The 72,089-nt window shown below is 38.4% G+C and overlaps 3 protein-coding genes and 1 pseudogene across 3 annotated transcripts; 3 read left to right on the forward strand and 1 right to left on the reverse strand.

The window, feature by feature from the left end:
* Positions 1–16,965: 16,965 nt before the first annotated feature.
* Positions 16,966–17,910, forward strand: LOC126079138 (olfactory receptor 52M1-like). The gene has a single exon (XM_049890066.1). The coding sequence runs from the start codon at positions 16,966–16,968 to the stop codon at positions 17,908–17,910; it is 945 nt and encodes a 314-aa protein (XP_049746023.1).
* A 5,681-nt stretch (positions 17,911–23,591) lies between these two features.
* LOC126079945 (olfactory receptor 52K2-like) lies at positions 23,592–24,554 on the forward strand. Its single transcript, XM_049891295.1, has one exon. It carries the CDS (start codon positions 23,592–23,594, stop codon positions 24,552–24,554), a length of 963 nt encoding a protein of 320 aa, XP_049747252.1.
* Positions 24,555–30,497: 5,943 nt separating this feature from the next.
* On the forward strand, positions 30,498–31,427 carry LOC126079155 (olfactory receptor 52E8-like; annotated as a pseudogene).
* Positions 31,428–38,336: 6,909 nt separating this feature from the next.
* On the reverse strand, positions 38,337–39,302 carry LOC126079107 (olfactory receptor 51G1). Its single transcript, XM_049890040.1, has one exon. It carries the CDS (start codon positions 39,300–39,302, stop codon positions 38,337–38,339), a length of 966 nt encoding a protein of 321 aa, XP_049745997.1.
* Between the last annotated feature and the right edge of the window lie 32,787 nt (positions 39,303–72,089).

Genomic DNA, 72,089 nt, shown 5'->3' on the forward strand with positions numbered 1-72,089 from the left:
AATCCATAATTTAAAATGTACTATTTATTCCTAAAGAAGGGCGTTTTAAAAATCAATAGCATAAACTTCCTTACCATGAAGTAAAAATACTGCCAATTAACACAAAAGAATATAAAGAAAGGGAATGATACAGTTAAGATGAAAAAAAGCAAAAGAATTTAGTTCAGAAGACCCTAGAATTTGAATAGAAAGATAATGACTATCTTAATCTGAATAAATTTTAAGTCATCCTAGTTGTAGTTTTTTTGAGGTGTACTGTAGTTTAGGAAACCCTGGTGGCAAACTGGTTAAGTGCTATTGCTGCTAACCAAAATGTTGGCAGTTCAAATTCACCAGGTGCTCCTTGGAAACTCTATGGGACAGTTCTACTCCATCCTACAGGGTTGCTATGAGTCGGAATCAACTGGAAGGCAACTTTTTTTTTGCCGTAGTTTATGAAATAAATGCCTTTCAGATTAAGCATGATGATGTGAAGCCTTCAAAAATGAGTGGATGAAAGTATAAACCATTTCCATCTCTAGAAGGCAAATGGGAACATTTCCCAACTAATTCGATGAAGTTAGTTTTACTTTGTTTGTTCTTTTTTTTTTAAATATTTTTTATTGTGCTTTAAGTGAAAGTTTACAAATCAAGTCAGTCTGTCCCATATAAGCTTATATACACCTTACTCCATACTCGTATTTACTCTGCCCCTAATGAGTCAGCCCGCTCACTTCTTCCAGTCTCTCCTTTCATGACCGTTTTGCCAGTTTCTAACCCTCTCTACCCTCCCATCTCCCCTCCAGACAGGAGATGCCAACACAGTCTCAAGTGTCCACCTGATACAAGTAGCTCACTCTTCAACAGCATCTCTCTCCAACCCATTGTCCAGTCCCTTCCATGTCTGAGGAGTAGTCTTCGGGAATGGTTCCTGTCCTGGGCCAACAGAAGGTTCGGGGACAACGACCGCCGGGATTCTTCTAGTCTCAGTCAGACCATTAAGTCTGGTCTTTTTATGAGAATTTGGGGTCTGCATCCCACTGTTCTCCTGCTCCCTCAGGAGTTCTCTGATGTGCTCCCTGTCAGGGCAGTCATTGGTTGTGGCCAAGCACCATCTAGTTCTTCTGGTCTCAGGATGATATAAGTCTCTGGATCATGTGGCCCTTTCTGTCTCGGGCTCATAGTTATCGTGTGACCTTGGTGTTCTTCATTCTCCTTTGATCCAGGTGGGTTGAGACCAACTGATGCATCTTAAATGGCCGCTTCTTAGCATTTAAGACCCCAGACGCCACAGTTCAAAGTGAGATGCAGAATGTTTTCATAACAGTTTATTATGCCAATTGACTTAGAAGTCCCCTTAAGCCATAGTCCCCAAACCCCCACCCCTGCTCTGCTGATCTTAGAAGCATTCAGTTTATCCCGGAAACTTCTTTGCTTTTGGTCCAGTCCAGTTGAGCTGACCTTCCCTGTATTGAGTATTGTTCTTCCCTTCACCTAAAGTAGTTCTTATCTACTAACTAATCAGTAAATAACCTTCTCCCACCCTCCCTCCCTCCCCCCTCTCGTAACCACAAAAGAATAAGTTCTTCTAAGTTTATACTATTTCTCAAGAACTTATAATAGGGGTCTTATACAGTATTTGTCCTTTTGCATCTGATTAATTTCACTCAGCATAATGCCTTCCAGGTTCCTCCATGTTATGAAATGTTTCACAGATTCGTCACTGTTCTTTATCGATGCGTAGTATTCCATTGTGTGAATGTACCATAATTTAACCATTCATCTATTAATGGACACCATGGTTGCTTCCAGCTTTTTGCTATTGTAAACAGTGCTGCAATAAACATGGGTGTGCATATATCTGTTTGTGTAAAGGCTCTTATTTCTCTAGGGTATATTCTGAGGAGTGGGATTTCTGGGTTGTATGGTAGTTCTATTTCTAACTTTTTAAGAAAATGCCAGAAAGATTTCCAAAGTAGTTGTAACATTTTACATTCCCACCAGCAATGTATAAGAGTTCCAATCTCTCCGCAGCCCCTTCAACATTTATTATTTTGTGTTTTTTGGATTAATGCCAGCCTTGTTGGAGTGAGATGGAATCTCATCGTAGTTTTAATTTGCATTTCTCTAATGGCTAATGATCGAGAGCATTTTCTCATGCGTCTGTTAGCTGCCTGAATATTTTCTTTAGTGAAGTGCGTGTTCATATCCTTCGCCCACTTTTTGATTGGGTTGTTTGTTTTTTTGTGGTTGAGTTTTAACAGAATCATATAGATTTTAGAGATCAGGCACTGGTCAGAGATGTCATAGCTGAAATTTTTTCCCAATCTGTAGGTGGTCTTTTTACTCTTTTGGTGAAGTCTTTAGATGTGTTTGATTTTTAGGAGCTCCCAGTAATCTGGTTTCTCTTCGTCATTTTTAGTAACGTTTTGTATTCTGTTTATGCCTTGTATTAGGGCTCCTAACGTTGTCTCTATTTTTTTTTATTGTTTATTTATTTATTTATTTATTTATTTATTTTAATTAACTTTTACTGAGCTTCAAGTGAACATTTACAAATCAAGTCAGACTGTCACATATAAGTTTATACACATCTTATTCCGTACACCCACTTGCTCTCCCCCTAATGAGTCAGCCCTTCCAGTCTCTCCTTTCGTGACATTTTTGCCAGCTTCCAACTCTCTCTATCCTCCCATCCCCCCTCCAGACAGGAGATGCCAACACAGTCTCAAGTGTCCGCCTGATGTAATTAGCTCACTCTTCATCAGCATCTCTCTCCTACCCACTGTCCAGTCCCTTTCATGTCTGATGAGTTGTCTTCGGGGATGGTTACTGTCCTGTGCCAACAGAAGGTTTGGGGACCATGACCGCCAGGATTCCTCTAGTCTCAGTCAGACCATTAAGTATGGTCTTTTTATGAGAATTTGGGGTCTGCATCCCACTGATTTCCTGCTCCCTCAGGAGTTCTCTGTTGTGCTCCCTGTCAGGGCAGTCATCGATTGTGGCCGGGCACCAACTAGTTTTTCTGGTCTCAGGATGATGTAGGTCTCTGGTTCATGTGGCCCTTTCTGTCTCTTGGGCTCTTAGTTGTCATGTGACCTTGGTGTTCTTCATTCTCCTTTGCTCCAGGTGGGTTGAGACCAATTGATGCATCTTAGATGGCCGCTTGTTAGCATTTAAGACCTCAGACGCCACATTTCAAAGTGGGATGCAGAATGTTTTCATAATAGAATTATTTTGCCAATTGACTTAGAGGTCCCCTTAAACCATGGTCCCCAAACCCCTGCCCTCGCTCCGCTTACCTTTGAAGCATTCCGTTTATCCCGGAAACTTCTTTGCTTTTGGTCCAGGCCAATTAGCTGACCTTCCATGTATTGAGTGTTGTCCTTCCCTTCACCTAAAGCAGTTCTTATCTACTAATTAATCAGTAAAAAACCCTCTCCCTCCCTCCCCCCCTCCCCCCTCGTAACCACAAAAGTATGTGTTCTTCTCAGTTTATATTAAATCTCAAGATCTTATAATAGTGGTCTTATACAGTATTTGTCCTTTTGCCTCTGACTGATTTCGCTCAGCATAATGCCTTCCCGGTTCCTCCATGTTATGAATGTTTCACAGATTCGTCGCTGTTCTTTATGGATGCGTAGTATTCCATTGTGTGAATATACCACAATTTATTTACCCATTCATCCGTTGATGGACACCTTGGTTTCTTCCAGCTTTTTGCTATTGTAAACAGAGCTGCAATAAACATGGGTGTGCATATATCTGTTTGTGTGAAGGCTCTTGTTTCTCTAGGGTATATTCCGAGGAGTGGGATTTCTGGGTTGTATGGTAGTTCTATTTCTAACTGTTTAAGATAACGCCAGATAGATTCCCAAAGTGGTTGTACCGTTTTACATTCCCACCAACAGTGTATAAGAGTTCCAATCTCTCCGCAGCCTCTCCAACATTTATTATTTTGTGTTTTTTGGATTAATGCAAGCCTTGTTGGAGTGAGATGGAATCTCATCATGGTTTTAATTTGCATTTCTCTAATGGCTAATGATCGAGAGCATTTTCTCATGTATCTGTTAGCTGCCTGAATATCTTCTTTAGTGAAGTGTGTGTTCATATGCTTTGCCCACTTCTTGATTGGGTTATTCGTCTTTTTGTGGTTGAGTTTTGACAGAATCATATAGATTTTAGAGATTAGGCGCTGGTCGGAGATGTCATAGCTGAAAATTCTTTCCCAGTCTGTCAGTGTTCTTTTTACTCTTTTGGTGAAGTCTTTAGATGAGCATAGGTGTTTGATTTTTAGGAGCTCCCAGTTATCTGGTTTCTCTTCGTCATTTTTGGTAATGTTTTGTATTCTGTTTATGCCTTCTATTAGGGCTCCTAACGTTGTCCCTATTTTTTCTTCCATGATCTTTATTGTTTTAGTCTTTATGTTTAGGTCTTTGATCCACTTGGAGTTAGTTTTTGTGCATGGTGTGAGGTATGAGTCCTGTTTCATTTTTTTGCAAATGGATATCCAGTTATGCCAGCACCATTTGTTAAAAAGACTATCTTTTCCCCAATTAACTGACACTGGGCCTTTGTCAAATATCAGCTGCTCATATATGGATGGATTTATATCTGGGTTCTCAATTCTGTTCCATTGGTCTATGTACCTGTTGTTGTACCAGTAGCAGGCTGTTTTGACTACTGTGGCTGTATAATATGTTCTAAAATCAGGTACAGTGAGGCCTCCTCCTTTCTTTTTCTTTTTCAGTAATGCTTTACTTATCCAGGGCTTCTTTCCCTTCCATATGAAGTTGGTGATTTGTTTCTCTATCACATTAAAAAATGTCATTAGAATTTGAATCGGAAGTTCATTGTGTGTATAGATGGTCTTTGGTAGAGTAGACATTTTTACTATGTTAAGTCTTCCTATCCATGGGCAAGGTATGTTTTTTCCACTTAAGTATGTCCTTTTGAATTTCTTGTGGTAGAGCTTTGTAGTTTTCTTTGTATAGGTCTTTTACATCTTTGGTAAGATTTATTCCAAAGTAGTTTATCTTCTTGGGGGCTACTGTGAATGGTATTGATTTGGTGATTTCTTCTTCGATGTTCTTTTTGTTGATGTAGAGGAATCCAAGTGATTTTTGTATGTTTATCTTGTAGCCTGAGACTCTGCTGAACTCTTCTATTAGTTTCAGTATTTTTCTGGACGATTCCCAGGGTTTTCTGTGTATAAGATCATGTCATCTGCAAATACAGATAATTTTACTTCTTCCTTGCCAATCCGTATATCCTTTATTTGTTTGTCTAGCCTAATTGCTCTGGCTAGGACCTCTAGCACAATGTTGAATAAGAGTGGTGATAAAGGGCATCCTTGTTGGGGTCCGTTCTCAAAGGAAATGCTTTCAGGCTCTCTCCATTTAGAATGATGTTGGCTGTTGACTTCGTATAGATGCCCTTTATTATGTTGAGGAATTTTCCTTCAGTTCCTATTTTGCTGAGAGTTTTTATGATGAATGGGTGTTGGACTTTGTCAAATGCCTTTTCTGCATCAATTGATAAGATCATGTGGTTTTTGTCTTTTGTTTTATTTATATGGTGGATTACATTAATGGTTTTTCTAATATTAAACCAACCTTGCATATCTGCTATAAGTCCCACTTGGTCTTGGTGGATTATTTTTTTTGATATGTTGTTAAATTCTATTGGCTAGAATTTTGTTGAGGATTTTTGCATCTATGTTCATGAGGGATATAGGTCTGTAATTTTCTTTTTTTGTGTGTGATGTCTTTACCTGGTTTTGGTATCAGGGATATGGTGGCTTCATAGAATGAGTTAGGTAGTATTCCGTCATTTTCTATGCTTTGAAATACCTTTAGCAGTAGTGGTGTTAACTCTTCTCGGAAAGTTTGGTAGAACTCTGCAGTAAAGCCATCTGGGCCAGGGATATTTTTGCTGGGAGTTTTTTGATTACCGTTTCAATCTCTTTTTTTGTTATGGGTCTATTTAGTTGTTCTACTTCTGATTGTGTTAGTTTAGGTAGGTAGTGTTTTTCCAGGAATTCATCCATTTCTTCTGGGTTTGCAAATTTGTTAGAGTACAATTTTTCGTGATAATCTGATATGATTCTTTTAATTTCAGTTGGGTCTGTTGTGATATGGCACATCTCGTCTTTTAGTCGGGTTATTTGTTTCCTTTCCTGTATTTCTTTAGTCAGTCTGGCCAATGGTTTATCAATTTTGTTAATTTTTTCAGAGAACCAGCTTTTGGCTTTGTTAATTCTTTCAATTGTTTTTCTGTTCTCTAATTCATTTAGTTCAGCTCTAATTTTTATTATTTGTTTTCTTCTGGTGCCTGATGGATTCTTTTGTTGCTCGCTTTCTATTTGTTCAAGTTGTAGGGGCAGTTCTCTGATTTTGGCTCTTTCTTCTTTTTGTATGTGTGCATTTATCGATATAAATTGACCTCTGAGCACTGTTTTTGCTGTGTCCCAAAGGTTTTGATAGGAAGGGTTTTCATTCTCGTTGCGTTCTATGAATTTCTTTATTCCCTCCTTAATGTCTTCTCTAACCCTGTCTTTTTTCAGGAGGGTATTGTTCAGTTTCCAAGTATTTGATTTCTTTTCCCTAATTTTTCTGTTATTGATTTCCATTTTTATGGCCTTGTGGTCTGAGAAGATGCTTTGTAATATTTCGATGTTTTGGATTCTGCAAAGGTTTGTTTTATGACCTAATATGTGATCTATTCTAGAGAATGTTCCATGTGCACTAGAAAAAAAAAGTATATTTTGCCGCTGTTGGGTGGAGTGTTCTGTGTAGGTCTATGAGGTCAAGTTGGTTGATTGTAGCAATTACGTCTTCGGTGTCTCTATTGAGCTTCTTACTGGAAGTCCTATCCTTCTCTGAAAGTGGTGTGTTGAAGTCTCCTACTATAATTGTGGAGGTGTCTATCTTACTTTTCAGTTCTGTTAAAGTTTGTTTTATGTACCTTGCAGCCCTGTCATTGGGTGCATAAATATTTAATATGGTTATGTCTTCCTGGTCAATTGTCCCTTTAAACATTATGTAGTGTCCTTCTTTATTCTTTGTGGTGGATTTAACTTTGAAGCTTATTTTGTCAGAAATTAATATTGCTACTCCTGCTCTTTTTTGATTGTTGTTTGCTTGATATATATTTTTCCATCCTTTGAGTTTTAGTTTGTTTGTGTCTCTAAGTCTAAGGTGTGTCTCTTGTAGGCAGCATATAGACGGATCGTGTTTCTTTTTCCAGTCTGAGACTCTCTGTCTCTTTATTGGTGCATTTAGTCCATTTACATTCAGTGTAATTATAGATAATTTTTTTTTATGTGCTTAGTGCTGTCATTTTGATGTCTTTTTGTGTGTGTTGTTGACACTTTCGTTTTCCACTTACTTTTTTGTGCTGAGATGTTTTTCTTTGTAAATTGTGTGTTCCTCATTTTCATAGTAGTTGAATTTATGTTTGCTGAGTCGTTATGTTTTTCTTGGTTTTTATTTTGAGTTATGGAATTGTTAGACCTCTTTGTGGTTACCTTAATATTTACCCCTGTTTTTCTAAGTAAAAACCTGGCTTGTATCATCTATATATAGTCTTGTTTTCCTCTCCATATGGCAGTTCTATGCCTCCTGTATTTAGTCCCTCTTTTTGATTATTGTGATCTTTTACATAATGACTTCAAGGATTCCCTGTTTTGAGCATTTTTTTCTTTTTAAAATTAATCTTAATTTGTTTTTGTGATTTCCTTATTTGAGTTGATATCAGGATGTTCTGTTATGTGACGTTGTGTTTTGTTATTATCTGATGTTATATATTTTCTGACCAATTTTCTTTAGTATTTCTTGTAGCTTTGGTTTGGCTTTTGCAAATTCTCTAAGCTTGTGTTTATCTGTAAATGTTTTAATTTCACCTTCATATTTGAGAGAGAGTTTTGCTGGATAAATGATCCTTGGCTGGCAGTTTTTCTCCTTCAGTGCTCTATATATGTCATCCCTTTGCCTTCTTGACTGCATGGTTTCTGCTGAGTAGTCTGAACTTATTCTTATTGATTCTCCCTTGTAGGAGACCTTTCTTTTATCCCTGGCTGCTTTTAAAATTTTCTCTTTATCTTTGGTTTTGGCAAGTTTGATGATAATATGTCTTGGTGTTTTTCTTTTTGGATCAATCTTATATGGGGTTCGATGAGTATCTTGGATAGATAAAAAAGATATCCTTTCATATTTCATGATGTTAGGGAAGTTTTCTGCCAACAGATCTTCAACTGTTCTCTCTGTATTTTCTGTTATCCCTCCTTGTTCTGGAACTCCAATCACACACAAGTTATTCTCCTTGATAGAGTCCCACATGATTCTTAGGGTTTCTTCATTTTTTTTAATTATTTTATCTGATTTTTCTTCAACTATGTTGGTGTCAATTGCTTTATCCTCCGCCTCCCCACTCTGCATTCCAATTGCTCGCTTCTGCTCCTCTGACTTCCTACTGAGTTGTCTAATTCTGTAATTTTACTGTTAATCTTTTGGATTTCTGAATGCTGTCTCTCTATGGATTCTTGTAACTTATTAATTTTTCCACTAAGTTCTTGACTAATCTTTTTGATTTCTTCAACTGCTTTATCAGTGTGTTCCTTGGCTTTTTCTGTAGATTGCCTTATTTCATATTTGAGGTCATCCCTGATGTCTTGATGTATTCTGTATATTAGTTTTTTATATTCTGCATCTGGCAATTCCAGGATTGTATCTTCATTTCGGAAAGATTTTGATTCTTTAATTTGGAAAGTTGTAGTAGCAATCATGCTCTGCTTCTTTATGTGGGTTGATATTGACTGCTGTCTCCGAGCCATCTATAAGATATTGTAATGATTTATTTTATATTTGCTCACTGAGTCTTACCTGGTTTTGTTTTCTTTGAATATACATAGCTGGACTACTAGATTGCACTTTCTTGATTGTTGTAGCCTTTGAACCACTTATGTCCTCTTACCAGCTGGTTTGGGTCATTACCAGAAATATAAGCCTAAGAGTCCATTCATTATTCTTGAGTAGAATTTGATTTTGGGTCACCAAGTGTGGGGGGTAGACTGTCACCTATTCACTTAGAGGAGTAGTGGTGATAATTGTGTGCACCAGATTCTAGTAGCAGCAGGGGGTCACATTCCGGGGGGACAGGATGCTGACAGGCTTCCCCCAAGTGTCAGTGAGGTAGGTGTGTCTCTATTCCTAAAGCATTTTGGTGTGTGGGCTCTGCAGCTGTACCTTAGGCACCCAATACATGTGCCTCTACAGATTGGTAGATGTCACTATCCTCAGACCCCATGGCAGGAGGTTAGGTGGTTTGGGTGGAGCTTCAGCGCTCAGTTCCCTGTTGTGGGTCAGTGAGGGCTCTGTTTAATAGGTAGAGATATCAGACCTGGGAAACTTGTCTTTCCAGTGTTCTGGTAAAACAATTACAGTCAGATCAGTATCAGAATTGCCTTTGCATTATAACAGCCACCTTGTTCCCTGTAGGGATGAAAGCCCAAGACTGTGGATCTCATATGCTTGGCTGGAGCTGGTTCTGTATTTTTAGTCCAATTTCAGGAAGTCAGGGAAGGACTCTTGGTCTCTGGGTTTTTTGTAGCTGCTTCTCTCAGGCCAGGAACATGGGTTAGGAAAAGACAAAAAAAAAAAAAAAACCACAGAGCACTTCACTCTGTGGCCCAGGAAATTCCAATGTTAATGAAGCCACCTGGGAAGCGGAGGGGAGGGATCAGATAGATGGAGAGAGTAGCACCCAGGAATATAGACAAAATTACTTATCTTGCTTGGTGAGGACTGTTTTATCTGAGATTCCCGAGGGGCGGATAGCCTGTGTGCGTTGGCTGGGTTGAGATTGCCCCGGCCTTCAGGCCTGCGTCCTGTGCATGTGCTGTCTCAGAAGCCGTGGTCAGTTCCTCTGCTCCCAGTCCAAAGCCCAGTGCCACAGTTCCCCAGCTGGGATGCTGCATTCCCGGCTCCAAAACCAGTCGCTGCCTCCCGGTGGCTTCCCCTCCTGTCAGCCGCACCACTGTGCTGCCTGTGTGCACTGGCTGGGCTTCCCCCAAGGTCACTTCAGGGGACTAGGGCTGTGTCCTGTGTTTGCACTGTCTCAGGATGCCGTGCTCAGCTCCCCTGTGCCCAGTCCAAAACCCAGCGCCTTGTCTCTTGTTATCCCCGTTAGTGGGCAGCCTGCTTGCACTGGCTGAGTCTCTACAGAGGTTACCCCAGGGGGCTAGGGGTTAGGGCTGTGTCCCGTGCCTGCCCTGCCTCAGCAAGCTGCTATCAGCCCCGCCACTCGGCACCAGGGAACAGCGAGGGCTCAAGGCTGTGAAGTGGGTCACGGGCTCCAAAAGTGGTCGCTGGTTCAGGGTGCAGCTTTTCTCTCACCTGTCACTCAGGTCAACTCTTCAGATCTGTGTTTGATGGTCAGTGTTCATAGATTGTCATGTATGTGATTGATTCACTTGTTTTTCCGAGTCTTTGTTGCTAGAGGGATCCGAGGTAGCATCTACCTAGTCAGCCATCTTGGCCCCTCCTCTCAAGTTAGTTTTACTTTGATTCAAAACTTAGACAGACATCATGTGAGGGGAACTAGAGACTAATATCTACTATGAGTATCGTGATAATTAATTTTATGATAACTGCCTAGGCTATGGTGTCCTTTTCTTTGGTCAAAACTAGTCTAGATGTTCCTATGGCATATTTACATGTGGTTATCTTTTAAATCAGCTGGTCTTAAATAAAGCAGATTATGTTTCAAAATGTAAGGGCCTCATCCAATCACTTAAAGGTTTTAAGAGCAGAATTGGTTTCAGACTATAAATGCACGTTCTGCCAGAATTCCTTTTTCTCCTCCTCCACAAAATTAAGACCGCCAAAATTTCCATCCTATCACCTGATCTACCAGTTTTGGACTTACTAGATTCCTCAATACATGATCCAGCTCCTCAAAAATAAATCAATAATTTCTCTTTCTCTCTGTCTTTATATATATATGCATGAAAAGCTCTTACAACTCAACTACAAAAAGAAAAGTAACTTCATTAAAAAGTTGTGAAAGGATTTGAATAGACATTCTTTTAAAGATGCATAAAGGTCCAATAAGGACATGAAAAGATAGGCAATGTCATTGGTCATTACAGAAACACAAATCAAAACTCCAATGAGATAACGACTTAACATCCTCTGATGACTATAATTAAAATAAATAAATAGACAATAAGAAATGTCACTGAAAGTGTAGAGAAATTGGAGTGCTCATACACTACTGGTGGGAATGTAAAATTGCTCAACAAATCTGGAAAACAATGTGACAATTCCTCAAAACATTAAAGACAGTGTTAACATACAACCTAACAATTCAACTCCTAGGTATATACACAAAATAATTGAAAACGTATGTCCATGCAAAACTTGTACACAAGTGTTCATTGCAGCATTGCATTGTTGTTGTTGTTAGGTGCCACTGAGTCAGTTCTGACTCACAGCGACACTATGCACAACAGAACGAAACACTAACCGGTCCTGAGTCCTTCTCTCAATTGTTGTTATGCTTGAGCCCATTGTTGCAGCCAGTGTGTCAATCCACCTAGTTGAGGGTCTTCCTCTTTCCACTGACCCTGTACTCTGCCAAGCATGATGTCCTTCTCCAGGGGCTGATCCTTGGAGACAACATGTTCAAAGTATGTATGTATTATTATTATTACATAATAGCAAAAAAAAAAAAAACAGAAACAATCTAAAGGTCTGTGAACTGATGAGTCAAGGCAAGTTACTATCCCTGAAATTATGTAGATTATCGATCATCGCCAAGTATACAAAACATTCTCCCTTCTGCCAATGATTCCATAGGGACCTACTTGTGTCAGATGTTATTCTTGCTTATCCCATGAGATTATCTTTTTGAAGCTGCTACATATAGAAGCTACATATTTGGTTTTCTTCTTGGCCCTGAATTGGTTCTTGTTTGAGCTAGTTAGGATTGTTACAAAAGTAGAGAAAGATGGAAAGAAAAAAGCTAACCTGAGCCATCCGAGTAAGCTTGGAAAGATATGAGACAATTGGTTCCTCCAAACACCATCTTTTTAATTTCTAAATTACCTAAATTCAAGGGAGGAGATATCAACCTTTAAACAGAAGCAATTAACATTTCTCATTTTCCATGGATGAAGTGAAGAAAGAACTAGATTTTAAGAGGCAACAACCTTTTTTAAGGATATCATAGAAAAAAAAAAGTGAGGCTTAATTCTCCTTTTGATCATACTTCATATTCTGTATAAATATAAAAGGAACAAAAATATGGATACCTCATGACCTCTGGACTCAACTGAAGGTTGGCATTTTCAGGGGATGACATCACAGAGATTTTTTCATGCGTGGTTTTATAAGAAAAGTGCTTTGGAAGCCAGTGTGTGTTTTTGTGAGTGTATGCATTTTTCAGTTCTGCTCTTGAATGCTCTGCATTGTATTTATGCATCCAATATATTACTGAGAACCTAGTGTGTAACAGTCACTAATCCAGAAATCAGGTTTAAAAATCTCTGTGGGATTGCTTGTATATGTGTGTGAGGACCCTTATTTACCCACAGAATCTCAACTTACGTGAATATTTTTTGTATTCTTTGAGTTTCAATTACACTACTCATCTTCCTCCCTCCATTTTCAATTCTTGCCATATAAATTACTTGTTTGCAGTGATTTTGTTTTTTTACTAAGCTAAACCATGTAAAAATCCACCTCTGCATTGTTCAAGAGTTTTTCACTGTAGTAAATTACAGGGTCTAGTAAAAAGTCTAGAAAATATTTTTTTAGTTAATGATATTTGGAGAGGATAAATAGATTTACAACATGTTGGTATAGCTCTGTATATGTTCTTATGAGTCCAGGTTATAAGGATTTGTTTGACATGTAAAGATAGTCTCCTCAAGAGCTGATGGCTGCTCAAGGTCACTTATTTGACATGGAATGGGGAAAACAGAAGGCTGATAACCAAGGGATTCTCTCCAACAAAGAACTGGTAATGAGCTAAATTTTTTCCTCTTCTGTGACCTTCCCATCCCTTACCTCATACTCATCCATTTTATCTCAGGCCTTCTCTGACTTGGAGATTAGACTCTATACTGGAAGTATGGGAAGCAGTATAAAGGAATCTGTTTTACCCAGTAACTGATATCTTAGACATGCTTAGGTCAATTTACCAGTCCAGAAAAGGAACCACTCTGGATGTGTTAGAATGTGGGTTTTTGGATACACGAAAAAGGTCTAACCACACAGTGAAAAGACCTAAGTTTGAAACATTGATAATGGGAGGGTAATGAAGGGCTTAAGGTTAAAAAATGCATTACCCTTAATAATATCTTTGAAAAATATTGATTCAAAACCACACATAGCATGTACCTGTTAAAGGGTACATGATAGAAAAGACTAAAAAAAAAAAAAATCAGTATCGTAATCAGATTAAACATATATACAGCGTGGCCAAAGAGAAGGGATAGAATTCATTTCATAAGTCACTCCAAGAACCTCAATACCAGGTCCAACTGTACAAATATTCCAACAGATCTCACAGTGTTAATTACTGCAGACCAACAAAAATACTAGTTATCCAAATATCATATGTGACTCCTGAAACTTGGTTACCTGGGGTTTTAACATTCTTACTCTTAAATCAGGAGACAGAGACTGTTAATTTCTATTTCCTAAATGATTTAGCATCAGCTATACAACCTTCTACTTAAACAAGTGTCCTTTCTTTAACTCCCTGAGAGTTTCACAAGGCCTTTGCTTGAGCAATTGCAGTAATGGAAAATTCACTCACTTAAGAGAAACACCAACTGATAGCTCAAAGAGAAAGCACCTCAAAAGTTCTGTTCCATCCAAAACAGTTTCTGATTGCCACTGTCAGGAAAGCAACCCATGGAGAGAAGTTTAAACCCAAGGTGCCTTTGGATGGGACTCCTCTGCTCTGAGGAGTAATTTTCTGCATCATCCACCTTAGGGAATCTTAAGGATATTCTCCTCAGCTTCAGTTTATCAGGAATTTTAAATCCTTGGTGTTAATATTTACTGTGCACCTGTTCTTTTTTTTTTAATCATTTTCATCAGTGGATTAGGGATTGTCGTAAAATAGTTGATGTCTTAGAAACAGAGCTTTCAAAAAACTACTGTTTGGGAGAGGACAGAAAGGAAAAACATAGACAGTATTATGTGATAAATGATATAATACAGGACATACAATTTTATATACATATACATAAAATACATAATATGGCAAGTCATGGGATTGTTATTTATAACAGATATAAAACCCATATAGTTGATGCTAAATTCGATTAGGATGTCCTGATGAAAGAAAGTGAACCAGAGATGTCCACGATATCAGACAGATAATTGTTGTTGTAATGTACATTTCTCCATATCAGGCAGATGAAAAAGTGATGACATGGGGAAAATGTTAATGTGTAGAAATTGGCATCATCTCATGTCACTTTCCCTCTTCCTTACTGTTATGGATTAAATCATGTATCAAAGACAATTCTGGAGGGTGCTCAGAAGGAAGTGAGAAGAACTGTAACACTGGACACAGTACAGATGGTGAGAAGCAGAAGCAGAGAAACAGCAGCAGCAGAACCAGGAAACCTGCTGAAGATGGCACAGGAGCTGACTCACAAAGGAAGAGAGCTGAGTGCCTTTGAGCAGGATGCTTCCTAACAGAGTGTAGCGCTTCCAGGCTCTTATTAGTGGAGCTAGGCATGCTGACCCATGGAGGAGAGTGAGAGAGCTGAGTTCCTTCCAGCTAAGGTTTAAATGGCAGAGTAGGGTGCCTTCTGGCACATATTGGTAGAGCTAAAGAGATTTGTAACATTTGCCTGAGCATGGCAGAGGCTGAGTCTGCCCAAGAGGTCCAAGAGGCCAAGGACCTGAGGGGCAGAGGAGCCAAGGAACCAGGAAGCTGAAGCTGAAATAGCACAGGAAGCAGAGCTACCTCAGTCTCAAAGGGGAGGGACACAACTTCTGAGGTCTCAAAGGGTGGAATCATAGCCTGCTGGGTCTCAAAGGATGGAGCCAATGCCTCTTAGTTTTCAAAGTCAGATCTTCACCAGCTCAGTTCTGGAGAGTGGGACTGCCATTCACGAGTGCAGGAGGATGGGGCCAGATCTGTTGCCCAAAGCTGAGGGGGCAGGGCTGCTGTGGCCAAGGGGCAGAAAACTGACCCTACTAGGGCTGAGAGTATGGGGTTGCCACTCAGATGGACTAGAAGAATAGGGCCATCCAAATCTGAGGGAGCAAAATTGCTGTCCCAGTGGGTTGGAAGACAGAGCTGAAGCCCAGGACTGAGGGGCCTCCACCAAAAGTCTAGGGAGCATGACCAGCATCCAGAATCTGGAGAGCATACCACTGCCTAGATGGTCTCAAAGAACAGAGGATTATTTTCAAGATTTTAGAGCTAATGTAAATTGTTTTGCTGGGTTTTTGGCTTACTTAATGCCCATTATTCCTTTTTTTCCCCCTTAAATTTCTCTCAGTTGGAAATGTCCACCTTGTGCCTGTTCTATCATTGTATTATGGAAACAGAAAAGTTGTATTCTAGATTTCACAGATGAAGAGGAATTTTGCAGAAGATGAGATTTGGGGCTTGGACTTTATTTAAGATTTTTGGGATGATATGATGGGGTGAATGTGTTTTACATGTGGCAAGGACATGAATTTTGGAGGGGGCAAAGGGTGGAATGTTTAGATTGAATCATGCCCTCCCAAAATGTGTGTCTACTTAGCTAGACTATGATTCCTAGTATTATGTGGTTGTCCTCCATTTTGTGATTTGATGTAATTATTCTATGTGTTTTAAATCCTAACCTCTATGATGTTAATGTGGTAGTATTATAGGCAGTTATGTTAATGAGACAGATCACAATCTACAAGTTTAGACTGTATTTTGAGTCAATCTCTTTTGATATATAAAAGGCAGAAGCAAACAGAAAGGAGAGGGACCTCCAACCACCAAGAAAGAAAAATCAAGAGGGAAACATCCTTTAGACCTGGGATCCCTGCACTCCTATTTCCAGGGGTAGATTGATGTTAAGACACACGGAAATCTCTAAGGAATGCAGGGCCCACTCATGTTGAAAGGAGACAAGGACCTTTCCCTAGGGACAACAGAGAGAGAAAGACTTTCCCTAGAGCTGGCACCTTGAATTCAGATTTCTAGCCTCCTAAACTGTGGGTGGGAGAATAAATTTCTGTTTGATAATGTCATACAATTGTGGTATTTCTGTTGTAGCAGCTCTAGATAACTAAGGCACTTACAAAAGTCCAGAAACAGTTTTTCTTGTCTGTTCCTTTTTGTCCCTTACCCATAGCAATTTTGTTGTTGTTGATGCTATTTTTACCTCCAGATATCTGTATCACAGGCTGTAAACTGTTTAAACTCCATCATAAAAGAACAAGCTTAAATGTGGCATTCTCATCACCCAACTTAATGCTCTCACACACTAGTCACTATTTATCATATTATGCTACATTACTTTTTATGGAGAGAGTAAAATTCATGAGAAAAATATTCGATCTGCCCATTTCTTCATTACCAGTGTTTACAACATTGTTTATTACACATTAACTACCTGATAACTATTTTTAAATTAAGTACAAGTATGACAGTAGAGGGAATCCTTTTACTGGCAATGGACATGGTAAATGATATGGTCCCTATGACAATACAAAATGATACATGGATTATCTTTCTGTATTTCTGACCACAATAATTCAGTATGTTGTTACTGATTTTATTAATCTGGTCTTTTTTACTTCTATACTCCAGATTATGAATTTGAATTGTTTTTATCAACAGAAAATCAAGAGTCCACCTGAACAAGATTTCCGTGTTTTTCAGCATCTATTTGTGATCATCTTGGCACAGCAACTTTACCTTCAGCACCTTCAGCATCACCTATAGGAAGCAAAGGAAGAAAAAAAAAAAATCATGCCACCCCTTAACATTTCTCGTCCCTCTCCTATGACTTTTTTCCTATTGGGCATCCCAGGACTAGAGCACCTCCATGCGTGGATTGGAATTCCCTTTTGCTCAATGTATGTGGTGGCTGTGGTGGGGAATGTGACCATCTTGGCTGTGGTGAGGGCAGAGCGAAGCCTCCATGAGCCGATGTTTCTCTTTCTCTGCATGCTATCCGTCACTGACCTGGTCCTCTCCACCTCCACACTGCCCCGCATGCTCTGTCTCTTCTGGCTCAGAGCTCATGACATTGCCTTTGATGCTTGTCTGACCCAAATGTTCTTCATCCATAGTTTTACTACCATGGAATCAGGCTTCTTCTTGGCCATGGCCATTGACCGTTATGTGGCCATCTGTGACCCGCTGCGCCATACCACCATCCTCACCCACACTCGCATTGCCATAATGGGTATAATTGTAGTGATTCATGGTGTAGCCTTCTTTTCCCCACACCCCATTCTGCTCAAGCAGCTACCCTACTGTAGAACACGAATCATTGCTCACACCTACTGTGAGTTCATGGCTGTAGTGAAGCTAGCGTGCATGGACACAGGGGCAACCAAGCATTATAGTCTCAGTGTGGCTTCCATCATTGGGTCATGTGATGCCATTCTTATCGCTGTATCCTATGCCTTCATCCTCTGCTCTGTATTCCGCCTGCCATCCAGAGAAGCCGGCTTTAAGGCTTTGGGCACTTGTGGTTCCCATGTCTGTGTCATTCTTATCTTCTATTCCACAGCTGGTTTTTCCATTTTTACTCACCGTTTTGGAAAAAATGTGCCTGCACGCATTCATATTTTTATTGCCAATACGTACCTTTTGGTGCCCCCTTTCCTCAACCCCATTGTGTATGGAGTAAGGACCAAGAAGATACGGGAAAATGTTCTTAGAGTCCTAAGGGTCAAAGTTGCCTGATTTTGTTGGATCAGTAATACAGGTGGTTCAAGGATAATTTGAAGTAAAAAAGATAAATGAATAACTGTTCTCACTTCCCTAATCTGAATTGCAATTAGTACCTGAAATTTCTGTTATTCACCAGATGTCTGTAATTCCTAGAATTTTAAATCAGCCAAAGTTTCAGGTATTTTTGTAAATATTAGGACAGAGATTGTTAGTCTCCTTCTCACTAAGTATCTTTTGGAGGATAATTTCATGTAAGGAGTGAACAAAAGGGAAGGATGAAAACTCTAACATGGTAGAAAAACATGTAGAGTTCTCTAGAGAATTATTTGCTTGTTGATGTAGACTATGTGGTGGAAAGGATTTTGATCCATGTATGTGGTTGTGATTCTACTTCTCAAATAGAAACAAATTGAAGTCTTGTTATTTACCCAGATAAATGTCTCATCTTTATTTTGGAACATTACCTATAATCCATGGGCTCTTTCTTTTCCTGACAGCCGTCTGCAAATGGAGATTTTCATACATGTACTCTAAAACTTCCCCATTCCTTGCATATTTGTCCAAGAAGCTCACACCCATAGTTAATACACAAAGATTGGCATCTCTAGACTCACCAATTACTGAGTCCATAATTCAACTATGGAGAGAGTGTGAAGTACTCTCTTTCGGAGAACTAGACATATATGGCATCATTCCCTTAACATGAGGAACCCAGGATCAGGAGCAATCTTGAGGAGTATATTAATAGGTTTTGCTTGCTCATAGCAGGTTTGAGTTTTAAGTAGGATATGAAATTGTGTGCCCTATAGGAAATGGGAAAACCCTGGTGGTGTAGTGGTTAACAGCTGTGGCTGCTAACCAAAAGGTCGAGCAATTCAAATCCACCAGGCACTCCTTGGAAACTCTATAGGGCCATTCTACTCTGTCCGATAGGGTTGCTATGAGTCGTAATTGACTCAACGGTGATGGTTTTAAAGGAAAGGGAGCACTAACACTGTAGTGGTTAAGAACTTGGCATCTAACCAAAAAGTTGGCAGTTCAAATCTACAAGCTGCTCCTTGGAAAATTTATGGGGCAGTTCTACTCTGTCCAATAGGGTCACTACGAGTTGGCATTGATTTGACAGCACTGGGTTGGGGTTTTTTTGATATTATAGGAGAAAGTGCTAAGCTAAGGTTCATACTTACATGTCTTCAACACTTTGGGAATGGGTATTACTAGTGAACTCACTCAGGGACACCATTTGATTTTCTTCTCCAATACTCTCTGAAAAATGTGACATGTCTTATTAACCTTTAAATAATTTCTTTCTTCATTCTTTCCTTCCACTTTCACTTTCTCATCCTCTTTTCTTCTGTTTTTACTTATTACCCTCCTTTTCTTTTTCATTCTGCCCCATCTCTCTGTATTCATATTTTCTATTTTCACCAATAAATGACATTCTTTAATTGGAAAGTTTGTATTCTGTTGTGTTTAATAAGAAAATTCTCTTCCTGATAAGTGCCCAAACTGAAAACATATTCTTACATTTTGTAGGATTTGGAACTCCAAAATATTTTCCTGGGTAGCCCCAAAACGTATTGGTTTTGGAGTTAGACTGCCTGGGTTAAAATGCTAGAATCTTTCCCCTGCCTAGTTTTATGGCTATTTTAATTTCTGATAAGCAAAAAAAAAAAAAAAAAGGAAAAGAAAAATAAAGTCTACCTCATATGGTTACATGAAGATTAAGTAAGATATGTAAAGATATGTTTTATGTGAACTATGAAGGGGGGCTGAAATAAGAATGCGTATTTTAAAGACAACAAGCTATATTATGTGTGATGATACTTCTATACAGTCATGCATTCTAGTCCAAAATTAACTTTTACTGTCATATACCATTATCATGCCCTTCCCATTTCTATTCAACTTTTATGCAAAGCTCAGTGGCACCTAAAAGAAGTGCCACCCTGACTGTTTGACAAGGTTTAAATGTTTCACTTTGTTGATATATATTGATATGTTAAGAAAAGTTCATGAAGCAATATTTTATACATATACTCTTCCCAGAGTAATTTGAAAAATTGTTTTTGAGGTTTTAGGCAATGAATTATAGATATAACCACTAGTGTTTTTAGGATTGTATGTAACGTTATTAAAGGTGCCTTTTGTTGTTGCCTTTTGATTATTCCCTTTCAAACCTTGAAAATGAGGTAGTTAAAGGGAAAGTACTCTTTGCCAGGAGTTCTTGGGTAGTGTAAATGGTTAATGCACTCAGCTGCTAATTAAAAGTTTGGAGGTTTGAGTCCACCCAGAGGTGCCTTGGATCTACTTTGGAAAAACCGGCCATTGAAAACCCTACAAGCACAGTTCACTATGGCACACAAGGGGTCACCATGAGTCCGAGTCAACTGAAGGGAACCTGGTACTCTTTGCCTTCCTTTCGAACAATGAACTATCAAAGACTAACTTTACATTATAATGAAATGTGGCTATATTACTTAGAAAGCATTTTGGAAACAAGAAACCAAACATTTGACAGCAAAGCTGCCTCTGATAGAAACACAGAGACCCACATCAATTCCAGGCCAGAGAAACAGAGAAATTCACTAATAGTTTTACCAGATCTTAGAGGTGGGAGCCACCCACTGGAAGCTAAGACCATGGCAGTCCTCTCTGGCAGGATTTGGAACAGGGAGAAAATACAGATGCATGTGGGGGGCGGGGATACCCTGGCTTTCCCCTTATACTCCCCGATTTACTCCTGCTAGTGTCTCCCATTAACCAAACTCATCAAATATCCAGATTATCTGTGATCACAGGAAACAAAACCTGCAAAGCTCAAATCTCCTGTAATACAAAGTGAAAGAGGAGAATGAGTTGGAGTAGATCTGAAGAAAACAGATCCAAGCTTGGCATAACATCCCACCCAAAACACAATGATGCTCCTCTACATGGGGAAAGAGCCCTGGTGACGCAGTTGTTAAGTCTTCAACTGCTGACCTAAAAGTTGATTGTTCAAACCCACAAGCTACTCTTCAGGAGAAAGATGTGGAGGTCTGTTTCCATAAAGATTACAGCCTTGCAAACCCTATGGGACTGTTCTAGGCTGTTCTATAAGGTTACTGTGAGTCGGAATTGCTTCGACGGCAACAGGCTTGGGTTTGGTTGGTACATGGGGATAATGCAAATTCCCTACTTCATTAAACAAGGAATGCTCATGGATATTCAGGAATAGGAACCTGACTAGGAAATGCCCTGGACCATTAAGTGGTTTTAAGAATTAAGCCTGGTTTAGGGTAAGTTACTTAAGACTATGTAGAGGAGTGAGAATACATTAATGTTATCACCCTAGTTACTGCATAGACTCATCCCTCCACAAGGCCCTCTACTTCTTCCACCTCTAATCACATCCATTGTAATGAAACAAGTGTCTCGACTCCACCTCCTATTAGTTTTTAAGCACAGATGTCAGCTGCATAGGCACCACAAAGACTGAGTACCTTCAAGAGACCAAAGTGTGTCTGGAGAGACTTGGAAATATTAGTGTAATTGCCTACACTCAGACAGCAACCTCATGAGGAGATGTCTGCAGGTTGTTGCTTGTAGATCTGTGGTCCCCCAGGATCCGAAGTGCAAGGGGACTTTTTGCAGTTATAGCTAATGTTCGGCTGAACTCAGGCTGGGCAGTAAGGCAATCCATTTCCAGAGGTAGGATAACCAGGTTCTAGTTAGGTGGGTTGTGGCTGAGGTGGGAAGGAATAACTCAGAGCTTCCATAAGAAGGAGTGGGACGGAATGAGGGTCTAGGTTACACCCTGGGGGGTGAAGACTGAGCCTTTGTGATTGTCTAAAAGGTGGTTCTATCTCTTGACTTTACAAAAGGGCATGTCAAAAAAAAAAAAAAAGAAGAAGAAGAAGAAGGCTGAGGGTGCAAGCAGTGATTTGCATGTTTTTTGTTACCTTTCCAGTATAAGCAAGCTCTGGGGTTAAATCCCGAACTATGATAGACAAAGCCTTCTTTTTTTTGGGGGGGGGGGAAGATGTTATGTTTATTTATTTACACACTTTTTAAAATTGTACTTTAGATGAAGATTTACAGAACAGACTAGTTTCTCTTAAACACTTAGTTAACATATTTTTTATGACATTGGTTAATAACCCCATGACATGTCACCAATCTCACTTCTCGACCCTGGTTTCCCTATTGACAGGTTTCCTGTTCCCTACTACCTTCTAGTCCTTGCCCTTGGGCTGCTGTGCACCTTTAGTCTCATTTTGTTTTATGGGCTTGTCTAAACTTTGACTGAAGGGTGAACCTTGGGAGTGATTTCATTACTGAGCTAAAAAGGTGTCTGGGGGCCATACTCTCAGGGTTTCTCCAGTTTCTATCAGGGCAGTAAGTCTGGACTTTTTTTGTGAGTTAGAATTTTGTTCTATATTTTGCTCCAGCTCTGCCTAGGCCCCTCTATTGTGATCCCTGTCAGAGCAGCTAGTGAAGTAGCTGGGCACCATCTAGTTGTATTGAGCTCAGTCTGGTGGAAGCCATGGTGATTGTGGTCCATTAGTTCTTTGGACTAATCTTTCTCTTGTATCTTTAGTTTTCTTCAATCTCCCTCGCTCCCAAAGGGGTGAGACCAGTGGAGTATCTTAGATGGTTGCTCACAAGCTTTTAAGACCCCAGAAGCTACTCAGCCTTATTTTTCTTAAAGCACCTAGTCTTATTCAGGCTAAAAGATACCCCATATTACATAAGCTCATCATATACTGACATTGGAATCAAAATAATGATCAATTTAAAATTCAGTGTTGTTAGGATAACCTTCCAGAATACCTGTTCGCACATTTCAAGGTAACCTTTCTGATAACCTGATATCTGTGAACAAAGAATTGCACAGAAGTGTCTTCCTAGAAAGCAAAAGTCAGTGTTAAGTGTATTGTGTAACTTTGAAGAACATATTATGCACCTTCATGAAGAACCTGACTGATCATTTACAAAAGAGCAGAAACCTTTAGGCACCTGAATACCCATGTTTCCCATAGGTGTTCCTCTCCTTATCGGATTGTTCCTGATAAGAATGGTCATTTCTTAGCATTCAGTTTCACCGGTTTCATGAAAATAAAAGTCTTCCTTTGTTAAATTAGCTCAATGACTGACCTTCTAATATATTACCAGCTATGGCCATGCCTCTCTTCACTCTGCTCTCTCAACTAATTGACTCTAATGTTCTTTGATATTTCCATGTCCCTTTGTCCTGTTATTCACAAGCATATTATTGAAAAAGGATGAAATTAGTTAATATACGCATGACTAATATTCATAATACTTGGACTTTTACCAACTCTCTCACATGTTAGACAGTTATATCTCCATATTTAGGAATACATCAACTACTGCCTCTCTTATGCTTCTAAAATGTACCTAGCCCGCTGAGCAAGGCTTTCTGAAAAAAAGTTGAGGACATTACTTAAACAAGTGAAAATATGTTGTAATTACAGCTTTCTTCCTTTGCAGTCCCTGCATCATCTGTGAGAAAGCACTTGAAGCACTGAAAGAAGAGACTGCAGAGGAAATAATTCAAAAGCGAATGGTACGTTATCAGGATGTCAACATCTCTCACAGACCATAAGAATGAAGAAACTTTTGTATTCATGTATTTACAGTTTTCATTATTTTAATTTGGAACCATTTATTGAGCATTCATTTTTTGCATAATGATAGCTTTTAACAGGACTAATCATCAACCTACTACCTTCCTACTGCTTGGCATTCCAGGGCTGGAGGCTGCCCACATCTGGATCTCCATCCCTTTCTGCCTGGTCTATCTGCTGGCACTGATGGGAAATGCTGCCCTTTTATTAATTGTCAAGTCAGACCCCAAGCTGCATGAACCTATGTACCTCTTTCTATGCATGCTCTCTGGGACTGACTTGATGCTCACTTCTTCTACACTTCCCAAGATACTCAGCCTCTTTTGGTTCAATGACAGAGAGATCTGTTTTGAAGCCTGCCTCACTCAAATGTACTTTATCCATTCTCTGACTACCATGGAATCTGGATTTATGTTGGGCATGTCTTTAGACAGTTATGTGGCCATTTGCCACCCACTGAGACATTCTACCATTCTGACGCCTGCAGTCATTGTAGGCTTGGGTTTGGCCATTGTCCTTAGAGGAGCTGTACTCCTCAGTCCACATGCCTTCCTTCTAAGGTGGCTCTCCTACTGCAAAACCAATGTCATTTTCCATACTTATTGTGAGCTCATGGCCCTGATAAAGCTGGTTTGTGATAAAACCAAGATTCACCGAGCCTACGGCCTAATAGTGGCCTTCCTAACAGGGGGGCTAGACTTCATCTTGATCATTTGTTCCTATGTTCTTATCCTGCTCACTGTCTTCCAACTCCCATCCAAGGCAGCCCGCCTCAAAACCTTAAGCACCTGTGTTTCCCATGTATGGGTCATTTTGATGTTTTATACACCAGCCTTTTTCTCCTTTCTCTCCCACAGGTTTGGCCACCACATTGCTCCACATATCCACATTTTCATAGCTAATGTATACCTCCTTGTTCCACCCATGATGAACCCCATTATTTATGGTGTTAAAACCAAAAGGATCAGGCAGGGATTCTTTAAAATCTTAACAATTAAAAGTATTTCACTTTGTAGGGTTTTGTGATTCCCTAGATCATCAAAAAAAAAAAAAAATTTTTTTTTTTTTAAAAAGGGAAGGGTATTTAAACCATTAAAAAAATTGAAATGAAGCAGGATTATCTTAGAGTGGAATTATTTTCATTAAACTTGAGATTTGTAATAGGCTAGGAAATAATGGTAAACATTTTGATTCCAGTGAGCAGTAGAATGGATAGAAGACAGATTGTAAGGAGAAAAAAGATCTGGAAAACACTTTTAATTACTATAATTTGTCTGTCTAAATCTAGTAATTAGTATAGATTTGGGGATTTATTAAGTCATTACTAAGTTTATATCGAAAGGATATTTAGAGTTAGTCTTTGTTGCTGATGCAGATTATGATCCCTAAACTCGTTATTTCTGGAGTGGGAGTAATAATTCATACATATTTTCTTCACCAAAGATCAGATATGCTGTATTCTTCTCAAATTGATAGCAGTTATAAAAATACTGAATTAGAGAATAATACTTGTACCATGATATATTTTGGAGTTAAAACAGAATTATCTATTTTTTAAAGAAAATATTACATGCACAGAATGAACTAATTTACAATTATTGCAACAGATTTAAAATTAAAAGTAGATTCTCTCCTTCTCCACCCCCTGCTATGCTTGTTTTCACAGCTGCAGTAGTTGCAAGGTGACCACGTACTGAGGAGAGAGAAATAGGACCAGGACAATGAAAATACCCAAAGCTCAGTGTTCTTAAAAAAAACAAAAAAACAGTCCCTTACTGAACTTAAATATTTTTCTAGGATTATAAACTCCTCAGATTTTTGCCAGGACACTTTCCCTGAGTTCTGAAAAAGTTGATTTTGACAGTTTTTTCCAATATTTCCAATTGCTTTTGTGGGGGAACAGATATGTAATAATATACATTAATTTCAGTACTAATCTACTTACATTGCTTAGCTCTCTTGTAGTTGGTGGTGTTTCTAGTGAGATCTACTATCATCCCTCTTTGTTCCTGTGTGTATAATGTATCTTTTTCTTTGGCTATTTTTGAGATTTTTTCTTTATTATTGTCTTTGAGAAAATAGATTTTGGTGCACCTTTGTGTTGTTTTGGCCCCTGGGTGGCACAAATGGTTTGCACACAACTAAAAGTTTACCTTTTGAACCCACCCAGTGGCACTGGTATCTGGTTCCATAAAGATTACAGCCTAAAATATCCTGTGGAGCAGTACAGTACTTCTCTGTAACACATGGGGTTGCCATGAGTTGGAACTGATTCTACAACAAGAGGTTTGTTTTTCTTTTTTTTGGGTTTGTGTTGTTTACTTCTAATTTCTTGTAGTTTTGGTGTGTTGAACTTCCTGGATATGTAGATTTGTAATATTTATTAGATATGAAAAAAAACTCAAGCTCCCTTCTCTTTTCTTCATCAAGGATTCCAATAACATTTTAGTTTGACTGCTTGAAGTTGTTCTACAGTTCATTGATTCTCTATTTTTTTAATCATTTCATTTGTCTTTCATCTTGGATAGTGTCAATTAATATATCTTCAAGTTCACTAATCTACTATTCTGCAATATGTGATTCCCTAGAAAATCTACCCAGCATATGTTTCATTTCAAACATTGTAATTTTAACCTTAGTAAATTTGTTTTGGGTCATTTCATGTCTTCCATATTTCTACTTATGTTTTACCTTTTCTCTAACTTTTTGACATATGAAATACATTTATAATAGTTCTTTAAATGTCCTTGTCTATTAATTCTAATATTCGTGCCATTTCTGGGTCAGTTTTAACTGATTAATTTTTCTCTTCAATGTAAGATGTGTCTTCCTACTTCTTTCCATAACAGGTACATTAGAATGCATGCCAGATTGTGAATTTTGCCTTTTTGGGTGCTGAATATTTTTTCCATTCCTATAAATATTTTTGAGTTTTGTTCTCCGACTTTGTTGTTTGAACACTGGTTGATATCTTCAGTTCTTGATTTTAAGCTTTGCTATGTGGAGCCCTGGTGGCACAACGGATAAATGCTCGGCTGCTAACCTAAAGATTGGCAGTGCAGGTCTGTGGTAGAAAAGACCTAATGATCTGCTTCCACAAAGATAACAGCCTTGGAAACCCTATGGAAGAGCTCTGTTCTGCCTGTAGGGTTGCTGTGAGTCAGACTCAATGGCAAAAGATTGGCTTTGATTTCATTTTTATGTGAAATGGTAGGAGAGTTTTGTGGAACCAGAGTAATATTTTATTTAGGGTTTTCATTTTGCCCCACTACTGTGATAAGACTCCCCCTCATTACTCTAAAATTTAACTAATTGCCATCAAGTTGATTCTGACTCATGCTAACTTCATGTGTTGCAGAGTAGAACTGTGCTCCGTAGGGTTTTCAAGGCTGTGATCTTTTGGAAATGGATCATAAGGCCTTTCTACCGAGGTACCTCTGGGCAGGCTTGAAGTACCAGTCTTTCAGTTAGTAGTCAAGCACTCAACGATTCATGCCATCTAGGGACTTCTCTTAGTAGTCTATATCACCATAAGTTATGAAAATTTCCAGTGTAGATTGTTGGAAGAAGCGCTATGCCTGGCCTCATGGGACCTTCAAGTATTTTTCTCTTGAAATTTTTGAGTGGTTCTTTCTTCAGTTTTGGGTAGTTTCCTTACACATAGACTGATTGGTGCTGAAGACTATACTGAAAGGGGAGCTTTTGAGTATCACTGGAGTTCCCTGTCTGTGCAGATCTCTTCCCTCTGGCCCTCTGACCTACTGATTCTAACATTTTCTCCTCATAATCCCTGCTCTAGCTCCTCAACTCAGAAAACCAGCTGGCTCTGCCTGGGTTCTACTCTTTTGTACCCTAGGTGTCTTAGTGATCTAGTGCTGCTATAACAGAAATATCACAAGCGGATAGTTTTAACAAAACGAAGATTATTCTCTCACTGCCTAGTAGGGTACAAGTCCAAATTCAGGGCATCAGCTACAGGGGAAGGCTTTCTGTCTCTGTCGGCTCTGGAGGAAGGTCCCTGTCGTCAATCTTCTTTTGGCCTGGGGCATCTCAGCGCAGGAACCTCAGGTCCAAAAGATGCAATCTGTTCCTCACACTGCTTTCTTGGTGGTATGAGGTCCCTGTGTCTCTCTGGTTGCTTCTCTCTTTTATATTTCAAAGAGAATGGCTTAGAACACTATCTAATCTTGTATATCTCATCAGTAAAACTGCTGCTAATCCATCTTGTTTCATCATAGTGATAGGATTTACAACACATAGGGAAATCACATAAAATTGTGGACGATCACACAATACTGGGACTCATGGCCCAGCTAAGTTGATAGATATTTTGGGGGGGCACAATTCAATCCATCACACCAGGCAATCACTTTCTCCAGGCAGTAAGCTTGGCAATTGTAGGCTTCAACTCATTTGTTCCCCATATCTCAGCATTCCCAATATATTGAAAGGTTTTGCTTCATAAATTTTTATGGTTTTTTAGTTGTTTCAGGAGGGTCCCTGTTATTCTAACTTGTCCAAAATTGGATACACCTGAATCATCTTTTAAGTTCAAACTTTAGAAATCCTTAACTATCAGAAATCTTATCATTTGAATCTTCACTATAGAAATCTATAGAAACTTGAAAATACTTTCCTAAACATTCACAAGTTGATAAAAAAAAAAAAAAAAATCCACAATGTATCAGTATAAGCTAGCACACAAAAAAATTTTAACATGAGGTAAATTCTGTCCAAACAGATGCAGAGTAGGCTTTAGCCTTCTCTCTTTAAGGTTTTACCTCTTCCTCGTGTTCTTAAAATGAATTTTATTTTGTCATGATTTTGGTCATCACATTATTAAGTGAAATTATCTTCCAAAGAAGAAGAAAAGCCTATAAAGACTGTATGTGAACCTAAGAGACCTAGAAAGGCCCACACATTAGAAGGTCATTCTCATTTCCCTTAGCCACCACTGAACAACAATGGTGACCAGAGCCCCCATTTTCCTCCTATTGCCACCCAAATGTACTTGAGTAACATCTTAATAGGTAATTAATCAGTTTAATGTGTCCCTATTATTCCATTTTAATTTGGCAATAAAATGAACATGAATGCACTGTGAATCTCTTTATTGTTTATTATAACACAGTTTAAGTCTTTTGCAGCACAGAGGGGTAAAAGGTCTATAATCATTAAAATAAAGATAAAAAACTCTTATTTGACTCTAGTAATACTTCTTGCATACCCACACGTGCATACTAGTAATTAGGTAAGTGTAAAAATTCGGTAGTTGGTGGGTTAACAGGAACATTATAAGAAAAAATCAAGTGATACAGTTAACGGTGCCAGGAGAGTCAGTACCTGGAAATGGTTATAAGAAATGGTGGAAAAGAGGACAAAGAGTTCTCTACCTTATCTATGGTGGTTTGTCTCTCTGTTTTGGCTCATCTTTTTGTTTGGTTATCAATGATTATCACTGCAAATTCTGCAGTTCTTTCCAAGGCTATCAGTTAAGAACTAACAGGGAACTTAATAACACTGTTCAGCACTGTTTTTTATTCTTCATGTTCATTCGGGACTAAAGATTTCAGGCTTATATTCGAAAGGTAATATTGATATAAAAATAACAGTAATAATAGACATGACTTTCATTTGTCACATGGTACCTGGGAAAATTTATTTTATATACTATCCATTTTAATACTCATAAAAGTATGAAAAACTTTTTTAAAATAATAACATAGGATCAGATAAGCTGATATATCATACCTAATATATGACGTAAATATAAAATTTTAACCAAAAAGTTCATTGATGATATCTTATTAACATTGCCACAAGTTCTATTGAATCATCACCCTACCGTTAAAAAAAGTAGGGCTATGAAAATTGTAATGGACCACAGAATGTGCAGCCCATTATTTTCCCTATGTACCCTATATGTGCTTTGTATAAAACTGCAATGAAAGAGTTATGATAATGACCCTAATACCCACAGGTTACTTAATTGTTGATCCCTGAGGATAGTGCTGTAGTGAGCACAAAATTCTCCAAGGATGTGATCTGCAATGGCAGTGGGCTTCGTTTCGGGTTTTTTTTTTTTTGGTATGATAAAAATATTTAATCTGAAATATCAATTTGTCTTTTATGATGGATTAAAAACATCAACAAAAACCAGTCATCATTGAGTCAACTCCAACCCACGGGGTCCTCGTGCATGTTAAAGTAGAACTATGCTGTACAGGGTTTTCAATGCTGATTTTTCAGAAGTTGATTTGCAAGCCTTTATTTCAAGGTGCCTCTGGGTGGACTAGAACCACCCATCTTTTGGTTAGCAGCCAAGCACTTAAACATTTCAGCCACCAAGAGACTAATAGACAATTTTCCTATGATAAGAGTAAAATGAATCTTATAGGGGAAAAGATGGTTTACAGACAATCAGAGAGATAATTTTTTGCCTCTCATTTCATTTACTTGTTTAATGAAAATAAAAGCAAAAGAAGAACATGCAATATTTTTAACACTTGCTAAGTAGTGTTTATATAGTGGAGCATAAAGGAGATATGAAGTGGTAAATCCTAACTTTAGATTCTGTTTTCTCTTTTTCCTGGAGAAGAATCCACTGTCTCTTTCTTCTTTTGAATTTTGAGATTAAAGAAAGTCTTACTAGCCAATTCTACATCCTCTTCACAGTCTCTGAATGTGGTAACAACTTTCCTGCTAGCTGATATGCCATTGGACTGTCACCAAATATTTTAGGTATAAACAAAGGATATTACCTATATTTGATATTTGGAAACCCTGGTGGTGTAGTGGTTAAGTGTTACGGCTGCTAACCAAGAGATCGGCAGTTCTAATCTGCCAGGGCTACTACAAGTTGAAATCGACTCAATGGCAGTGGGTTTGGTTTTTTTTTTTTTTTTTGGTTGATATGTTTAAAATGATTTTGAAAACACTCAAAATAGAGCAGGTCCAGTGACTCTGAAAATGTTGGTGCAAAACAGAACTAATTTCCACCCAACAACCTTGATCCTCCTTGGAATCCTGGGACTTGAAACTGCCCACATCTGGATTTCCATCCCCTTCTGCCTGGTCTACCTTCTTGCTTTGATGGGAAATTGTGCTTTCATGTTCATCAACAAGATAGACCCCACTCTGCATGAACCCATGTATCTCTTCCTGTGCATGCTGTCTGTGAATGATCTGATGCTTAGTGCTGCTACCATTCTAAAATCTTCAGTCTTTTCTGGTTCAATGACAGAGAAATAAACTTTAAAGCTTGCCTCACCCAGATAGTCTTTATCCATTCACTGTCCACCGTGGAGTTGTCTGCAATGGCCTTTGACCGTTATGTGGCCATCTGCAACCCTCTGAGGTATTCCAGCATCCTGACACCTGGAGTGATCGTGAGTTTGAGTCTGACCATTGTCTTACATGGAACTATCTTACTGACTTCCCATCCTTTTTTACTGCTGAGGTTTCCCTACTGCAAAACTGTCATCTCCTACACCTATTGTGAATTCATGTCCCTGATCAAACTGGTTTATGTGAATAGTGGCCCCAGAGAATCTATGGCTTAGTTCTGGCCTTCTTTACTCTTGGATTAGATTTCATATTGATAATCTGCTCTCGTATTTTATTCTTCATGCTGTGTTTCCACTCCCATCAAAGAAGGCTAGACTCAAGACCTTGAACTTGTGTGACACTCCTGTTTGGGTCATCTTAGTGTTTTTCACACCTGCCTTTTTTTCTTTTATCACCCACAGATTTGGATGTAGCATTGCTCCACATATCCACATCTTCATAGCAAACATTTACCTCCTTATCCCTCCCGTGTTGAACCCCATCATATATGGTGCCAAAACCAAAAATATCCGAGAGAGGTTACTTAAAATATTCACAAATACAGATAATTGAATCTATATGCTTTTTTTTTTAATTGACAAGCCCATCCAGCAAAAAGGTAATTCCATGAAATTATGTGATTGTTTATATTCAAATAAATTAGCCTTATGTAAGAAGACAGAGATTTTTTCAGGTGAACATTGGATTCACATTCACTCAGAATACATGGCTAATATACAGAATAGAGTAAATATATATATATATATACAGAATAGAGTAGGTTCTAGCAAATAGAAGATATAGAACATTTTGTGAGACACATTGCAATTTTCTGTTACAGGGTTATTTCTTAATTTGTGAGCGTCAAGCACATAGAATTAGGTTCAAGACACATCTGCCACCTAGTAAATATTTGTGGAATAAAAGTTCACTAATTTTGTCATTTCTTGGCACAGTCACAAATAGGTTGAACTGCAGCGACTGATTCACAGTTGTCAACCTGAATTTATAGACATGCAAGATTTGTTCTCTTGTTTGTAGCTGTTAATGATCTAGCAATGGAAAGCAGAATATTCAGGGGCAAAATTTGTACCTCAAAAATTATGGTTGTTCTTCTGTTATAAAGAAACTGGGGCCACGATCGAAACTTGGCTTATCACAGTCTTTGCTTTTTACTTTTTTTTTTAAAGAGAACTGATTAGTTGTAACTAATGTAGACCCTTTATATATGTCAGTATGTGTCATAGCTACAAAATAGGAAACGTTTTGCCTAAGGAAAAATTTATCCCTTAGAAATTCTTGGTTCGGCAAAAAAACAAACAAAAAAATCACCATGAAGGAAAAGAGAAAAATAAAACCATGGTACTCAATTGAAATCTGCATACAAATTTTCCATTGTATAAGAATGTTCTTCTTCAAAGTAGCTATTTAAAACTAAGGTTTTTAAGGGGAAATGCTACAATTGTTACTATATTGGCTTTATATGATATACCCAAAACCCAGTGCCCTCGAGTTGATTCCAGCTCATAGCGACCCTACAGGATGGAGTAGAACTGCCCTATAGAGTTTCCAAGGAGCGCCTGGCGGATTCAAACTGCCGACCCTTTGGTTAGCAGCCGTAGCATATATATATATATATAAAAAGTGGTATTAATTCCTTCACAGTGGCATGACTATATTTTTCTGATTATAAAATTGTTCTATGACATTGTTTAACAACCCCACGACATGTCAACACTCTCCCATCTCAACCCTGTGTTCCCTATTACCAGCTTTCCTATTCCCTGCTGCCTTCCAGTCCCTGCCCCAGGGCTGGTCCACCCCTTTAGTCTTGTTTTGTTCCAAGGGCTTATTCAATCTTTGGCTGAAGGGTAAATCTCAGGAGTGACCTCATTACTGAGCTGAGATGGTGTCTAGGGCCATACTTTCAGGATTTCTCCAGTCTCTGTCAGGACAGCAAGTTTGGTCTTTCTTTTTGAGTTAGAATTTTGTTCTACATTTTTCTCCATGTCTTTAAAGGGCTCCCTATTGTGATCCCTGTCAGAGCAGTCAGTGATTGTAGCTGGGCACCATCTGGTTGTACTCAACTCAGTCTGGTGGAGGCTGTGGTAGATGTGGTCCATTAGTCCTTTGGACTAATCTTTCTCTTGTATTTTTAGTTTTCTTCATTCTTCCTTGCTCCTGAAGGGGTGAGACCAGTGGCGTATCCTAGATGGCCACTCACAGGCTTTTAAGACCCCCAGATGCTACTCACCAAAGTAGAATGTAGAACATTTCCTTTATAAACTATGTTATGCTAATTGAGCTAGATATTCCCCAAGACCATGGTCCCCACAGCCCTCAGTCCAGCAATTTGGTCCCTTGGGAAATTTGTATATGTCTATGGAGCTACCAAGACCTTGCCTGGTACATGTTGTGCTGGCTTCCTCAGTATTGTGTACTGTCTTACCCTTCACCAAAATTTCCATTTACCTATTGTCTATTAAGTGTTCTTCTATCCCTACCCTTTCCCTCCCTCATAACCATCAAAGATTTTTTTTTTAATGTAAACTTTTTCATGGGTTTTTACAGTTGTAGTTTCATACTATATTAGTCCTTTTGTGATTGACTTATTTTACTCATAATGTCCTCCAGATTCATCTGTGTTATGAGATGCTTCACAGATTCATCTTTGTTCTTTATTGTTGCATAATACTCCATTGTGTGTATGTTTTACAGTTTGTTTATTCATTCATCTCTTGATGGGCATTTAGGTTGTTTCCATCTTTTTTCTATTGTGAACAATGCTGCAATGAACATGGCTGTATATATGTCTATTCATGTGACGACACTTATTTCTCTAGGATATGTTCCTAGGAGTGGGATCTCTGGACCATATAGTATTTCTATTTCTAGCTTTCTAAGGACATACCATATAATTTTCCAAAATGGTTCCATCATTTTGCATTCCCACCAGCAGTGCATAAGAGAGTTCTGATCTCCCCGCAGCCTCTGCAACATTTGTTATTTCTTGTTTTACTGAATCATGCCAGTAATGCTGGGGTGAGATGGTTTCTCATCAAGATTTTGATTTAACAAAAAAAAATTAATATAGCATCTTATTAAAATGATATTGAAGCCAGAAACCATATATCCTGTAGGAATCTAATAGCCTATATATATATATATATGTATAAACTTCAACAACTTAACAACAGAAAGACAAATAACCCAATCATAAATTGGGGAAAGGACTTGAATAAACATTTCACCAAAGAGGACATTCAAATGGTCACCAAACACATAAAACGATGCTCAATGTCATTAGCCATCAGAGAGTTGCAAATCAAAACCACAACAAGACACCATTTCATTCGGCACTCCTTGAAAACTCTATGGGGCAGTTCTACTCTGTCCTATAGGGCCGTTATGAGTCAGAATCGACTTGATGGTAATGAGTTTGGTTTGTTTTTTTTTTAGGGTGGATAAGATAAAAAAAAATGTTGGTGAGGATGTGGGGAAATTGGAACCCTTATCCATTCCTGGTGGGAATGTGAAATGGTACAAACATTGTGGAAAACAGTGTGATGATTTCTCAAAAAAACTAAGAATAGAACTAGCACATGACCTAGCAATTCTATGCCTAGGTATACACACAAAAGACTTGAAAGCAGAGACTCAAACAGAGACTTGTACACCAAGGTTCATCACAGCAGTATTCACAATAGCCAAAATGTGGAAACAACCTAAATGCCTATCAGCAGATGAAAGAATAAACAAAATGTGGTACATACATACAATGGAATACTACTCAGCTAGTTCGAGAAATGAAGTCTTGATACATGCTACAGCACGGATGGAGCTTGAAGGACATTGTGTAGAGTGAAATAAGTCAGTCACAAAAGGACAAATATTGTATGACCTCACTTACATAAAAGCAGAAGAAAAGGCACATATACAGAGAACAAAGTTTGTTAGAGCTTATCAGAGATGGGGGGGGAAGGGGTTACTGGTGATAGAAAAATCACATTGATCAAGAGTAGGGTTGCAAAGCTGATTATCGTAATTACTGTCAATAAATTGTACACTTGTAAAAAGGTGACTTGGAAAAAGTTGTGTGATACATATATTTACAGCAATGACAAAAAAAAAAAGAGTAGGTGCTGAGGCTGCGTATGTACAACCAGCCACCTCACGGATCTCAGTTCCATGGTTTGAAGTTTTAGAGTCATGGCTTCATGGGACATCCAAGTTAATTTGCCTAATAAAGTTTTTAGTGCTTCCATTCTACCTACTAGTTCCTTGTGTAGTGTCTGGGGTCTTAAAAGCTTGAATGTGATCATCCAAGGCACAATTGGTTTCTATTCACCTGGAGCAATAGAGAAGGAAGGAGAGTCAGTAAATGGGAGGAGGAAAAGGAATGTGTGGCTAATTGCCTCCATAAACAACTGCCTCCTTTGCTGTGAGACCAGAAGAACTGGATGGTGTCAGGTTGCCATTACTGAATATTCTGATCAAAGATTCTACAGAAGAAGCCTGATCAAAAGGGGGAGATGCAGAGCGGAAATTCAAATCCTCATGGATTCCAGACTTTTTGAAGCCATGGAGGCTGGATGAATCCCTGAAATACTGTCCTGAGATAATCTTTAAACCTCAAACCAAAAATATCCTCTGAAATCTTCTTAAAACCAAACAGTAGTTTAGCTTAACTAGTAAAAATGTCTGCTTTGATCATTATGTTCTATTAAGAGCTATCTGTGTGGAATCAAAATGACAACACTAACTTGAAAGGTTAGACAGGAACCTTCAGGGACCGTGAGTTTATGTTATTGGGGGGGGAACAACTCAGAAAAGGAGAGTAAGAACAGTTGCATAACTAGAAAAATGTAATCAGTGTCAGTGAATTGTACATGTGGAAACTTTTGAATTGGTGTATGTTTTGCTGAAACTATTCTCTACAACAACAACAAAAATGATATCGGAGTAACAGGGAATGAACTAAGAGAGGTAAAAAACAAACAACCAAACAAACAAAAAACCCAACAAAACAAAGAAAAAAAACTAAGGGACACTCCAGGGCTCTAGGGCTTAGGGAGAGTATTCAAGGAAGAAACAAAAATTCAGGGGAAGAATCTTCACCAAGGCTGGGATTCCAGCCTCATTGGAGAGCGTATGGTTGAAGCCCACTGGGTGACAGAGAAGTTCATGAAGTTGTTCTGTGCCAAAGCTGATCAGTAATTATCAGGCTGATGTAGGGGGTGGGGGGAGGACCACCTGCTGGGATGACAATGAAATTTGCCAGCATGTTGTCCATATTGATTACTGTTGACTTTCTGGAAATTCAGCAGGAACACCAGCTGCAGTCACTAGAAAGCTGCTGGGAAGCTGTTGACTCACTGAGAAGTCATCACTGATGAACGTCATGGAAGCAAGCTGAGACACCCCTGGAAGTTATTACCTGCCCTTGGGAGTGCTGCTGAACTTGAAGTCCAAAGCCATTCACAGGAGCTGCCACCTCCTGCTGGCCACCAGTCACTACTAAAAAGAGCCACACACACTGCAGGAGCACAGCTAGACAGGCATCCTGGAACCAGGAAGAGACCCCATCCTCCTTCACTGTACATCCAGTGCCCTCTGCTGAAGGTTTAACATCATGCAGGCTGACAAAACAGAAATACTTATGAGGTTCATCTCCCTTATCAGAGATTGGCAAAAAGTGAATTTGGAGCTGAGAGGCAATAAACTAATAACTGACATAGGTGATGTGATTCAAATATTTAAACTTGCTTCAATTAAGTATGAGAGATGTCCATGCATTTTCTTTTATCATAAGATAAGAAAAAAAGTTAACAGTGATCTAATTAATTAGCCTAGTAAGAGAAATTAAAAAATACAGTAATAGTCAGACATGCAGCAGCTAATATGAAGAAATGTCTTCCTTCCTTCCTAAAATCAGTTGCATTTAATCACAGCACAATTGAGTCTCCATTATCACAGACTATTTTACAACATAAGCCTGAATTTTATGTAGTATTTTAGGCAAAGTAGATGACGGTAGGTTTGAGTTGAAGTATGCTTTCAGGCCATATTTTAATGAATTTTTAAAGCAAGTTCTACAACAAAGAGAAAAACATGACAGGTTAGGATAGGGTATATCTGTTTTGCAGATCACAAAATGCCACTGTCTAATTAGCATATCACTAAGGCTGTCCTTGCTCTGAACCTGGAAAAAGAATTCTGTTCACCAACCACCCCTCCCTCTAGGTCTCCTGTCTAAAGGAAGGGACCTAGTTGCATATCTAGTTTTCTTTCCAAATTACTTATTTGTATGATGAGGTTATACCCAATTTGCAATAACCTCCTTTGGGTATCTGGAGTCAAGCCAAGGTAACTAGAAAGAGAAGGGACTAGTTGAGCTAAAACTTTCTCTTCTTCCACTGATACCAGATAAAGCCCTAAGGGAGGACATACCTACCTATGTGAATATATAAACTGACATAATTCATTCCACATGTATCTAGACAAATGTGGAATGTATGGAGATGCATATACACAAACAGGCTAACTGGGACAAATCCACGAACACAAGTAAGCATGGAACTGCCAAACACACACACACACACACACACACACACACAGCATCAAAATACACTCGCAAAGAGCAATAGTGTATGCATGTGTGTTGCTTTTTATGTGGCTGAACACAAAAATGAGACAAATATCGAGCAAGCAAACATAAAATAATACATGCTTTACCCCCATCTTTCCACTCCAGCAATGTAGAGAACAAATAAATGAACAAATCATATCCCTTGACTAGTCACTCAGCTGGTGAGTGACCACTCTCAGCTTCTATGTCTTCATTTGAGGATTATCCATGAATATATTTTTTCCTTCCAATTTGATAACTTTCCTCCAACTTCCAGGAAACCTGGTCTTTTCCTCTACTTTGTGGATGTGTGTTTAGTGAGCACCTTCATAAAAAAGTCATTCTAATATAGCCCCAGACCAGCATTTCTTGGGGTGTGAGTACGTGTGTGTGGTAATCTGTTGCAAATGAATTTAAAAATACCATAATTTTAATAAAGTAATACAAAAGGGGTTAAAGTAAAAAATTTAAAAAGATAAATCATAGATAAAATTTCATTGCCCAGAGGAATGAAAAATAACATTTATATACAATTTTGGATTTTCTCAAATAACAGTTAATATTTATTCAGAATTTTATATGTCTCAGGCACTGTTAAGAGATTTACATAAATTATCTCACTGAATCTTCACAAAATCCATAAGAGGAAAGCCTTATAATTATTTTCATGCTCATTCTGCAATAAGGAAGCTAAAAAACAGGGAGGTAGGTAACATTCCCAAAGTCACACAGCCAGTTTATCACACAGGTAATTCCTTTTTTGATAATAATGAGGAGTTAGTTGTTTTTCCTATAGCATAGCTGAAACTAAAGTTATAACGGATTCATGACCAAACATGGCACTCTATCCTACGCTAATTCTGCTGAAAACATCTAAGTGTCTTTACAAACTGAAACTTCTTAACAATGCGTAGTCGGATCTGCTTCGTCTTGATGCTGTAGACGATCGGGTTCATGAGAGGTGGTACCAGAAGATACACATAAGACATGAGAAGGTGTACAATGTGGGGCAGATGTTCACCAAAGCGGTGCACAAGAGACAAGCCAATCATGGGGATGTAGAAGAGTAGCACAGCACAGATATGGGAGACACAGGTGTTGAGGGCCCGGAGTCGCTCCTGGTGGGAGGCAGTGCTCAGTACAGTGTGTAGGATAAGGGCATAGGAGAGGAAGATGAGGATCAAGTCCACACCCACAGTGCAGGCTACAACAAAGAGCCCATAGATATGGTTGATGATGATGCTTGAGCAGGCCAGCTTCATGATCTCCAGGTGTAGACAGTAGGCATGGGCCAGTACATGGGAGCGGCAGTACTGAAAGCGTTTAAGGAGAAATGGCAGGGGGAGGATGAGGAAGGCACTTCTAAGCACTGAGCTCAGTCCCATCTTGACAATGCGTGCAGGTGTCAGGATGGTAGAGTAACGCAGAGGGTTGCAGATGGCCACATAGCGGTCAATGGACATGGACAATAGAACTGAAGATTCCAGTAGAGGCAAGGTATGAATAAAGAAGAGCTGAGTGAAGCAGGCAGGGATGCCAATCTCTCTTGCATCAAACCAGAAGATGCCCAGGACAGTGGGTAGTGTGGAAAGGCAAAGGCCCAAGTCTGTGAGGGCCAGCATAGCCAAGAAATAGTACATGGGCTCATGGAGGGTAGCATCAGTGTGGATGACATGGAGGATGGTCAGGTTCCCTACAATAACTGTCAAGTAGGTGGAGCAGAAGGGGATAGAGATCCAGCCATGGAGATCTTCCAGACCTTGGAAGCCCGTCAGGAAGAAAGTAGCTTTTTGGAGGCTGCTATTATAATGTATTGTCATGGCTTATAATCTTGGATTCAACAATCTGCAAAATAGAATGAGATTCCTGGAGAAGGATAGAGCTGAATTCCCACTCACCTAAATGTCCCCGGACCAATGAACCAGGAAGGTTCTGCAGATGGATTGACAGAGAATTGGGAGATCTGATCTACTAGCCTTTCTCTAGAGAGTCTGGGAAGGGGTTCATTATAGGAGATTGCTGTAGCCTATGGGTATCATGTGGTTTAGCCTTATGGAGGTATGACCATCAGTGTTAACCTCTCAGAGGTTTAATGAGGTTGCTTCCAATGATACTTCTTTCATATGTCTAGGCTGTAGATGGTCAGGTAAGGCTTCAAAGTGGAAGTGCAATTGTATCTGGATAAAAGATCAAGGAAAATAGTAAGATTTCTTTTGAATCATAAAAGAGATCCTCATTAGATAACTTGTTAAAGTTCACTGATTGCTGAAAAGTGGATAGATACATATGGGGAAAATATCTAAAAATTAGTTGTTAGAGGTGAGGATGTACAAATCTGAAGACTTTTTTTTTTGCAAAGGCCTCTAAGATAAATGGAGATATAATCATTGTGGGTTCTTTTTTTAATAGTGTCTTAGTTATCTACTGCTGCTATTACAGAAGTACCACAAGTGGATGGTTTTAACAAAAATAAATTTATTCTCTCACAGTTTAGTAGGCTAGAAGTCCAAATACAAGGGGCCAGCTCTAAGGGAAAGCTTTCTCTCTCTGTGTCGTTTCTGGAGGAAGGTCCTCATCTTCAATGTTCTCCTGGTTTAGGATGCTTCTCAACACAGGAACCCTGAGTCCAAAGGACACACTGTGCTGCCTTTGCTGCTTTCTTGGTGGTAAGAAGTCCCCTCCTCTCTCTGTTCATTTCTTTTGTACTTCAAAAAAAAAAAAAAATCAACTTAAGATACAACCTAATCTTATAGATTGAGTTCTGCCTCATTAATATAGCTGCCTCTAATCCTGGCTCATTAACATCATAGAGGCAGGGTCTACAACACATACAAAAATCACATCAGATGACAAAGTGTTGGACAACCACACAATACTGGGACTCACGGCCTATCCAAATTGACACACATTTTTTGGGGACACAACTCAATCCACAACCAATAGCTTTGGTACTAATGTCATTGACATATGACTCCAGAATAACAGCATTTATAGTTTGAATCTTTATGCCAAAATATGCTATAGATAAATATATTTTAAAATTAATGAGGGCATATATGGAGCTTTGGAGTCCTGGGTTTAGACAGACCTAACACAACATTATCATAAAACTTAAAGAAAAAAAAAATCAAAAGAACAATTTTATATATTCCCTTAATAGGCTTTTATTTGCTAGGAAAGGGAAGAAAGGTATATGTCTTAGTTATCTAGTACTGTTATAACAGAAATACCACAAGTGGATGGCTTTAACAAACAGGAGTTTATTCTCTCATAGTTTAGGAGGCTAGAAGTCCAAATTCAATAGCTCCAGGGGAAGGCTTTCTTTTCAGTTGCCTTTGGGGGAAGTTCTTCGTCATCAATCTTCTGATGGATCTAGGAGTTTCTCAGCACAGAGATCCTGGGTCCAAAGGACTCACTTCACTGCCAGCTCTTCTTTCTTGGAGGTATGAGGCCTCTCTCCTCTCTGCTCGATTCTCTCTTTTACATCTCAAAAGAGATTGACTCAAGATACAACCTGATCCTGTAGATTAAGATCAGCCTCATTAACATAATTGACTCTGTTCCTGCCTCCCAACATTATAGAGATTAGGATTTACAACACATAGGATAAATGCATCAGATCACCAAATGGAGGATAACCACACAATATGGCTTAGCCGAGTTGACACAGATTTTGGGGAGACACAATTCAAGCCATAACTGTACAGAAACTATGTTTTTAAGAAGACATTGATATAGGTACTTTTCTTTTTTTTCTCTTTATTTTACTGGCATGTGTTCCAAAAGGCAGTATGTAGAAGCTGCCAGTCTTCATTTAAGGTACGATTTTATAGATGTAAAATCTGAGTATCAGAAAGCTGAAAGGATTTTCTCAAGATTTCAGGAGTACTAAGGGCACTGGATACAGATTGAATAAGTATGGTGAAAGGATACAATCCTGTCACACACCTTTCCTGACTTTAAACCACGCAGTATCCCCTTGTTCTGTTTGGACAGCTACCTCTTGATCTATGTACAGGTTCCTCATGAGCACAATTAAGTGTTCTGGAATTCCCATTCTTCACAACATTATCCATAATTTGTGATGATCCACACAGTCTAATGCCTTGCATAGTCAGTAAAACACAGGTAAACATCTTCTGCTATTCTTTGCTTTCAGCCAAGATCCACATGACATCAGCAATGATATTCCTAATTCCACCTCCTTGTCTTAATACGGCTTGAATTTCTGGCAAGTCCCTGTCAATGTACTGCTGCAACTGCTTTTGAATGATCTGCAAAGTTTTACTTATGCGTGATATTAATGACATTGTTTGATAATTCCTGCATTCAATTGGATCACCTTTCTTTGGAATAGGCATAAATATGGAGCTCTTCCAGTCAGTTGGCCAGTAGCTCTCTTCCAAATTTCTTAGCATAGATGAGTGGGCACTTCCACCACTGCATCCATTTGTTAAAACATCTCAGTTGGTATTCTGTCAACTCCTGGAGCCTTGTTTTTCACCAGTGTTTTCAGTGCAGCTTGGATTTTATCTTCAGTACTGAAATGACTGAACACCCACCAATTCTTTCTGGTACAGTGACTCTGTGTATTCTTTCCTTTTTTTTTTTGATGCTTCCTGCATCGTTCAGTATTTGCCCACAGAATCCTTCACTATTTCAATTCAAGGCTTGAATTTTTTTTTTTTTTTCTGTTCTTTCAACTTGAGAAATGTGTTGAACTTCATTTCCTTGGGTCAAATGCCTTGCTTTGTTTGATTTCCATCTCTAGGTTGCCTATAAACAGTTCAGTGATAAACTATTCACAGCAAGTAAACTTTTAAAACAGACAAGAATAATAGGGAAACTAGTCAAGAATACAGGGCATTTCTGGATGTAAATAATATACAGAAGGAAAATAAAAACCTTATAAGCAATCAATTTAAAAGCTACTACATTCTAGTTTGGAAGACACTTACCACTAATACCAAAGGAAGCCACATTGTAAAAATAGCATGGCATCTGACCTCCTCTAACTTCACAAGAGGGAAAGAAAATCAAAATCAAGAGTCTAAGGCTGTTTCCTAGGAGGAGGAGGTCAGACTTGCCCCCTCTCTCTGCCATCTTTACCAAATCTGACACTAACTGTCCCTCCCACAACACTCTCTATTTCTCTGCTGTGTCTGATAATTCATAGCAATGGCCACACAGAGCTCACAGACCATACTCACAATTATGGGTTTATTAGAGAAGCAACAGGTTTACAATTCATGTTCAGGAATGCTCAGGATACAGTTCTTCCACCAGGATAGCCTCTTAACCATGCTCACAGGTAAGCCTCTCTGGCCTTTGGCCTCTGCCCTGCTTGGACAAGTATTACAAAGCTCTTTTAGCTCTGCTGATGAGTGCCCAGAGGCACCCAACTCTGCCAGGAAGCCTTCTGCCCAAAGGCACTTAGCTTTCCAATTCCGTGGGCCGGGAAGCCCACCAGGTCATCTCCTGCCATGTTTTCTCTGCCACTGCTTCTTGAGCTCTCTCTCTCTGTCTCCTCGTTCCAGGAGCTTCTCAGCACAAGGATCTCAGTTCTAAAGGATGTACTCTCTGCTCCTGGCTGTTCTTGCATGGTGGCAGTGGGATTCTCTCCTTCCCACGTCTCAGATGGATGATTTCAAGCCCAGTGGAATGACAACACTGACCAATTCCCTTGATGGGCCACAATTACCCTATTTGCACAGTTCCACCTAATTACTCGAGTGGGAGTTATAAGACTGGTGAGAAAGACCACACAAAAATGATCCATCACACCACATGCATGAACACACAATTGTTACAAAATACCTGTATACCAAGTTCCATATTTTTCTTTTTGTAATATTAGTTTGGTCATTCTGTCTTCTACTGAGAAAGCTCAAAAGAGTCAGCACTGCCAAACACCATAACTGATGTGCAAAACTCTGTCCTCACCCCTGTCAGGCTTTCTACATCTCCAACCTCTTAAACATACTTCCTCCCTGACTTTAGTCCCCTATTTCTGCTAGGTGGGTTTATTGTCCCACGAACATACACCGTAAAGCATCCTGCTTCCATGCTATTGCTTCAGAAGGAAATCTCAAATGAAGTAGCCCAATGATTGATGGAAAGCAGGATTTCTTTAAAGGATACATTTTTTATATAATAGTATAAATTATTTTCCTCTAAGATAGGGAATCTATCTTAAATGATAGGTTTAAAATGACAGAATTTGACATTTCTTATATTAAGCTGGAACAGCATGTGTTGTTTCTGCTGATTAGAATTTTTTTTTTTTAACACTGCCTGCCTAGTAAATTCAAATTAATCTTCAATCCTTGGTTGGGGAGGGTCATTTATTGAATTGTGTCCCCCCAAAATATGAATATCCATTTGTCTAAGGCCATGATTCCCAGTATTGTGTGATTGTCCACCATTGTGTTGTCTGATGTAATCTTCCTCTGTGTTGTAAATCCTCTCTCTATGATGTTAATGAGATGGAATTTGCAGTTATGTTAAATCTAATCTACAAGATTAGATAGTGTCTTAAGACAATTTCCTTTGAGATATAAAAGAAAGAAGCAAGCAGAAAGACATGGGACATCATACCACCAAGAAAGCAGTGCTGGGAGCAGACAGCATCCTTTGGACCAGGGGTCCCTCTGCAGAGAAAATACAGTCCAGAGGAAGATTGATGCCAAGGCCATTCTTACAGAGCTGACAGAGAGAGAAAGCCTTCCCCTGGAGCTAGCGGCCTAAATTTGGACTTCTATGCTACTAAACTACGAGAGAATAAACTTCTATTTGTTAAAGCCATCCACTTGTGGTATTTCTGTTGTAGTAGCAGTAGATAACTGAAACAGGGTGTAACTCAGTCCGAAGAGTAACAGTAGCTCAGCGAATATTGTGCTCTTATTGACAATATTGTTGCTTTACCTCCTCTTTCTAGCTTCATATTATCCCATGTTACCAAACATAATTTTGATAAACACAGGCACATATTGAATCAGTTAAAAGCCATACCTGCACTTGAAGTCCTCTATCTTTAATTTAAATGATTAAATGGAATCTGCACAAAACCCACCGGTACAAGTTTTCTTAAAAGCTATGACTCAGAGATAGCTTTTTGTTGGAATCATAGGTTGCTTTCTTGCATATCTAAAGAATGAAAATGTAAAGCAAAGATTTCATATCTAAGCAAAAACTTCTAGTTGTCATTGTTTTCTCACAGATGGCCACTTGAAGCTCAGTGGCCATGCAAATTAGTGCCCAGAAACAATTATGCTATCATGTTCGGCAATAACTCTACCACTCAGCAAGCCATGTGACCCACGATCCAGGTCCAGGCTACTAGCTTTCAATTATTTCTTTGCTCAGCCTGTGATTCTGGACTCACACATAGTTGATTTACATGAGTTTTCAGAACCATGAACTTCTACCGTCTCATTTACAGGCATTTTAGAGTTTTTTTAGGTGGTTAGGCTGTCTGTCCTAAACTCTGCGTGACTACATTCAGACAGAAAATAGTTGTTTTTTTTTTTTCTTTACTTGAACTGATTAAAAAAAAAAAAAAGGCAAAAATAACCAGGAACATAAAGAAACTTATCAGAATTTATGTAGGTGTTTAGACTCAGGCCTTAGAGTAAGGAGGTGATGGAGGTGACATGAGTCACCAGAGTTTCACAGATGTGTAGTCCATCAATTTATCCTGACCTGCAAAGTCTACTCCTGGTATTTTCCCAGTGGCCAAAAAATCTCTGGGGATTTCAGCTCAGCCAGCTGTACTCGGGGAAACTAAAATGCCCTGCAGGTGAACTCTCAACAGGGACTGGAATCCATAAAGACTCATCCAGTATCCCATAAAGAGTAATAATTAACCATTTTTGCAGAACACCCTTTAAGCCTTCCCTACTCCGTCTGGCAGAAACCATGGTGGTGTAGTGGTTAAATGCTATGGCTGCAAACCAAAAGGTTAGCAGTACGAATTCACCAGGCACTCCTTGGAAACCCTATGGGGCAGTTCTACTCTCTCCTATAGGGTAGCTGTGACTCAGAATTGGCTCGATGGCAGTATTTTTTTTTTTTCCCAACTCCTTCTGGCAAAATTATGGCCTTGCTCCACCATGATCCCAGAGCGCCATGTGAATAATCCTTGAGCGCTTTGTCAATGTGCTGTCAGTGTGTGATAATGATGCCTTAATGTAAATGTCTCTTCCACTACATTAAACATCTTTAAAGTCACAAGTTTTACTTTTTACAAATTGAGAAGGTTTTGAAAATTTAATTTGAATCTAGCATCTTTTAGGGCAATGGTTTTCAACTGGAGATACACATTGGACTTTACTATGGGGTTTTCTAAAAATACAGATGTCTAGGAAGCACTGAATCACTGAATCACACTACTTGATATTCTTGGTATGTGGTCAGTATTTTCTTTTTTTTTTTAATATTTTTTATTGAGCTTTAAGTGAACGTTTACAAATCAAGTCAGTCTGTCACACATAAGCTTATATACACCTTACTCCACACTCCCACTTACTCTCCCCCTAATGAGTCTGCCTGCTCCCTCCTTCCAGTCTCTCCTTTTGTGACAATTTTGCCAGTTTCTAACCCTCTCTACCCTCCTATCTCCCCTCCAGACAGGAGATGCCAACACAGTCTCAAGTGTCCACCTGATACAAGTAGCTCACTCTTCATCAGCATCTCTCTCCAACCCATTGTCCAGTCCCTTCCATGTCTGATGAGTTGTCTTCGGGAATGGTTCCTGTCCTGGGCCAACAGAAGGTTTGGGGACCATGATCGCCGGGATTCTTCTAGTCTCAGTCAGACCGTTAAGTCTGGTCTTTTTATGAGAATTTGGGGTCTACATGCCACTGATCTCCTGCTCCCTCAGGGGTTCTCTGTTGTGCTCCCTGTCAGGGCAGTCATCGGTTGTGGCCAGGCACCATCTAGTTCTTCTGGTCTCAGGATGATGTAAGTCTCTAGTTCATGTGGTCCTTTCTGTCTCTTGGGCTCATAGTTATCGTGTGACCTTGGAGTTCTTCATTCTCCTTTGATCCAGGTGGGTTGAGACCAACTGATGCATCTTAGATGCCCGTTTGTTAGCATTTAAGACCCCAGACACCACATTTAAGTGGGATGCAGAATGTTTTCATAATAGAATTATTTTGCCAATTGACTTAGAAGTCCCCTTCAGCCATAGTCCCCAAACCCCTGCCCTTGCTCCCCTGGCCTTTGAAGCATTCAGTTTATCCTGGAAACTTTTTTACTTTTGGTCCAGTCCAGTTAAGCTGACCTTCTGTGTATTGAGTATTGTCCTTCCCTTCACCTAAAGTAGTTCTTATCTACCATCTAATCAGTAAATAACCCTCTCCCCCCCTCCCTTGTAACCACAAAAGTGTGTGTTCTTCTCAGTTTATACTATTTCTCAAGATCTTATGATAGTGGTCTTATACAATATTTGTCCTTTTGCCTCTGACTAATTTCACTCAGCATAATGCCTTCCAGGTTTCTCCATGTTATGAAATGTTTCACAGATTTGTCACTGTTCTTTATTGATGCGTAGTATTCCATTGTGTGAATATACCACAATTTATTTACCCATTCATCCGTTGATGGACACCTTGGTTGCTTCCAGCTTTTTGCTATTGTAAACAGAGCTTCAATAAACATGGGTGTGCATATATCTGTTCGTGTGAAGGCTCTTGTATCTCTAGGGTATATTCCGAGGAGTGGGATTTCTGGGTTGTATGGTAGTTCTATTTCTAACTTTTTAAGAAAACGCCAGATAGATTTCCAAAGTGCTTGTACCATTTGACATTCCCACCAGCAGTGTATAAGTGTTCCAATCTCGCCACAGCCTCTCCAACATTTATTATTTTGTGTTTTTTGGATTAATGCCAGCCTTGTTGGAGTGAGATGGAATCTCATCGTAGTTTTAATTTGCATTTCTCTAATGGCTAATGATCGAGAGCATTTTCTCATGTATCTGTTAGCTGCCTGAATATCTTCTTTAGTGAAGTGCGTGTTCATATCCTTTGCCCACTTTTTGATTGGGTTGTTTGTCTTTTTGTGGTTGTGTTATAATAGAATCATATAGATTTTAGAGATCAGGTGCTGGTCGGAGATGTCATAGCTGAAAATTCTTTCCCAGTCTGTAGGTGGTCTTTTTACTCTTTTGGTGAAGTCTTTAGATGAGCAAAGGTGTTTGATTTTTAGGAGCTCCCAGTTATCTGGTTTCTCTTCATCATTTTTGGTAATGTTTTGTATTCTATTTACGCCTTGTATTAGGGCTTCTAACGTTGTCCCTATTTTTTCTTCCATGATCTTTATCGTTTTAGTCTTTATGTTTAGGTCTTTGATCCATTTGGAGTTAGTTTTTGTGCATGGTGTGAGGTATGGGTCCTGTTTCATTTTTTTGCAAATGGATATCCAGTTATGCCAGCACCATTTGTTAAAAAGACTATCATTTCCCCCAATTAACTGACACTGGGACTTTGTCAAATATCAGCTGCTCATATGTGGATGGATTTATATCTGGGTTCTCAATTCTGTTCCATTGGTCTATGTGCCTGTTGTTGTACCAGTACCAGGCTATTTTGACTACTGTGGCTGTATAATAGGTTCTAAAATCAGGTCGAGTGAGGCCTCCCACTTTCTTCTTCTTTTTCGGTAATGCTTTACTTATCTGAGGCTTCTTTCCCTTCCATATGAAGTTGGTGATTTGTTTCTCCATCACATTAAAAAATGTCATTGGAATTTGGATCGGAAGTGCATTGTATGTATAGATGGCTTTTGGTAGAATAGACATTTTTACTATGTTAAGTCTTCCTATCCATGAGAAAGGTATGTTTTTCCACTTAAGTAGGTCCTTTTTAGTTTCTTTCAGTAGTACTTTGTAGTTTTCTTTGTATAGGTCTTTTACATCTTTGGTAAGATTTATTCCTAAGTATTTTATCTTCTTGGGGGCTACTGTGAATGGTATTGATTTGGTGATTTCCTCTTCGATGTTCTTTTTGTTGATGTAGAGGAATCCAAGTGATTTTTGTATGTTTATCTTATAACCTGAGACTCTGCCAAACTCTTCTCTTAGTTTCAGTAGTTTTCTGGAGGATTCCTTAGGGTTTTCTGTGTATAAGATCATGTCATCTGCAAATAAAGGTCATTTTACTTCCTCCTTGCCAATCCGGATGCCCTTTATTTCTTTGTCTAGCCTAATTGCTCTGGCTAGGACCTCTAGCACAATGTTGAATAAGAGTGGTGATAAAGGGCATCCTTGTCTGGTTCCCATTCTCAAGGGAAATGCTTTCAGGCTCTCTCCATTTAGAGTGATGTTGGCTGTTGGCCTTGTATAGATGCCATTTATTATGTTGAGGAATTTTCCTTCAATTCCTATTTTGGTGAGAGTTTTTATCATGAATGGGTGTTGGACTTTGTCAAATGCCTTTTCTGCATCAATTCATAAGATCATGTGGTTTTTGTCTTTTGTTTTATTTATATGGTGGATTACATTAGTGGTTTTTCTAATATTAAACCAGCCTTGCATACCTGGTATAAAACCCGCTTGGTCATGGTGGATTTTTTTTTTTTGATACGTTGTCAGATTTTATTGGCTAGAATTTTGTTGAGGATTTTTGCATCTATGTTCATGAGGGATATAGGTCTCTAATTTTCTTTTTTTTGTGATGTCTTTACCTGGTTTTGGTATCAGGGATATGGTGGCTTCATAGAATGAGTTAGGTAGTATTCCGTCATTTTCTATGCTTTGAAATACCTTTAGTAGTAGTGGTGTTAACTCTTTTCTGAAAGTTTGGTAGAACTCTGCAGTAAAGCCGTCCAGGCCAGGGCTTTTTTTGTTGGGAGTTTTTTGATTACCGTTTCAATCTCTTTTTTTGTTATGGGTCTATTTAGTTGTTCTACTTCTGATTGTGTTAGTTTAGGTAGGTAGTGTTTTTCTAGGAATTCATCCATTTCTTCTAGGTTTGCAAATTTGTTAAAGTACAGTTTTTCGTAATAATCTGATATGATTCTTTTAATTTCAATTGGGTCTGTTCTGATGTGGCCCATCTCATTTCTTATTCAGGTTATTTGTTTCCTTTCCTGTATTTCTTTAGTCAGTCTGGCCAATGGTTTATCAATTTTGTTAATTTTTTCAAAGAACCAGCTTTTGGCTTTGTTAATTCTTTCAATTGTTTTTCTGTTCTCTAATTCATTTAGTTCAGCTCTAATTTTTATTATTTGTTTTCTTCTGGTACCTGATGGATTCTTTTGTTGCTCACTTTCTATTTGTTCAAGTTGTAGGGACAGTTCCCTGATTTTGGCTCTTTCTTCTTTTTGTATGTATGCATTCATCGATATAAATTGACCTCTGAGCACTGCTTTTGCTGTGTCCCAGAGGTTTTGACAGGAAGTGTTTTCATTCTCGTTGCATTCTGTGAGTTTCTTTATTCCCTCCTTGATGTCTTCTATAACCCAGTCTTTTTTCAGGAGGGTATTGTTCAGTTTCCAAGTATTTGATTTCTTTTCCCTGGCTTTTCTGTTATTGATTTACACTTTTATGGCCTTGTGGTCTGAGAAGATGCTTTGTAATATTTCGATGTTTTGGATTCTTCAAATGTTTGTTTTATGACCTAATAGGTGTTCTATTCTAGAGAATGTTCCATGTGCACTAGAATAAAAAGTATACTTTGCAGCAGTTGAGTGGAGTGTTCTGTATAAGTTTATGAGGTCAAGTTGGTTGATTGTAGCAATTAGGTCTTCCGTGTCTCTATTGAGCTTCTTACTGGAAGTCCTCTCCTTCTCTGAAAGTGGTGTGTTGAAGTCTCCTACTATAATTGTGAAGGTGTCTATCTTACTTTTCAGTTCTGTTAAAGTTTGTTTTATGTATCTTGCAGCCCTGTCATTGGGTGCATAAATATTTAATATGGGTATATCTTCCTGGTCAATTGTCCCTTTAATCATTATGTAGTGTCCTTCTTTATCCTTTGTGGTGGATATAACTTTAAAGTCTATTTTGTCAGAAAATAATATCGATGCTCCTGCTCTTTTTTGATTGTTGTTTGCTTGATATATTTTTTTCCATCCTTTGAGTTTTAGTTTGTTTGTGTTTCTAAGTCTAAGGTGTGTCTCTTGTAGGCAGCATGTAGACAGATCGTGTTTCTTTATCCAGTCTGAGACTGTGTCTCTTTATTGGTGCATTTAGTCCATTTACCTTCAGAGTAATTGTAGATAAGTGTGTGTTTAGTGCTGTCATTTTGATGTCTTTTTATGTGTGTTGTTGACGATTTCACTTTTCCACTTACTTTTTTGTGCTGAGACGTTTTTCTTTGTAAATTGTGTGTTCCTCATTTTCATAGTATTTGGCTTTATGTTTGTTGAGTCATTATGTTTTTCTTGGTTTTTATTTCGAGTTATGCAGTTGTTATACCTTTTTGTGGTTACCTTAATATTTATCCCTATTTTTCTAAGTAAAAACCTAACTTGTATTGTCCTATATCGCCTTGTATATCTCTCCACATGGCAGTTCTGTGCCACCTGTATTTAGTCCCTCTTTTTGATTATTGTGATCTTTTACATATTGACTTCAATGATTCCCTGTTTTGAGCTTTTTTTTTATTATTAATCTTAATTTGTTTTTGTGATTTCCCTATTTGAGTTGATATCAGGATGTTCTGTTCTGTGACCTTGTGTTGTGCTGGTATCTGATGTTATTGGTTTTCTGACCAAAAAATTTCCTTAGTATTTCTTGTAGCTTTGGTTTGGGTTTTGCAAATTCTCTAAACTTGTGTTTATCTGTAAATGTTTTAATTTGGCCTTCATATTTGAGAGAGAGTTTTGCTGGATATATGATCCTTGCCTGGCAGTTTTTCTCCTTCAGTGCTCTGTATATGTCATCCCATTGCCGTCTTGCCTGCATGGTTTCTGCTGAGTAGTCTGAACTTATTCTTATTGATTCTCCTTTGTAGGAGACCTTTCTTTTATCCCTGGTTGCTTTTAAAATTTTCTCTTTATCTTTGGTTTTGGCAAGTTTGATGATAATATGTCTTGGTGATTTTCTTTTTGGATCAGTGTTAAATGGGGTTTGATGAGCATCTTGGATAAATATCCTTTTGTCTTTCATGATGTCAGGGAAGTTTTCTTCCAACAGATCTTCAGCTATTCTCTCTGTATTTTCTGTTATCCCTCCTTGTTCTGGGACTCCAATCACATGCAAGTTATTCTTCTTGATAGAGTCCCATGTGATTCTTAGGGTTTCTTCATTTTTTTTAATTCTTTTATCTGATTTTTTTCAGCTATATTGGTGTCAATTCCCTGATCCTCCAGATCCCCCACTCTGCATTCCAATTGCTCGAGTCTGCTCCTCTGACTTCCTCTTGCATTATCTAATTCTGTAATTTTATTTTTAATCTTTTGGATTTCTGAATGCTGTCTCTGTATGGATTCTTGCAGCTTATTAATTTTTCCCCTATGTTCTTGAATTATCTTTTTGAGTTGTTCAACTGCTTTATCAGTGTTTTCCTTGTCTTTTTCTATAGATTGCCTTATTTCATTTCTGAGGTCATCCCTGATGTTGAACCATTCTGTAAATTAGTTTTTTATATTCTGTATCTGGCAATTCCAGGTTTGTATCTTCATTTGGGAAAGATTTTGATTCTTTAGTTTAGGGAGTTGTAGAAGCAATCATGGTCTGCTTCTTTATGTGGTTTGATATCGACTGCTGTCTCCAAGCCATCTCTAAGATATTGTAGTGATTTATTCTGTATTTGCTCACTGAGTCTTATCTTGTTTTGTTTTCTTTCAATATACTTAGATGGGCTACTAGATTGTGCTGTCTTGATTGTTGTAGCCCTTGAATGACTTATGTCCTATTACCAGCTGGTTTGGGTTGTTACCAGATATATAAGCCTAAGAGTCCATTCACTATTCTTGAATAGAATCTGATTTTGGGTCATCAAGTGTGTGGTGCAGACTGTCACCTATCCACCTAGAGAAGTAGTGGCGATAGTTGTGTGCACCAGATTCTAGTAGCAGCAGGGTTTCACACTCCGGGGGAGGGGGCAGGATGCTGACAGGCTTCCCCCAAGTGCCAGTGAGGTAGGTGTGTCTCTATTCCTAAAGCACTTTGGTGGGTGGGCTCTGGAACTGTGTGTTAGGCCCCCAATGCAAGTACCTCTACAGATTGGTAGGTGTCACCCTCCTTAGACCCCTAAGGCAGGAGGCTGGGTGGTCTGGGAGGATCTTCAGGCCTCAGTTCCCTGTTGTGGGTCAGTGAGGGCTCTGTTGAATATGCAGAGATATCAGACCTGGGAGACTTGTCTTTCCAGTAATCCGCTAAAACAATTACAGTCAGATCCCTATCAGAAATGCCTTTGCATTATAATAGCCACCTTGTTCCCTGTAGGGATGAAAGCCCAAGACTGTGAATCACATATATTTGGCTGGAGCTTGTTCTGTGTTTTTACTCCAATTAGGGAAGGATTTTTGGTCCCTGGGTTTTTTGTAGCTGCTTCTCTCAGGCCAGGAGAACGGGTTAGGAAAAGATAAAAAAAAAAAAAGGAAATAAATACTGCAGCACACTTCTCTCTGTGGCTCAGGAAATTCCAATGTTAATGAAGCTGCCTGGGATGGGGAAGGGAGTGTTCAGATAAATAGGAGAAAGTAGCACCCCAGAATATAGACAAAGTTACTTATCTTGCTTGGGATGACTGTTTTATCTGAGATTCATGAGGGGCGTGTTGACTGTGTGCACTGCTGGCTAGGTAGAGATTGCCCCCGAGGGCCAGGCCCAAGTCCTGTGCTTTTGCTGTCTCGGAAGTGGTGGTCAATTCCTCCGCTCCCAGTCCAAAGCCCAGCGCCAAGTTTCCCCGGATGGGATTCCACACTCCAGGTTCCAAAAGCAGTCGTTGCCTCCTGGTGACTTCTCCTGTCAGCCACGTTGCTGCGCTGGCTGCATGCACTGGCTGGGCTTCCCCCGAGGTCACTTCTCGGAGTTAGGGCTGCGTTCCGTGTTTGTGCCGTCTCAGGATGCCATGCTCAGCTCACCTGCGCTCAGTCCAAAGTCTGGCGCCAAGGTTTCCTGACTGTGACGCTGGCTCCAGGCTCTGAAAACAGTCACTGCTTCCCCGTGGTTGTTCGTTCTCAGTCTCTGTCACTCAGGTCAACTCTTTAGATCTGTGTTTGATGGTCAATGTTTGTAGATTGTCATGTATGTGATTGATTCACTGGTTTTTCCAAGTCTTTGTTGCAAGAGGGATCCAGGGTAGCTTCTACCTAGTCAGCCATCTTGGCCCCGAGTGTTTTCAATACAAACCAAGAACACCAAACCCAGTGCCCTCCAGTTGGTTTTGATGCATAGCGACCCTATAGGACAGAGTAGAACTGCGCCATGGGGTTTCCAAGGAGTGCGTGGCAGATTCGAACTACCGACCCTTTGGTTAGCAGCCGTAGCACTTAACCGCTATGCCACCAGTGTTTCTATTTTCAATATACGTTAAGTATTTTATTACTCAGGATTACATGTTATATATCAAGATTTTTTCCTGTATAAAAATTATGCTTATCCATTTTTATGTATCACATGTAACATTCACTCTTCTGGAAACTAGGCATTAAAATTATCCTTAGAGACATTTGTCTAAAACAACTTTTTTTAAAAAACAGATTTATCATTTTTTTAATGTAACGAACAACCAAGTAACCTTGTCAGTTGCATCATTTTTGTTATGGACTCTCAACAGAAATTTTGCATCCAAACTTTGTCAGTAATAAAGTAAGCATGATCATTTTGAGAAAATTTTAACTTTCTTAACATTTAGCTATCTTAAAACTATAGTTTTATTTTACCATGATGCTTGCCTAGAAGCTCTGGACAGAGTTTTGTGTTTTCAATTAAAAGGACCTTCTCTGTGGACATGGAAAAAAAAAAAAAACTGTACTAGGTACTTCAAAGTTCAAAGTAGAGACTCTTGGGTAACTGTCAGATCATTCCAAAGGACTAAGGCAGGGTTTCCAGGACTCTTTTTAGTCAAGATGCAGATAGCTTAACGCTACTAATACAAGTTGCAGTGGAACAAGTATCAATTACACAAAATTGAATGAACTCTGAGGGACATTTAATTGCGTGTGTTTGGAATACAGTTGATGTCATTTTAATTTCTATTTCCTGGATCTATAAGAAGTCACTTTATCTTCTTAATCTATCTACAACCTGAAATAATGCAGTAGCTGCTATTTTTTCAACTGAAATAAAACATTTTGAAGTGATACGTGATTTTCATTGACTCGTCAGAGTTCAGAAAGTCTCACTCAGCAGCCTTGCTTTTTATGACAATTTATTTACATAACAACCTATCCATAAGAGCCTGTCCTTCTTTTACCAGTGTATAATTGGAAAATGGATTACGTGCCAAGGCCTTGTCTGGAATGTCATGTTTGAGAATGTTGCTTGTTGTATGCTTTACGTTGCTCATATTTATGACAAAAAAGTATGATTAGCCACTTTGAAGGAACTAAGGTTGACTTTATGTATCCTATGCTGGCAATTCCCTCCCAGGAAAACTGGCCTATTATCTGGCCTACAGTCTTTAGCCATACAGTGGAGTCACAGATGGTAAAAAAAAAAAAAAAAAAAAAAGTCATTTTCTGGCAAGCAGGAATCTTGGGAGGTTTTGGGGATCTCAAGGAAAAAAATATTTTCCTAAATATACAGGTAAAAAAAAAAAAAACTAACAGGTACTGCAGGTAAAATCTGATGGGAATAGTTTCTTGCACATGGCTTCCTAGCTCTGCACAAATTATAAAAATTTTTTAAAAGTCCAATCCGAGATTTCTTATGAATACCTTCAGCTTCACAAACTTAAGAAGGCCTCTATGGAGAATTAACATTCTTTTTTTTTTAATTGTACTTTATGTGAAAGTTTGCAGCACAAACTAGCTCCTCATTAAACAGTTAGTACACATATTGCTTTATGACCTTGGCTAACAACCCCACAACATGTCAATACTCTCCCTTCTAGACCTTGGTTTCCCTGTTACCAGCTTTCTTGTCTCCTTCTGCCTTCTAGTCCTTGGCCCTGGGCTGGTGTGCCCCTTTAGTCTTGTTTACTTTTATGGGCCTGTTTAATCTTTGGATGAAGGGTGAACTTTAGGAGTGACTTCATTACTGAGATAAAGTGTGTCTGGGGACGATACTCTCGGGGCTTCTCTGGTCTCTGTCAGGCCAGTAAGTCCAGTCTTTTTTTGTGAGTAGGAATTTTGTTCTACATTTTTCTGTAGCTCTGTCCAGGACGCTATATTGTGATCCCTGTCAGAGCGGTCAGTGGTGGTAGCCAGGTACCATCTAGCTGTACTGGACTCAGTCTGGTGGAGGCCAAAGTAGTTGTGATCCATTAGTCCTTTGGACTAATCTGTCACTTGTGTATTTAGTTTTCTTCATTCTCTTTTGCTCCGTAAGGGGTGAGAAAAGTGGAGTATCTCAGATGGCTGCTCACAGCCTTTTTTTTTTTTTTAATGTACATTTGATGAAGGTTTACAGAACAAACTAGTTTCTAATTAAACAGGACACATTTTATGACATTTGTTAACCACTCCATGACATGTCAGCACTCTCCCTCCTTAACTTTAAGTTCCCTATTACCAACTTTCCTGTCCCCTCCTGCCTTTTAGTCCTTGCCCCAGGGCTGGTGTGCCCTTTAGTCTTGTTTTGTTTCATGGGCTGAAGGGTGAACCTCAGGAGTGACTTCATTACTGAGCTGATAGGGCGTCCAGGGACCATACTCTTATTGTTTCTCCAATCTCTGTCAGGCCGGCAAGTTTGGTCTTTCTTTTTTGAGTTAGAATCTTGTTCTACATTTCTTTTCCACTTCTGTCCAGGACCCTGTATTGTGATCCCTGTCAGAGCAGTCAGTGGTGGTAGCCAGGCACCATCTAGTTTTACTGGACTCAGTCTGGTGGAGGCCATGGTAGATGTTGTCCATTAGTCCTTTGGACTAATCTTTCTCTTGTACCTTTAGTTTCTTCATTCTTCCTTGCTCCCAAAAGGATGAGACCATTGGAGTATCCTAGATGGCTGCTCACAGGCTTTTAAGACTCCAGACGCTACTCTCCACAATAGAATATAGAACATTCTCTTTATAAACTATGTTACGCGAAATGGGCTAGATTTTCTCTGAGACCGTGGTCCCCACAGCCCTTAGCCCAGTAAATTGGCCTTTCAGGGAGTTTGGACGTGTCTATGGAGCTTCTACGACCTTGCCTTGTACAAGTTGTGCTGGTTTCCCCAGTATTGTGTACTGTCTTACCCTTCATCTGAGGTACCGCTTATCAACATCTATTATAGTGTTTTTCCATCCTAACCTCTCCCCTCCCTTGTAACCGACAAAAATTGTTCCTTTTTGTGTGTAAAACTTTTCACGAGTTTTTAAAGTAGTAGTCTCATAAAACATCTTTCCTTCATGATTGACTTATTTTACTTAGCGTAATGCCGTCCAAATTCATCCATGTTGTGAGATGCTTTGCAGATTCATCAGTGTTCTTTACTGTTGGGTAGTACTGCATTTGTGTATATACCATAGTTTGTTTTTCCATTCATCTGTTGATGTATATTTAGGTTCTTTCCATCTTTTTGCTATTGTGAACAGTGCAACAATGAACATGAGTGTGCATGTCTATTCATGTAATGACTCTTATTTCTCTAGGATGAATTCCTAGAAGTGGGATTGCTGGATCATATGGTATTTCTATTTTTAGCTTTCTGAGTACGTGCCATATTGTTTTCCAAAATGGTTGTATCATTTTGCATTCCCACCAGCAGTGCATAAGAGTTCCAATCTCCCCATAGCCTCTCCGACTTTTGTTATTTTCTGTTTTTTTGATTGGTGCCAGTAATGCCTGGGTGAGATGGTATCTCATCATGGTTTTAATTTGCATTTCTTTAGTGGCTAATGATCACAAGCATTTCCTCATGTGTCTGTTAGCTACTTGAATGCCTTCTTTGGTGAAGTGCCTGTTCGTTTTTTGCTCATTTTTTAATTGGATTACTGGTCTTTTTGTTGTAGAAGTGTTGAATTTTCCTCTAGATTTTGGAGATTAGAACTTTGACAGATTTGGCATAGCCAAAATTTTTTTCCAGTCTATAGGTTCTCTTTTTACTTTTTTAGAGAAATCTTCCAATGAGAATAAGTGTTTAATTTTTAGAAGATCCCAGTTATCTAGCTTATCTTCTGGAGTGTACGTGTTGTGAGTTATGGTTTGTATCCTGCTGATGCTGTATATTAGGGCCTCTGGAGTTAATTCTATTTTTTCTTCTATGATCTTTATAGTTTTTGGTTTTATTTTTAGGTCTTTGATCCATTTTTAAGTAGTTTTTGTTCAGGGAATAAAGTATGGGTCCTGTTTCTTTTTTTTTTTTTTTTTTGCAGCAGACATCCAGTTTTCCCAGAACCATTTGTTAAAAAGACTGCCTTTTCCCCATTGGATGGACTTTGGGCCCTTGTCAAAGATCAGGTGACCATAGGTGGAGGGATTTACATTTGGGTTCTCAACTCTGTTCCATTGGTCAATATATCTGTCATTGTGAAGTACCAGCTGTTTTGACTACTGTATCTGTATAGTAAGTTCTGGGGTCAGGTAGTGTGAGTCCTCCTACTTTATTCATTTTTTTCAATAGTGTGTTACTTATCCAGGGCCTCTTCCCTTTCCATATAAAGTTAATGATTAGTTTTTCCATCTCTTTAAAGAATGTTGTTGGTATTTGGATCAGGATTGCATTGTATTTGTAAATTGCTTTGGGTGGAATTGTCATGTTCACAATGTTGAGTCTACCTATCCATGAGCATGGTATGTTTTTCCATTTATGTAGATCTCTTTTGGTTTCTTGCAGTAGTTTTGCAGTTATCTTTATACGGTCTTTTACATCCCTGGTTAGATTTATTCCTAAGTATTTTATTTTTTTAGGGGCTAATATAAATTTTTTTATTATAAATGGTATAGTTTTTTTAATTTCCTTTTCTTGGTTCTCCTTATTGATGTATAGGAATTCAAATAATTTTTTTATATATGTATATTTATTTTGTATCCTGGTACTCTGCTGAATCTTTCTGTTGGTTCCAGTAGTTTTCTCAGGGAGTCTTTAGGGTTTTCTATATTTAGTATCATATCATCAGCAAATAGGGACAGTTTAACTTCTTCATTACCAATTTGTATGCTCTTTATTTCTGTTTCTTGCCTTATTGTTCTAGATAGGACTTCCAGCACAATGTTAAATAGGAGTGGTAACAAAGGCCACCCTTGTCTTGTTCCTGTTCTCAAGGGGAATGTTTTTAGCCTCTCTCCATTAAGAATGTTGTTAGCTGTTGGTTTTGTATAGTTACCCTTTATTATATTGTGGGATTTCCATTCTATACCTATTTTACTCTGAGTTTTTATCAGAAATGGGTGTTGGTCTTTGTTGAATGCATTCTCTGTGTTGATTTAGATGATTGTGTGAGTTTTTTCGTTTATGCAGCGGATTACATTGATTTTCTAATGTTGAACCATCCTTGCATACCTGATATGAATCCTACTTAATCATTTTTTTTTTTTTTATATGATGGTGAATTTTATTGGCTAGAATTTTGTTGAGAAATTTTACTTCTACATTCATGAGAGATATTGGTCTGTAATTTTTTTTGTGTGTGTGATGTCTTTGCCTGCTTTGGTATCAGGGCTATGCTGGTTTCATAGAATGAATTTGGAAGTATCCCTTCCTTTTCCGCTTTCTGAAATATTTTGGGTAGTACTGTTGTAAGCTCTTCTCTGAATGTTTGGTAGACTTCTCCAATGAAGCCATCTGGGTCGGGGATTTTTTTTTTTTTTTTTTTTTGGTTGGGAGTTTTTTTTTTAATTACCTTTTCTATCTCTTCTCTTATTATGAATCTGTTCAGATTTTCAACATCATGTTGTGGTAGTTTGGGTAGGTAGTGTGTTTCTAGAAATTTGTCAACTTCCTCTAGGTTTTCAAATTTGTTGGAGTATAGTTTTTCATAATACTCTGTTATGATCCTTTTTATTTCAGTTGGGTCTGTTTTAATGTTCCCCATTTCATTTCTTATTTAGGTTATTTGCATCCTCTCCTGTTTTTGTTTTGTCAGTTTGGCCAGTGGTTTGTCGATTTTGTTGATCTTTTCAAAAAGCCAATTATGGGTTTTGTTGGTATTTTATCTTGTTTTTCTATTTCAGTTATTTCTGCTCTCATCTTTATCATTTCCTTTCTTCTGGTAGCTGTGGGCTTCTTTTGCTGTTCTCTTCCTGTTTGTTTGAGTTGTGTTGCTAATGTTTTGATTTTGTCCCTTCTTTTCTTATGTGTGCATCTATTGCTATAAATTGATCTCTGAACACTGCCTTTTTTGTCTCAAAGGTTTTGGTATGATGTGCTTTCATTCTCATTTGATAAGTTTTTTAATTTCATCTATTACCCAGTGGTTTTTAAGAGGTGTTACTTTATTCAGGTTCTGTGTAATTGATTTTTTTTTTTCCCTTGCTCATCCTGTTGTTAATTTCTACTTTGATTGTGTTGTGGTCAGAGAAGACACTTTGTGTCATCTCAATGTTTTGAATTTTGTTGCAGGTTGTTCTGCGTCCTAAGATGTGGTCTATTCTGGACAATGTTCCATCTGTGTTGAAAAAGAACGTGTACTCTGCAGCTATTCTGTGGAGTGTCCTATGTATATCTATGAGGTCAAGTTGGCTGATTGTGTCCTTTATACCTTCTGCATCTTTGTTGAATTTCTTTCTAGATGTTCTGTCCTTCACTGAGAGTGATGTGTTGAAGTCTCCTATTATTATTGTGAAACTGTCAGTTTCTCTTTTCAGTGCTGTTAGAGTTTGTTTTTATGTATTTTGGAACCCTGTCATTGGGTGCATTGGTATTTATTATTGTTATGCCTTGATGATGGATTGTCTCTTTAATCATTGTACAGTGCCCTTCTTTGTCTTTTATGATAGATTTTCTTTTAAAGTCTATTTTATCTGAGATTAGTCCTCCTTTTTTTTTTTTTGGTAGCTGTTTTCTTGATTTTTTTTTTTTATCCTTTGATTTTTAAAAAATTTATGTCTGTTTCTGAGGTGTGTCTCTTGTAGACATCATATTGATGGATCTTGTTTTTTTTTTTAACCACTCTCACTCTGTTTCTTTTTGGGTGTATTTAGGCCATTTGCTTTCAGTGTAATTATTGATAGGTGTGAGTTTATTGCTGTCAATTTGCAGTGCTTCTTTTGTGATGCTGAAATTTTCTTTGTTCCTCTTAGTCTTCTGTGCCGAATTCCTTTTGCTTGTGGATTTTTTAAAATTTCTTTTGTTTCTGTAGATTTTGTTTTTACTGAGACTTTATGTTTTTCTTCTTTTTTTAATGAATAGGTTTGTTAACTTTCTTTGTGGTTTGATCAAGGTTTTTATTACTTCCTATCACCTTTCCTCTCGTTAGAAAGTTCTATACCTACACCATTTATTCACTCTTTTATTGTTCTGATGTTGCCATTTAAAGATTGTTCTGATGTTGTTTTCATTTAAAGAATAATCTCTCTGGTTTCTTGTTGTAAATCTTTTTGTTTTGAATAGCTCTTGAGAGTTCATTTCCTAGGTTGCTATCTGGCTGGTGCGAGTTTGAGTCCTAGATTCAGGCTGTTGTCTGATGTTATTTGTTCTCAAGTTAAAGGACTTTCTTTAATGATTCTTGTAAGTTTGTTTTGGTTTTTACATATTCCCTTAATTTCTGTTTATCTGGAAATGTCCTAATTTCACCATCATTTTGAATGAGAATTTTGCAGGATATATTATTCTTGGTTAGCGATTTTATTCTTTCTGTGTTTTATATATGTCATCTGATTACCTTCTAGCTTGCATGGATTCTGCCAAGTAATTGGAGCTTATTGTTTCCCCTCTGTATGTGACTTTTTGTTTTTCTTGAGTTGCTCTCAGGATTCTTTCTTTGTCTTTGGTTTTAGTGAGTGTGACTATAATATACCTTGGTGTTTTTCTTTGGAAGTCTATCCTATATGGGGTTCATTGAGCTTCTTGGATGGTCAGATTTCACCTTTCATGATATTAGGGAAGTTTTCTGTCAGCAACTCTTCAATGATTCTTTCTGTGTTTTCTGTTTCTGCTCTTGTTCTGGAACTGCGATCACTTGCAAAATTTTTCTTTTGATAGTATCCCACGTAATTCTCAAGGTTTCTTTATTTTTCTTCTTTCTTTTTTTCCTGGTTTTTCCTCAAACAAAACGGTGTCCAAGTGTTTGTCTTTGATTTTGCTGATCCTGTCTTCCATTGTTCCAAATCTACCCCTCAGACCTTATGTGACAGTGTCCACTTCTGAAATCTTGTTTATTTTTTAGATTTCTAATGGTTGTTTTTGTATGATTTCTAGTAGTGAGTTTATTTTGATGTTTTGTTCCTGTATTATTTTCCTGAATTCTTCCATTGTTTTGTCTGTATTTTCCATGAATTTATCTGTCTTTTCCCCGAATTTGTCTATTATTTCCTCATCTTGTCTGCTTTTGCTTCAACTCATGAATAGGTTTGAATATTAGAGATTGGAATTCCCTATCAGGTAGTTCCAGTGCCTTTTCTTCTACTGGAAAGTCATCTGGCATTTTATTTTGAACACGTACTGGAACCATCCTGTCCTGTTTTATTATATGTTTTGATATTGTCTGCTGTTTTGGGGACATTCAGTAATTATTTTCTTTGTTTATTGACTGTAGGTTTGTTTCATCTTGCTTTTTTGTTTTTTATTTTATTTGGTTATGTCTGTGCAGGTGCTTTGTGTGTTCTTTGATGTTTGTTTGTCTGTGGACACGATACTTTCACCTTCTGTCCAATGGGCAGGGTCAGTTGCTCAGCTGTGGTGCATCAGGGTAGGTCCAGCTGAAGGGGAGGGCCTGGGATGGGTTGTTTGTGACACATACTGGGGCAGACAGGGCTGGCTGGAGGTCAGTGAAGGGCAAGTTCTTGTAGGCCATGCTTGTGCTGCTCGGGGATCCAAAGTTCAGGGCATGGTGCAGGTAGGCAGGAGGGAGGGGGAAGAGAAACAAGAGCCAAAAAAAAGTACTGAAGGAGTCTGTTGTTCAAGTGGAGAGTTGAGAAACCAAGAAATGAAGACAAAGAAAAAGGAAAAAAGAAAAGAAAAAGTAGACAAAATATTTAAAAGAAAAAAAAGAAATGCTTGTAGGGATTCCACTGGTGACTGGTGAAGCATTTTCCAGGCCTTGGGGCACAGCCTGTCTAGAAGGGGTGGAGATGGCACACAGGATCAGTTATTCAGGACACAGGGAAAGAAGGAGAGTACAGAGAGATGAAAAAATAAGAAATGAAGAAAAACAAAAAGGAAAAAAGATAGAGAGAAAAAAAAGAAAGAAATGGCCTCAGCGATCCCATTTTTGTGGCTGCTCAGACCAGGGAAGTGGCTCCCAAGCCACACAGTACAGCCTGGCTAGAAAAGGCTGAGATGGCACACAGCAACAGGTATTCAGGAGACAGGAAAAGGAAGTAAGTAGAAAGAGGTGAGAAACCAAGAAATGAAGAAAAATGGAAAAAGAAAACAAACAAACAAAAGGCGCAGGGATCCCAACAGTGTGGCAGCATGGACCAGGGAAGCAGTTCCCCAGCCTAACAGTACTTCACAGCCTGTCAAGAAGAAGCAAAGATGGCATGCAGAGACAGGTGTTCTAGAGAAAGGAGGGGGTGGGTGTGAGAGACAGGGATGAAACCTAAAGAAGCAGGAAAAAGCAACATCAGCAGCAAAGAAATGGCACTGAAGGAGTTGGCCAGTGTGGGTGGGGCAAATCCACCCAGCACAGAGCTGGTACCTCCTGGGCCATGTTTACTTGGCCTGCTGGGGAGAGGCAGAGGCTGAGCAGGGGGAAGAAAGTTGGGGTGTGGAAAAGCGTGTATCACTGTTTAGTGGGTGCTCTATCTCCTGTTGGGAGCTCCATGAAGCTGCTTTCCTATACTCCCTGTCCTCCGATTTCCAACAAGAGTCTAAGATGGTGAATCCATGCTGCATTAGCTGATAGGACATCTCTGCTCCGTGTCTCTCCTCACTCTGTTCTATGTTTCTCACTCCATTTGGTGCTTTGTTGAGTTCTTTATCTCTTTATTTGATGCTTAGGGTTCCAGGATTGACATTTATCTCTGTTTTACTCAGTTTTTTGAGCCATTGCTGTGGAGGGACAGTGTGGTGCTTCTGTCTATAGAGCCATGTTGTCTCTGCCTTCTGGTAAATTAACATTCTTGCTGCACCTATGCACATAATCAGACCAAATCTAAAGAGGCCAGCCTTATTTGTGTTACAGGATAATCTTTATTTGAAATTATTTTTTATTAAAAATTAGAAGAATAGGAAAAAATGGGTATTTCAATGGAAACCTATGCATTGTTTAGATCACATCCTTCTGGGCCATTTGATTGTGGTTGTATGGGGATTTTTGTTTTGCCTTTCATTGCCTTTGAGCTATTTTATAACTCTGTAAATTAAAGATGCTAATACCAGCAAAAATAATTTATATTTGTAGACATGCAAATAAATTGTGTTTGATGGAGTTTCAATTGACTTCCCTTCCCCACTATGGAAAAGGTCATTTCTGCACTCATTTGCAAATTTATTTCAATATTCATGACCTAGAAGTGTGTCTGTTTTGTGAATTCTCCTTTGAGTAAGTTGTAACATTTACCTGGTTTCCTCATTAAAAACTGAAAAATAAAACCTTAAGTTCATAACGATCTTATATCTGTGTAAGAGCTATGACTTCATTGTTTTTGAAAATTATTCCTTAACAGGAATAATTTTTGCATTCTTTTATGAGAAACAGACAGATAAGCAAAGTGCAGTATAATGAAGTATATCATTAAGTAGAACTCGAAAAGAGACATGGAAGACAGAAAGCTGAGTTACCCTACACAACTTACTAGGTTATAGTCAAATGATCCAGAAGAAAACATTGACACAAAGGAATGAAATGATTCTTAATTTTTGTAAGCTTTGTTTGTTTTGTTTTGTTGTTAGTTGTCCCATGTGTGTGAGTGATGTTTTACCATCTCAATTTAAATCTCTGAGTGTGGAGGCATAAATCATAGGGATCAAAATTATGTGTTAAAGATGGATTTTAAATGAAGAGATACATTTTAGTCACTTCTGATCATTACTATACTAACCCAGTTGACAGGTAAAAGTATATTGTTAATTCTCATATGAACATATACAATATTCCTTTAAACGTGATGAAAATGATAAGCATATCTTCTTATCCTGAAGCTGGTAACGCAAACAGGGTAAAAGTGGAAATTAGGAATGTATTTTATGTTTACATCATTCCTCATGCCTAAATCCTAAATCAACGAATTAGCAAGGCTGATCCTCCAACCTTAATAAATATACTGAGAGATGATATTATGAAGTAGTTCATATAGGTTGTGGTTCCTTACCTCTTCTTTCTCCTTGTTATGCTGTCATTTACTAACTGGGTTTTGACTGTGGTTAAGCATGCCTGTCAACTTTGCTCCTGGCACAGTTTCCCCAAGACCAGATTTCTTATCTGCTGGCTCTTCACACAGCGTACAATGGAGTGATTCCTCTAAACTGAAAAGTCATAACTTTCTTTAATTTTGAGTATTCTGTCATTATCTCATGCAATATTGACTGACCAGAAATCTACCTGTTTGAAAAATGTTGACACTCCTCAGAATAACTTCCTGGTTAGATTGCTTTATATTTTCAAACTCTTCATATATTTGTGTTGCAATTTGGATGCATCCCTTAGTACTACCTTCTAATTTACAAATTCTGTGTTTATTTGTATCTGGCTTCAAATTTATTTCAACTACTGAGTTTTGTTTCATTTTTCTTTTTTATGAAAGATAATCATGCATTTCAATTTATATTTACCAATTTATGATAGTCAGATAATTACCAAGGTGAAGGACACTCGGTTTATACTTCAGAGTCAACAAAGATAAACCAAAGATGATGCCACCCCAATTCCCATTGTAATACACATGGGCTGATAACGATATTTTGATTCTAGTCCTTCCACCCTGGTGCCTTTAAGTGGAACAAAGGCCTCTGGGGATTACAACTCAGGAATCTGTACCCAGAAGTAATAAAATGCTCAAAGGAGAATTTTTAAATGAGAATGGGATCAAGGAGAGTCAGCTGAATTCCCATAATGTGCATGAATTAGCCTTTTGTGGAGAAAATTCTATGAGGCCTCCCCTGTTCTCTCACCTGCAATTTCTGAGCACTTTGTACCTGGCTTTTCTTGAGCAATTGTCACATTTGTTTTTCTATGTCATTATGTTTGAACCACTACAGCTGGGTTTTTGGATTCCTAAAAAAAAAAAAAAAAAAGATTATTGTTTTAAATGGGAGATAGTATTTATTAAAAATATTTAAGGTGTCTGCTTATTAAAATAAATAAATAATGCTGACATGTTTAATACAAAAGGTAAATGACATCCCTTTTCTTATCGCTATATCCATAAACTCTAAAAACCAAACTCTTTGCCATCGAGTTGATTTCGACTCATAGTGGCCCTATAGCATAGGGCAGAACTTCCCTATAAGGTTTCCCAGGCTGTAATCTTTAAGGAAGCAGACTGCCACATCTTTCTCCCACAGAGTGGCTAGTGGGTTGGAACTGCAGATCCTTCAGTTAACAGCAGAGCACTTTAATGACTGTGCCACCAGGGCTCCTTCCTACATCCATAACCAAACATAATCTCTGTTGTTTAACTGATGATTCATTTCATAGTGTTCTCTCTCTTTCTCTGTCTAGGTTTCTCTGATATGTTACACACACACACATGCACAAGCATATTTTGTTTTGTTTATTGTGATTTTTTGCAGAAATAAAATTATTACATATACACTACTCTTAAGTTTTTATTCCATAAATAACATGCAAAAAATTTGTCACTATATATTAGTCTACATTACTCCTTTCAATTTATGGCATATATCCCATAATACAGATTTTGTTTTTAAGTCTTGACCTCATATGATGACAAAGAATTTATGCTTTTCATTCATTTATTTATCAGTTCACTGAGATATCTATCCATTCATTCATCCTTCATACATTAATAAATACATTACTTTGTTAAGACTTACTGCATGGCTATTTCACATCAAATACCAGAGAACATTTTTACTACTTTCTGATAAGTGCAATTTATAACTTGTAAATTGAGTGATGTTAATCTTCTTTTCATGTTCACCATATACTTGCATGCTGCTATGATGTGAAAACTTAGCTATCTGTATTTCAAATACCAGCAGAATAACCCATGGTAGACAGGTTTCAGCAGAGTTTCCAGACTAAGACAGACTGGGAAGAAAAGCCTAGCAATCTACTTTCAAAAATTAGTCAATGAAAACCCTACAGATCACAACGAGAATATTGTCCAGTATAGTGCTGGAAAGTGAGCCCCTAGACTGGAAGTCAGTCAAAATACACAGTGACCAGAGAAATGGATTTGAGAATACCAGCAATCATGGTGAGGATGCAGGACTGTGAAATGTTTTGTTCTGCTGTGCTTGGGGTCACCGTGAGTTGGAGCTGACTCAATGGCAGCTAACAATAACAACAATGACATAATGAAAAACATTCACATGGCTTTCTACTGCCTTAGGAATTTTGATGACTCTTTACAGCCTCTCCCATTTCCCTCTTTCCAGTCTTTCATTCCCCTCTTATGCACTCTGTTAGATGATCCCTCACTTGGTATAAGCATTTCTTCTATATCAAGATGAATTAGATGTTGAAACACTCTTTCCCGCAGAGCTGCCAGTGCCTCAAAACCACCAATTTCTCAGCTATGGGTAATTTCTCCCCTCGCCTGTCTGCCCACCTACCTGACTCAAGGAAATGGAGGCTTTGAAATGTGGCTTTGAAATTGCTCTTTTCTTGTCCTTCAAAACCATTTACCTAGAAGTGTTTTGGAACCAATCCAGACTCTGCTGGGAAAGGTCTTGAGCACAAGCCAGGTTTTTTAGCCCCAGAGATCAAATGCTGTGGGCAAGGTGTGCAGAAAATATGAGTTCTTGTTTCTGATAGTTCTTGACTTTTTAAATTAAAATATCAAAATGGGTATTAATTTTTAAACTCTCTGGTTGAATTCACAGATCCTATATCCCCTACAGGAAACCCTGGTGGAATAGTGGTAAAGAGCTACAGCTACTAACCAAAAGGTCACCAGTTCAAATCTAAAAGGCACTTCTTGAAAACTCTGTGGGGCAGTTCTACTCTGTCCTATAGGGTTTCTGTGAGTCAGCATCAACTGGCTCACAATGGGTTTTTTATATCCCCTATATTCTTAAAAAGTATTTTCAGACCAGCAGTTTTGACATCACATAGAAACTTGTTAGACGTATAGATTACTAGGCCTACCTAAGATCTACTGAATTAGAATCTGTATTTTTAATGAGATCCCTGGGTGACTCATATGTGTGCTAAGGTTTGAGAAATACTTCCATACTTCAAACCCATACTTACCCTTACCTGTGGCTGAATCATTAATAAGTCACTCATTTACTTTCCTAGTTAAGATAGGTCTCAGTTGAGTGCTGGGCCAGCTTTACAGGTGGTTGTTCATCTAAGTCTGCCCTGTCTGATGTCAGGGTGCACACTGGGCGCTCCAGAAGAAGCATCAGAGGAGCATTGGTACTATGAGGGCCAGAGCAGCCTCATTGATAATGGATTGAAGTTTCTGCCTTTAGAGTAAAACATTTTTTGGTTACATATTTTATATATCACATTGAGCATTGGAACCACCCATTCAAAACCTCACTTCTCTAAGGAGAAAAAATAAAGTGCCCATTTCACAGATGGCTCTGCCAATAAAGCAAGATAATACATGCTGTACACCAAGTAAGTGCTCAACAAATTATAATTATCACATGTTCTGGGTTGAAAGATATGAGTTATATGTTCATGTTTACCATTAGTGACATAGCTACTCAAGTACAATTTCCTTTAAATCTCATTAGTAGCTATGATGTTCTTTTACTGAAGACTTTTATTCATTTAATAAATAATGAGTGCCTTCTGGATACCAAAGACTGTGCAATTTCTAGCAATGCAAATTGAAGAAGTGCCTGTCTTCAGTGGTCTACAGTGTAGTGGATAGGCCTATAAACAGAGGAGGGTTTTATTTACTAACATTTCTATATCAGAATTTCAAAAAAAAATTTAGAGTAATTGAAGAACTACTCTTTACATTGTAGTATAAAATGTGGCTTTAAATACGTCCCTCCAAGAGGACAGGAAAAACCTGACCTGACGATCTTAGAGAGGCCTAGGTCTCTGGTTGGTGCAAGTGATTTGCACTTGACTACTAATCTAAAGGTTGGTGGTTCAGATCCACCTAGCGGTGCTGCGGAAGAAAGGATTGGTGTTCTGCCTCTGTAAATATTACTGCCCAGAAAGCCCTGGAACAGTTCTATTTTGTAACACATGAGGCCATCATAAGTCAGACTGACTTCACAGCAAAGTGGGATTGAATTTTGGATAGGGAGGCCTAGCCTATATGGAAGAGGCAGAACTTTCATTAGTTATGTCTTACAGGCAGGAGAATAATGCAGAAACTAGAGATGAATAAGAGAAGAGTTCACAAGGCAAAAGTTCAGGAATGTTTAAGGGAAATCTGAGAGTTGGGGTTTAGAAAGTGAGACGATTCACAGCATGTGGGGGGATTTGAGGAATTCAGAAAGGAAGGTTTCCCTTCTTTTCTTTTAATGTTGCTATGGCCTTTGAATAATCTTTAGTAACTTTTGACAGCAGGCATTGATTCTTTCATTGTGACTCCACTGTGCCTAGGCCCCAAGGTTTCTGAATTTTCTCAGGTTACAGGTACATCAGGGCATGGTGTTGGTACTGATGATGATTTGTTGGTAAGGATAAGGCGCTTGCTTCATTTAATGTAAACTTCTTTACAGTTAGGCACATAAAGGTGCAAATATTAACATTTTAACCATCTTCATGAAAAAATTCATATATTTCCTAAGCTGCAGTTTATTCATCTTTCAAATGAGGGTGGGTGACATGGTCTATGTCTCTGTGAGGTTTCAATGAACAAACTTGTATTTTACAAAGTTGACAGAGACCTTCAGGGATAAACTTTCTCTATACCAGGTCTTCTTTCAGCTTTAGAAATGCCAAATGTGTTCCTCCCTTTTGGTTTTCTAACTCCAAGTCTTGGCACATTTCATTATAAGATTTTAATTTGTCTTCAAATGCTGCCTCTTTAAATATTCTGTTTAGCTCTTTAACTTCATCACATCTTCCATTTGCTTTAGGACAGAGGGGAACTGCCCCATAGAATTTCCAAGGCCATAAATAAGTGAATTAAAAACATCAATCCAGTGTAGGAGAGCAACACTTAAAATAAAAGTAAAATATGTATTATGGAATACATATAAAATTGAAAAGTATACGATCATATATAATTATTATGAGTCATTGAGAGCAGCACATATAAAAAAAATATTTTATTCCTGCAAAGATGTGCTTATATACACATATATATACACAGATATATATGTGTATATATACACACACATATATATCTGTGTATATATATATACATATATATACTTGCTGATAAAAGTAATTTATAATATCTGAAATGAGAGATGTTAATTCAAGAAAATTTGAATTTCTTTTTGAGATTATTCTATGAAAACCCTTTCCCCATTTTTTTCTTCATTTATTAGTTTGAGGCAATACTTTCTAATTAACGAAATTAGCCCTTTTCATAATGTGGCCTGCGAATAAATTTTCCTCTTATGTCATTTCTATTTGTTTTTGCTAATGATGGTGTCACAAGTTGGATTTTCTTTGAATCAAACTTTGAGTTGGAAATTTGTATGTAAGAAGTTGGTTAGAACAGCACTTTCAATTTCAACACTTACGAGGGAAGGAAAGAATTAGAACTAGTGAAAGACGATAAATTTATTCCATTTGTAAAACAAAGGCTACATTCAGTACTGCAGAGATCTCTGAAGCTAGGATGAGCCTTCAGAATTGTCCAAATCAAAGGATGGCCTGGTCTTTTTATCCACCATTGAGTGCTTACTGGATGTGTCCTGCCCATGAGGGGTGGGGGACATTACATTAAGTGACTTGGTTCCATTCAGCTGAGGGCAATTCCCAAGAAGGACTCAAAGGATCTGACAGATGCTAAAACTCTCAATAGAAGAATGGGTTCTTCAAGTCTGGCAGAAGAGAGTTTTGGGGGATAAATCACAACATCCACTACAGTTCATCCCTTGCATGCTTACTTCAGTAATAAATACTGAAGATTTTTTTCAAGGATTTAGGTGGTGCTCTTTTCATTGGTAAATATGAGAGAATGGTTAGTGAGATGATCTTATAGCTACTTACATTGAAACTGGTCTCAGGGTTGCAATGGTTGTGTTGCTGTTTTTAGGTGCTGTCGAGTCAGTTCTGACTCATAGCAACCCCATGTACAACAGACTGAAACGCCACCCTGTCCTGCGCCATCCTCCAAATCATTGCTGTGCTTAAGCCCATTCTTTCAGCCACTGTGTCAATCCATTTTGTTGAGGGTCTTCCTCTTTTTCCCTGACCATCTACTTTACCAAGCATGATGTCCTTTTCCAGGGTCTGGTTCCTGCTAATAACATGTTCAAAGTACGTGAGATGAAGTATTGCCATCCTTGCTTCCAATGAGCATTCTGTCTGTACTTCTTCCAAAACAGATTTGTTTGTTCTTCTGCCAGTTCAGAAGAATACACATTCAATATTCTTGGCCAACACCATAATTCAAAGGTGTCAATTCCTCTTCAGACTTTCTTATTCATTGTTCAGCTTTCTCATGCGTATGTGGGGATTGAAAATACCATTGCTTGGGTCTTATGCAGCTTAGTCCACAAAGTGACATCTTTGCTTTTCAACACTTCAAAGAGGTAGTTTGCATCAAATTTCCCCAGTTTAATGCATCATTTGATTTCTTGACTGCTGCTTCCACGAGTGTTGATTGGCAATCCAAGTAAAATGAAATCCTTCACAACTTCAATCTTTTCTCTGTTTATAATGAGGATGTTTAGTGGTCCAATTGTGATGACTTTAGTTTTCTTTATGTGAGTTGTAATCTGTACTGAAGACTGTAGTCTCTGATCTTCATCAGTGTGTGCTTTAAGTCTTCTTTACTTTTAGAAAGCAAGATTGTGTCATTCGCATATCACAGGTTGTTAATGCGTCTTTCTCCAATCCTGATGTAGCATTCTTATTCATGTAGTCAAGCATTTCAGATTATTTGCTCAGCATACAGATTTAATAAGTATGGTGAAAGAATATAACTATGATGCACACTTTTCCTGACTTTACACCACACAGTATCCCCTCATTTATGTTCAAACGACTGCCTCTTTGTCTATGTACGGTTCCTCATGAGCACAATTAACTGTTCTGAAATTCCCAGCATTGCATTGTTATCCATAATTTGTTACGAACAACACAGTCAAATGCCTTTACATAGTCAATAAAATATTGGTAAACATCTTTCTTGTATTCTCTCCTTTCAGGCAAGATCATCTGACATCAGCAGTGATATCCCTTGTTCTACTT

Source organism: Elephas maximus, chromosome 7 (assembly GCF_024166365.1).
Source record: "Elephas maximus indicus isolate mEleMax1 chromosome 7, mEleMax1 primary haplotype, whole genome shotgun sequence".
In the NCBI taxonomy this organism is placed as follows: Eukaryota; Metazoa; Chordata; class Mammalia; order Proboscidea; family Elephantidae; genus Elephas; species Elephas maximus.

Bases quoted from the DNA above. Each gene is read 5' to 3' on its own strand.
- LOC126079945 (XM_049891295.1), top strand. From the start codon at position 23,592: ATGATAGCTTTTAACAGGACTAATCATCAACCTACTACCTTCCTACTG.
- LOC126079107 (XM_049890040.1), bottom strand. From the start codon at position 39,302: ATGACAATACATTATAATAGCAGCCTCCAAAAAGCTACTTTCTTCCTG.
- LOC126079138 (XM_049890066.1), top strand. From the start codon at position 16,966: ATGCCACCCCTTAACATTTCTCGTCCCTCTCCTATGACTTTTTTCCTA.